Here is a 68,574-nt window from a genome sequence, read left to right as displayed (position 1 = left end):
ATGAAGCAGTGCTGCCAGACTGAGGAGAAGGCAGGGGGAGGGGAGCACCTAGCTGGCAGCTGGTATGGAGGAGGCCAAACCAGCAGCTAGGCACTGTGGCTGCAGTGGCACCGCCTGGCTGAGAACCCCAGGCAATATTCAGTCATCCTAGATGTATGTGAATGCCTAGCACTTATCTGTGCCTTCCAGAAATTCTCTATTCATCCCCTTATTCCCACTCAATATGCTGAGGGTAGGAAAGCCAAGAATTACTGCTGAGGCCCAAGAGCCAGAGTGGGCAGCAGGTGACTTCACGCTCCCAACCCAAAGTTCAACCCATGTGCATGCAAGCATCTGATTGTGGCCAGTGGGAGATGGCTAAATCCAACAGCTGTCTGAACTTGCCAAAGTAAACCACCTATGCTAACCCACTGCCCAGTCTCCATTGGCAGCAAAGACTGGCCTGGTGACCAACTTGACAAGCTCTAGAAATGCGAGCACAATGTTGCAGGAAGTATATGGATATTGTTGGTTCTTGCAAGAAGGGCCGTACAAATTCAGGGTAATTTTATCATCACCAAATCTTTCAATCCTGTGATGACCATAGCAAAACTACAAGCTGCTCCAGGCTTCTGCCTCAGGAGCTAACTCTGGTCTTTCAGATGCAGAATAAGGTTGCAGAGTAAAGTACAAACTTCTCCTTATGGCAACACCAAACAGGACCCAGTAACCCGGACAACTGTTTACCTCTACCCTGGAGCACAAACGAAATGACACAGCCCCTGGCTGAAACGAGAGGCAGTGTGGCTCAGGGATTATGTGAGCAGACTCTGGAGTTAGGGTCTCAGCACCACGCAGTTCAGACAAGCAGCCTAACCACTCCGTGCCTTGGCTTCCATGGCCCGGAAATGCGAGTGATCACTTTCTCTCACGGGGCTGTTGGGAGGCACAGACCCCAAACAACACCTGTAAAGCACTTAGCCCAGGACCGGCCCTAGCAAGCAATTAGAAGCTGTTTGCCTTTATTTTAAGTCACCCCTCCAGCTAATGGGAAACACAAGGGCAGGACCCCACCTGATGTCTTCTCTGTTAGAGCCCAATGAACAGCTAGGAGAGACCTTTGCCCCCATACTAAACAAAGGAAGGGGGTGTGTGAAGGGAAAAGGAGCCTCGGCTTCCGTTCATATCCCCCTGAAGGCACAGCAGACTTGAGGATGACCTGACAGGTGTGGGGCAGGGAGGGGTCAGGGGGTCCACCACGCTGTCCACCCCTGCCCTTGAAGAGGACACCACCTGCCTGGGGCTGAATGACCAAGGCCCCTCCAGGGCCTCAGGCAGCTATTCTTATCAGGTGCTGGAACCTTTGCGGATTTGGTTTCTTAGCAGAGCTCGCCTCACCTGTCCCGCCCCCGCCCTTCCCCCCAAGTTCCCGAGTCCCCAGCATCCGTCCTCAGGACTCCGCCAAGGCTGCAGGAAGTGGTCACCCAGGGACAGCCCGAGGGTGGCCTCTGCCTTCCTGGCGTCAGGAGACTCGGACGCCTGGCCCTTTCCCAGCCCGGCCTCGTCTAGGGTCGGAGGAGCCCAGAGCTGCGCTCCTAGTTAGGTGAGAGGTCGGATTCCGCCGACAAATCCCAAAGAGAGGGATGGGGAAAGAGGTACCAGCCCTGAAAGCGAAAAGCCGGAGCGTCGGAGAGGGAAGTCCTGAAAAGCCGCCAGGAAGTCCCGAGGAACGCAGGGCTGGAATGGGGGCGCGGCGACCCCTGCCCTGACCCTCTCCTCCCACCCAATCCGGCGTCGTCAACCCCTGCTTGGGGTCGGGGGCTTAGGTGTCTGCGGAGGCTGGGAGCCGTCCCGGAACCGGACACTTGGGGAGCACCCCGACGTGGACCCGGCCCCGCACGTCCCGAGAAAGGTGGAGGGTGCATTCCCCCCTTCACGTCCCCTGTCCCCTGTACCTGCGGCGGCGGCGTGTCTGGCGGGACCCAGCCAGGCGGGGCGTGTTCCGACCACTTAAAAGTTACAAAGTGAAACTCCGGCGCCTCCTGCACATGCGCAGAGCTGCGTCCACAGCTTGCCCAATTTGGAGCCTTCGCCCGCGCCGGCGCGAGCCTGGACGCAGCCGACTGCGCCTTCCGCGGTGGCCCTCGGCGGTCCTCTGCCCTGGCCTGGCCTCCTGATCGTCGCTTAGCCCCGCAGGTCCTCCCGGAGGTCTGCAAGCCCCGGACCGGCCAGCTCAAGTCCAGAGGCCGAGAAGGGATCCGTTGGGGTGCACCCTCTTCCGTCCCCCTGCACGCCTGGACGCCTCCGGGAGACCTGGGCCAAGCACAGGGTGGTCGCAGCGCAGGGAGAGCATCTGCAAACGTTGGTCCCTGTGGTGCTTTGAATTTCCCCGAAGAGCTCTTAGACCCGCCCCGGGAGGGTGGAGGTGGCGGGGTGGTAGCATGGAGAGCTCAACAGGATTCAGCCTGCACCTCGGCTCCGGGCAGTCGGGGACCGCGCGGAGCGCCCTGCGAGAGGCCGCGGCTCCCCCGCCGCTGTAGAAGGCCGGACCGTGAAAGCCCGGAGGGTCTTCGTTCGGGCAAAAATGTGGGGGCAGGTCGCAGCATTTCCATCGCTCCCCAGGGCCAAGTCCATTACTGCCAGAGCCAGGGCCGCCAAGGGCACCTACTCCAGCCCAGCTCCGAGAGCGCGGCATGCCTCCCGGTCCGGAGCCAGATGTTTCCAGGAAGCCGGTGGCCTCTACAACTGGACCGCAAGCTCGCAAGAGCAGGGCCGGCCCGCCGCGCCAGGGACTGCTGGGCGCTGCGCAGGAAGCGAGGCTGGGTTCGGGGAGGACAGCGCGCCCTGGGAATCAAGGAGCAAAGCACCCCATCCGCAGGCCCCTGTTTCCCTATCTGTGAAACGAGTGGTTGGACCAAAGCTTCCTCTCAGGTCCTTTCTAGCACCAAACCTCTCTGAGTTCTGAGCAGTCCTCACCCCACATGCACGGCTTTGCGGGTTCTCCGACCTCTTCCATTTCTGAGCTTTCATCTTTTTCTGTAACGGTATAAAAATATCCTTCTTATGGCCGGGCGCCGTGGCTCATGACTGTAATACCAGCACTTTGGGAGGCCGAGGCGGGCGGATCACCTGAGGTCGGGAGTTTGAGACCAGCCTGACCAGCGTGGAGAAACCCCGTCTCTACTAAAAATACAAAATTAGCCAGGCGTGGTGGCACATGCCTGTAATCCCAGCTGCTAGGGAGGATGAGGCAGGAGAATCGCTTGAACCTGGGAGGCGGAGGTACAGTGACCCGAGATCGCGCCATTGAACTCCAGCCGGGGCAACAAGAGTGAAACTCCGTCTCCAAAAAAAAAAAAAAAATTCCTCATTACCTCCTTGTCCCTGATTCTAGCGCCAGTCTGTGGCTGTCCAGGGGTCGGGTGGGGAGGGTCTTTTCCTGCCTCTCTCAGTTCTTTTCTGTCCCATCTGGCTTCCCCTTCTCTCCCCAAACCTCTATCCACTAGTTATTTCCCAGGGTTTTTCCTCTGTGCCCACCCCCACCCAGTATCATCTCTGCCCTTGTCCCTCCAAAGCTGGGCCTGGCCATCCCCTCCCCACTCTCTTACCTCCACATCTGACCATCTGCAGAGTCCTGGGTGTGGCCCCTGGACTCCTCGTTGGCTCCTGAGACTGTCCCTGTCCAATCTTCTTTCCACTCCCCACTCCCGCACCTGCCTGTCCTCCTCCCTTCCCTGCCTCAATGAATGGTGCCCCCACATGTCTGGTCTGTGGGGGCACCATTCATTGGGGCAGGGTCCAGGCAAGTGCAAGGTTCCGGTCTTGGTAATTAGAATGCTGGAGCCACTGACAAAGATTTCAGAGAAAGAAAGGATTTCTAAATTTGTTCTTGAGTAGGTTAAGGTTATTTCAAAATCAAGAGAAGGCCTTGATGGATCGGAATGTGAGTTGAGATAGCCACAACCTTTGTTATGTCAGTTGTGTGAAGTGTTTGTAAAATCTGTTTTATTTTTTAATTTTTAATTAATTAATTAACTAACTTATTGAGACAGAGTCTCGCTCTGTCGCTCAGGCTGTAGTGCAGTGGTGTGATCTCGGCTCACTGCAACCTCTACTTCCTGGCTTCAAGTGATTCTCCTGCCTCAGCCTCCTGAGTAGCTGGGATTACAGGCATGTGCCTCCACACCCGGCTAATTTTGTACTTTTAGTAGAGACGGGGTTTCTCCATGTTGGTCAGGCTGGTCTCAAACTCTTAACCTCAGGTGATCCTCAGGATTACAAACGTGAGCCACCGCGCCCAGTTGCACAGCTCTTATAGCTATAAATTCCAGATCCTCTGGAGCTTTATTTTCTTCTCTAAATATAGATGATTATTTTGATCACAGGTTTTATTATGATGCAAGTAGGATTGAAATAAAGCCCAATCACTATGCCCAGGAAAGTCAAAGTGTCAAGAACAGAAAGATTTCTGTATCAATTCTGAGAGGACAGGCACCACAGATACTAGAATCAGAATGCATTTTACTTTTATTTTATTTTATTTTATTTTTGAGACAGAATCTTGCTCTGTTGCCCAGGCTGGAGTACAGTGGTGTGATCTCAGCTCACTGCAACTTCCGCCTCCTGGGTTTAAGTGATTCTCATGCCTCAACTTCCCGAGCAGCTGGAATTACAAGCGCACACCACCATGCCCAGCTAATTTTTGTATTTTTAATAGAAACGCAGTCTCGCCATGTTGGCCAGGCTGGTCTTGAACTCCTGGCCTCAAGTGATCCACCCACCTCGGCCTCCCAAAGTGCTGCGATTACAGGAGTGAGCCATGGTGCTGGCCCTGAAAGCATTTTAATCCTAGTTTCCTGTATTACTTAACCAAGATCTTTACCAAATCTTGGCCAACTCAAGCTCTTTCCTTAGTTTACGATTAGGTTGACCTAATCTCTGTAGAACTTTCTGCTCCTTCCTCAATTTGCAGAGCTTTGATTAAAATGGAAAATTACAGCCCGGCGCAGTAGGTCATGCCTGTAATCCCAGCACTTTGGGAGGCTGAGGCTGCCGAATGACTTGAGGTCAGGAGTTCCAGACAAGTGTGGGCAACATGGCAAAACCCCATCTCTACTAAAAATACAAAAAATTAGCCTGGCATGGTGGCACATGCCTGTAATCCCAGTTATTCAAGATGCTGAGGAATGAGAATCGCTTGAACCTGGAAGGCAGAGGCTGCAGTGAGTTGAGATTCGGCCACTGCACTCCAGCCTGGGTGACAGAGCAAGACTCCGTCTCACAAATAATTAATTAAAATAAAATAGAAAATTACAAAATTACAGAATAAAATGTGTTTTATTCATGTTTTACAAAGTCTTTATTATCTGAATTGGGGTTGCACAACCCACACTTAACCCCAGGTCTTAGGTCCATAGTGGTGGAGGAGTTTAGCCCAGATCCAGTGACAGGACAAGTAAACAATGACACATTGGGGTTTCTGCCCTCAGGTTACAGTATCTCCACATGTAAGTGCTTAGGATATAGTGCAGTGAATAATAAGAATAGAGAAAACTGAGCAAGGGCTCCCCAGTGGCCAAGGACTCTCATTCCTGAGAAGCACAAACTAGGTGAGGTAACTTGTCAAGGGAAGCAAATTCAGGGCTCACTAGAGAGCACAGAGCATTTGTCCATCAGCAATTCAGTCATCACCAGCTCTCCTGGTACCCTAGAACACTTCAGAAACACACACAAGTCAAGTCCCTCGGTGGCTACACCAGGCGCCTACGGCTGGAGTCCCCTTGGCACGAGTGCCCCATCTGAGGCACAGCTGCACTTCTGCACCCTCATGTTGGGCAGGCTGACCACCTGGGGCCTGGTCCTGCCTCCCTCCTTGATGCTGACGATCATGGGCAGCGAGGCAGTCTCCGAGGCGATGCACTGTCGTGGCCCCAGAAACGGCCACTTGAAGGCCAGGGCCTCCGGGGGCTGCTGGCAGGTGCCCACACACTCATAAGCCAGGAAGCCCGGGGGCTCCAGCACCCAGTTATCGGCCCACTTCATCCCCTGCAGGTCAATGTACATCTCCTGGCGGCAGCAACGGGTGCCCTCGGTCACTGGTGCTTCAGGGTCACAGTCGCCCTGAGCTCTGTGTGGGCAAAGAGAGCAGGGTCAGCAGTCAGCTGGGAAGGCTGAGGTCAGAGGGCATCTGGGATGGAGATTTATGATCCATCTCTCAACTTCAAAAAGCTGGATGTTTGTGATATAGGATAGACAGCTACAAATAACTTGAAAATTAATAACTGATATTTACTGAAGACCTCCTAAGAGTCAGAGGAAGAATTGTATACGTTGTCTCATTCATTCCCAAAGCACTCTGAAAAGTTGTCCATTTCAAAACAAATCTAATTGCCTCTCTGTCTCTTTATTCGGCTCACCAGTTTAACCCTCAGCACCTACCCGTAGTCTCCGAGGTTAAGGGTGTGCAGCTCCAGCTGGGGCTCCCCAAGCCCGGCCGGCGCCCCCTGCGAGGCAAAGCGGACCAGCTTGTGGGCGCCGGACGCCAGTGGGCCCGGATGCTCCCTCTGCACCGACACCTGTAGCAGCAGCGGCTGCCGGGGCCGGCTCAGCTGCTGCCAGAAGTTCACGGCCTCGGTCACGTCGAAGACCTTCCAGCCGCTCTCGTGGACGCCCACCAGCCTGAGACACCACACGGAGACCCAGCGCCGCGTGAGGGCGGAGACTGGGACTGGCCCGGAGGACCCCGCTCCGCCCCCCGCGTCCCCGCCCCCAAACCAGGCCCAGCAGCCCCCTCCCCCTGCCCTGCGCGCCCGCGCGACCCCCACCTGGAGTCGATGAGAGAAGTGCGGTTGGAGCCGTCGTCGCGGACGCGAAGCCACTCGACGGTCACCCGGGCCCGGGCGCTGCGCGGGGACAGCCGCCCGTGCCTGTGCAGCGTGGCCTTGGGGACCGGCTCCTGGAAGAGCCGCAGTACGGCCTGCACCAGCTCGCTGTTGGGCGGCAGCCGCTGCTCCATGCCGAACACCAGCAGGTGGGTGCTGGTCTCCGACGCCAGGAACCTGCCGGCCATCTCTGGGGACAAGAGCAGGGTCAGCAGGGCCTCCCCGGACTCCAGGGGATCTCTGAGGATGGCAGGGACAATAAGCTGGCAGCCAGGCCAGGAGACATCGTCCCTGTTCTATCTCTGGGGCAAGCCCAGTTTAAAAATCTCCCTTGGATCTGGGCCTTGTTTAGTAACAGTTTACATCCAGCAGGCAGGGGCGACTGTGGGACCCCGGGCTAGCAAGTTTGCCTCAGCTGAGATGCTAGGAGCAGAATCCTCACCCAGGTGCCCGGCCTTGGGTCTAGCTCTGGGCACTGAGGAGCTAGGGAGGCGAGAGGCTTCGGGAGGATTCAGGCCCAGCTGCACCCCTGACAGCCAGGTATAACCCAGGTAGTCTACTTAGGTATTTTTCAGTTATCCAAACATGCTTCTATCCACAAGAACTCACTTTGATGTTCACAGTGCTGGGAGATGGCTAAGACATAGTCATACCCCTGTTCCAGATGAGCACATGGTGGAGAGAGGATATTAAAGCCATTTACTCAAGGTTAGGTTCAGACCAGAGTGGCAGTGTGAAAACAGACCCCGGGAGTACAGCTGCACCAAGTTCCTTGAGGCACACACTCACCCGCTCCCCCAGCTCTACTTTTTCTCCTCTACCCTCCCCTTCTCTGATGCCTTGGTTTTTCCAACAGGTCTAGCCTGGTGCACCTCCCCTGGGCTAGAGGGGGGCCCTCAGTGCACAGCTGGAGACCCTGGGCCCAGGCCTGGCCCCTCCTCACTGCTCCTTGGACCGTGGCCCTCACACAGCCTCCCACAGAGTCCTAAAAGGCCAGGAGCCCTTTGACACCACCAGAGTGGGCACAACCGGCCTGTCCCTGACCATGGGACCGGGGGCAGCAGGGAGGGAGGGCCTCACCTCGGAAGCTGTGGCTGAACCTCTTCCCGCGGGAGCGGTCCCCATGGCTGCGCCGCAGCAGGGCCACATACTGGGCCCTCACGTGGGCGGGGATGACCAGCTCCTCCATGTCGACCCTGTCAGGTACAGGCACCTCGCTGAGCTGCAGCTGCTGCAGCAGGCTGCCCAGGAGCTGCTCCCCAGTCATGGCCACCCCCGGGCTGGCCAGGGGCAGCACCCAGAGTGCCCAGCAGAGCCACAGGGGCCGCATGGTGCTGCTCTGGAGGAGCAGGAGGCAGAGTGGAGCTGTCCTCTAAGGAGACTGAAGGAAGGTCTTAGGCAGCTGGGCGTGCTGAGAGCCAGGCTGGGCCAGCTTTATAGCTGGCCCTGGGCTGGCCTGGGGTGAAGGGAAAAGGGAGGGAGGGAGGGAAGCAGGTCACACCCCTGGGACCTCCTGGGAGCTCACAGCCAGACAGGTCCCTGAGCCTGGAGGAGGGGGCTGTCTCGAAAGAACAGGGCTGTCTGGATGCCACCCAGGCCTGGGGCCTGTGATTGTGCTGTCAGCAGCGTGACAATATTTTTAGTGCTTGTTTAATTTTCCTGGCCTTACCCCAGCCCCGTTCTATGAAAAAGTTAGTCTATTCTGTGTAAAAGAAAGTCCTGCTAGCCAGCTGCTTAAATCTCTTTAAGTCTCTTCTGGAGGCTGAGCTGGGCCCAGGTTTGCAAATCATAAAGGAAGGGCGGGAAGGATTCTGCCTTCCTGCTGGTTTGGACCACGTTCACAGAAGCCCCTTGGTCATCTCTCTCCAACCCACACTCCTTGCACATCCCCTGCCTCTCCCCGCACCAGGGGTCCCTCAGGGTTGTCTCACCATCCCTGCCCTCCCCGCATGACAGAGGATGCTAGACACTGTCAGGACACAAATCTGGCAGCGCTACTGTTTTTGGGAGTCCCAGGAACAGCAATTTCAGCAAGTGCCTTTGCAGTCACATGACCACAGCACAGGAGTCCCCCCTTCAGACAGCAGAATTATTCTGGGGTGTGCTCTCCCCAGTGAGCTGGCTGGCCGGTTCGTGCCACCAGCACTCAGCTGGAGCCCGGGGCTTTTAGTAGTGTGTGTGTTGGGGGAGTGTTTAGCATCAGAGAAGGGGGAGGGATAAGAATAACACTGATAATAAGCATAATGGACACAGACGAGGGACAGGAACCTAGAAAGCAGAGGCCAGAGCTGCCCAGAGGCATGGCCTGTTCAAAGCCATAGGTACTGGTGGCAGATTGAGGTGGGATCCCCCCTGTGTCTCCTCAGACACACATTTTAGACTGGCTGCGTTCACATATGAGACCTGCCATCTGCCAACGGTTTGACCTGCTAGCAAGTTAGTTAACTTCTCAGTGCCTCAGTTTCCTCATCTACAGAAAGAGGGTGATGATCATGAGGTCTTCCTCATAGGGTTAGTGTGAAGATTAAATGCATTAGTACATGCAGGATGTTTCACTAGACACTAACACCAGTGTCTAGTGACAGGTAAACACTCTGTAAGGGTTTNAAAAAAAAAAAAAAAAAAAAAAAAAAAAGTAGAGCCGGGATTTCACCATGTTAGCCAGGATAGTCTCAATCTGATGACCTCGTGATCCGCCCGTCTCGGCCTCCCAAAGTGCTGGGATTGTAGGCTTGAGCCACCTCACCCTTATTTGTCACATCTGGCAACGCTAGCCAGAGGTCAGAAAAAGAAAGCGAATGTGGATTGGGAGACTGTTTACAATGGTCTGAAGTGTTGCCAGGAGGGAGGGCAGCCTCACCCTTTGTCATGCAGAAGAAGGAGCCTGGCTTCCCCAACCATCCCCACCTGGGTCTGCCCAGATTGGGCTTGAGATGGTAAACTGGCCCCAGAACCAGATCTTCTATGGGAGGAGAGCGGGGCAAGGGAATGAGTGATCCCTACCCTGACTCAGAGCACATTTGGACCTGGCCCTGGGCCCAGAACTAAGGGCACTGGAGGGCAGTGGGCTGGCCATGCTGGGGAGAGGGGGAGGGGGCCAGGTAGGAAGGTAGATGAGGAGTGGGGCCCTGTGCCCTTGACCACACTCCTGCCCCTGGTGGTCCAGGATGTGACCCCAACCAGAGGCCAGGTTGCCAAGTAAGGGCCGTGGGAAAACGTAGGGGTCAGAGGTCATCCTGGGGCCTCCAAGGATGGGGACGAGCTGGACTCAGGCCTGGGCTCTGAGGTCAGCGAAGCTAACAGTCCAGGAGTGGAGTGGTTTCTAAGTCAGAGCCCAGCATCTGGGGTCTCCAGGGTGGCTTTTGCCCCCTTCCTGGGAAGGGGCAGATACTTCTGAGAGTGCTCAGGAAATGCCCCAAGGCCAGTCCAGGTGTCCTGGGCTGCCCCAACCCACACCATCAACCTCCCTGACCCCAGGCCTGGGGGCCCATGTGGCTCCTTGGTGGTTCCAGGCACCCCCTGTGTGGGCCCTTCCTGTTCTCCCAGAGTAGCTCAGACTCTGGCCTCATGGGGGGCCTTCCCTGGGGCTCCGTCTGGGCTGAGGAGGGTGGGAAACAAACCAGGAATAAGGACCCGTTTTAGTTCATCCAGCGCCTTTGTATGGTGGGCACATCTTGCCAGACACCAACAACTCAAGCATGGCCTGGCAAGGACCTTCTGTCTCTTGGTGATGTTTGTTCAGTGTTCCAAGCTATGGACCCTGGGAACGGCCAACCTGGATGTTTAATTCCGTTTAACTATGAAGAACATCAGGCCCCTGGCCCATTACTTGGAACACAGTCTGTACAAGGAACAGAGGTCCATTGTTTTGAGGTAGGTGGAGGCTGCTAAGTAGAGGTTGCTAGATGGAAGTTGCAATGTGAAGGTTTTGGGCTGGGCGTGGTGGCTCACGCCTATAATCCCAGCACTTTGGGAGGCTAAGGTGGGCAGATTACTTGAGGTCAAGAATTCGAGCCCAGCCTGGCCAACATAGCAAAACCTTGACTCTACTAAAAGTACAAAAATTACCTGGGCTTGGTGGAGGACACCTGTAGTCCCAGCTACTCGGGAGGCTGAGACAGGAGATGCGCTTGAACCTGGGAGGCAGAAGTTGCAGTGAGCTGAGATTGCACCACTGCACTCCAGCCTGGGTAACAGAGTGAGACTCTGTCTCAAAAAAACCCAACCAACCAACCAAACAAAAGTTGCAATGTAAAGATTTCCACATAACTTGCATGCTTTTCACAAATAGCAGCGGTTGCTCCTGTCCAACTGCCTCTCCTGGACTTCCCCCTGTGCGTAAGTCCCTTGAATAAAGCTCATGTCTCGCCTGCTGTCTCTGGGTCTTTTCTTTGGTCTCTCCAAGGTGGTACCCTCCCAGCTTGCCTGCTTGGGGGTCCAGCATGACACCCTTCTTGGCAAGAGTGAGTTCAAACCTTACTATGTCACTCACATTTACTAGCTGTGTGGCCTCTGGCAGGTTTTCTTTTACTTTTTCAAATTAATTTTTTAAATTATTCTTTTTTATTTATTTATTTATTTGAGAGGGAGTTTCACTCTTATTGCCCAGGCTGGAGTGCAATGGTGTGATCCTGGCTCACTGCAACCTCCGCCACCTGGGTTCAAGCGATTCTCTTGCCTCAGCCTCCTGAGTAGCTGGGATTACAGGCGCCTGCCACCATGCCTGACTAATTTTTTTGTATTTTTAGTAGAGACTGGGGTTTCACCATGTTGGCCAGTCTGGTCCCAAACTCCTGGCCTCAAGTGATCTGGCCCCCTCGGCCTCCCAAAGTTCTGGGATTGCAAGCATGAGCCACCGCGCCTGGCCATATTTTTAAATTTTTTTTCTGAGACGGGGGTCTCACTATGTTGGCCAGGTTGGTCTTGAACTCTTGGCCTCAAGCCATTCTCCTGCCTTGGCTTCCCAAAGTGCTAGGATTACAAGTGTGAGCTACCACACCCAGCCACTGGCAGGTTTTCCACATTCTTCAATACGTTTCCACCTATAAAATGGGAATAATGTATTTTTCTTGCAGTGTTTGTGTTAATCAAGATGTCTACAGAGTGCCTAGCACAGCCTCCTGGTACACACTAGGTGCTCAATAAATAGTAGGAGTCTCTCTTAATTTTTTAAATGTTTAAATTTTTTAAATTGTGTGTTAGCATTGTTTCTTTTTTTCCTTTTTCTCTTTTTTTTTTTTTTTTGTTGTTTCCTTTTTCTTTTTTGTCCTCTGGTGTTGAAACTGAATTGTTTTGTTTTTGTTTGTAATTAATACAAATAGCACAACTTTCAAAAGATAGGAAAGGGAATATGGAAGAATGTCAGTCTCTTTTTGTTCCTCATCTGCACATTTCTATTTTATCTTTATTTATTTATTTTTTGAGACAGGGTCTCACTTTGTTGTCCAGCCTGGAGTACAGTGGTGCCATCTCAGCTCACTGCAGCCTCAACCTTCTGGGCTCAAGGGATCCTCCCGCCTCAGTCTCCTGAGTAACTGGAACAGATGTGCACCACCACACCCAGCTGAATTATTATTATTATTATTATTGTTATTATTGTTGTTGTTGTTGTTATTTTGAGATAGAGTCTCACTGTGTTGCCTAGGCTGGAGTGCAGTGGCAGGATCTCAGCTCACTGCAACCTCCACCTCCTGGGTTTAAGAGATTCTCCTCCTCTGGGGTTTCTGCTGTCTTAGCCTCCCAAGTAGCTGGGATTACAGGCACCCACCACCACGCCTGGCTAATTTTTGTATTTTTAGTAGAAATGGGGTTTCACCATGTTGGCCAGGCTGGTCTCGAACTCCTAACCTCAGGTGATCTGCCCATCTCAGCCCCGCAAAGTGCTGGGATTACAGACATGAACCACCGTGCCCAGACAACATTTTTTATACTTCATAGAGAGGAAGTCTTGCTGTGTTGCCCAGACTGGCCTCGAACTCCTAGGCACAAGTAATTCTCCTGTCTCAACCTCTGGAGAAACTGGGAACATAGGTGTGTGCCATCATGCTCAGCTTATATTTCTGCTTTTGAGAACTGTTTGTTCATATCTTGTGTCAATTTTCTGTTGAGTTGTTTTTTCTTACTGATTTGTAGACACTCTTTATATATCAGGGACATTAGCCTTTTCTCTGTTATATGCATTGCAAATATTTCTCCCATGTATAATTTGTGTTTTATACTTTGTTTATGCTGTTTTTTAGTCATACTCTAATGTTTTTATTGAATTATTTTAAATTCACAGATTAGGAAGCATTGGCATTTTCTCATCTAAGAACACAGTTTGCCTTTCCTCATTGTTTGTCTTATGTCTTGTATATAACTTGTTAAAACATCTTATATATAATTTGTTAAATCATCTCCTGGGTAGTTTGCTTTTAATTTGTATTGAAGATGGGATTTTTTTTTATACCATCACACTGCTTAAGTGTTGTTTGTGTCATTAAAGACTTGATTTCTTTTTCTTTTTTTTTTTTTTCTTGAGACAGAGTCACTCTGTCACCCAGGCTGGAGTGTAGTGGCACGATCTCTGCTCACTGCCACCTCCACCTCCTAGGTTCAAGTGATTCTCCTGCCTCAGCCTCTGAGTAGCTGGGATTACAGGCACACACCACCAACCTGGCTGTTTTTTATTTTTAGTAGAGTCAGGGTTTCATGGTCTTGAACTCCTGACCTCAAGTGATCCACCAGCCTAGGCCTCCCAAAGTGCTGGGATTACAGGCATGAGTCATTGTGCCCAGCCTGAAGATTTGAGGCTATGGTACCAATTGGTACATAGAAGTCTTCTTCAAATTTCTTACAAACAATAGGACATTCCAGTAAACTGAGTTCAAAATTGGTACACAGAAGACTTTACTGGAACTTCTTATTGTTTGTAATAGTTCTTAGTTGATTTCTTGCATTTTCTAGGTACAAAATCTTAATATTTGCTACTAATAATTTAATTCCTCTTTTTCAAAGTTTATTCCTCTGGGTTTTTTTTTTTTCTATGTCTAACTCCATTAGTTAGTAGCTTTTCTAGAACAATATTCAATAAAAGTGATGATAGTGGATAGCATTGTTTTATTCCTGGTTTTAACAGGACTCCTTTACTATTTACCCATTGAGTATGAGCTTTATGGTTGAGCTAAATACATTTTATCATGGTAAGGAAGAATCCATAATAGAAGTTTTTAAAAATCAAGAACGGGCTGGGTGCGGTGGCTCACGCCTGTAATCCCAGCACTTTGGGAGGCTGAGGCAGGCAGATCACGGGGTCAAGAGTTCGAGACCAGCCTGACCAACATAGTGAAACCCCGTCTCTACTAAAAATACAAAAATTAGCTGGGCATAGTGGCATGCTCCTGTAATCCCAGCTATTTGGGAGGCTGGGGCAGGAGAATCGCTTGAACCCAGGAGGCAGAGGTTGCAGTGAGCCGAGATCACACCACTGCATTCCAGCCTGGGTGACAAAAAAAAAAAAATTGAGAACAGGCCGGGCATGGTGGATCACGCCTTAAATTCCAGCACTTTGAGGGTCCAAGGCAGAAGGATTGCTTGAAGCCAAGAGTTCAAGACCAGCCTGGGCAACATAACAAGACCTCCATCTCTACAAAAAATTTTTAAAATTAGTCAGGTGTGGTGGTATGCACCTGGCTACTCAGGAAGCTAAGACAGGAGGATCACTTGAACTCAGGAGTTTAAGGCTGCAGTTAGCTATGATTGTGCCACGGCACTCCAAACCTGGGTGACAGAGTGAGACCCTGTTTTTAAATAATAAAAATAATAATAATGGATGTTGAGTAAAACCAATTTGATTAATATCTGGAGCAGTGAGAACTCTCAAATATCACTGGTGAGAGCGTAAAGTGCTACACCACATAGAGAACTCGGCAGTATTTACTACAGTTCAAGATACCACGTAAACTTAAGACCCAGTGGCCAGGCACCACGGCTCATGCCTATAATCCCAACACTTTGGGATGCTGAGGTATAAGGATGGTTTGAGGCCAGGAGTTCAAGACCAGCCTCAGCAACATAGCAAGACCTCATGTCTACTATAAAAAAAATCAGCCTGGTGTGGTAGAACATACCTGTTAGTACTCCCAGCTACTCGGGAGGCTGAGGTGGGAGGATTGCTTGAGCCCAGGAGTTCTAGGCTACAGTGAGCCGTGATTGCACCACTGCAATATAGCAGCCTGGGCAACAGAGCAAGACCCTGTCTCTTAAAAACAAAAAGGGGCCAGGCACAGTGGCTCACACCTCTAATCCCAGCACTTTGGGAGGCTGAGGCAGGCGAATCACCTGAGGTCAGGAGTTCATGACCAGCATGGCCAACATGGTGAAAGCCCATCTCTATTAAAATTACAAAAATTAGCTGGCCTGGCAGCGGGCGCCTGTAATCCCAGCTACTCAGGAGGCTGAGGCAAAAGAATCGCTTGAACCCCGGGGGGGCGGCACAGAGGTTGCAGTGAGCCGAGATCATGCCACTGCACTTCCAGCCTGAGCAAGAGAGTGAGACTCCATTTCAAAAAAGAAAGAAAGAAAGAAGAAAGGCACAGTCATTTCATTCAGTTGGAAATGCATGCATAAGATTGATGATACAGCAGCATTGTTTATAAGAGTCCAAACTGAAGCAACTCACCAAAAATATCCATCAACACTGTAAAGCACAAATAAAATGTAGTGTAGTCTTATGGAATAATTTGTGGCAAAGAAAATGAACCAAAACTGTCTACAACATTGGCAAATGTCACAAACAGAACATTGAACAGAAGCCAGACATGAAAGATGAATATGATTCCATTTATTTAAAATTCAAAACCATGCAGAAGTAGAGTGTGTAGAGATGGATTTGTTTGCTTTCGTGGGAAGGAAAAAAAGTCATTTGCTAATTAATAGTGATAATTCTACTCCTCGTTTCTAATATTTACACCTCTGATTTTCTTCTACAGTTACTCATTTTGATTATTTGCAGTCATTGTATACAAACTTTTCAGGAAATACCCTCAGGCATGCAGAGAGCTGGAGGTGGAAATTATAAGAGGACCTATGTCCCCTTTATTTAGGGACCTATCCCACCAACACTCTGCCCTCCTAGCCCCAGGGCCTCAATGGGACGTCTGTCTCCTGCCTGAGCAACCACAGTCCAGCCCAGCGTTTCACCACCACCCAGCAGCAACAGAAGCAAGTTGTCCCCTGGCAGATGAAGTGGGTGCCACTGGCTTCCTGATCTCCCTAGATCCAGGCCTGCCTGTGTGTGGGGAGCTGCCCCCATCTGCTCAGGTTCATGCAGTGGGGCTTGGTTTGTTTTTCTCTTTGTGGCTTAAGTAATACCTCAGCTCTGCCTATCAGTGAACCACTTCCTGCTAGACGGTGTTTTGATTCCACCACATCTCTGTGGCAGCATCAACGTGCACACTACCTTGTGCCAGAGTAAAAGTGATTTCATGATTGACGGCTGCTCCTGCCACTCTCTCCACAGCTGGACACTTTGGCCTTGACCTTCCCTCCTTCCACACCTGAAAGCTGCTGCTTCCCAGTGGCTCCGTCCAAAAACATCTCCTTTCCCTTTTCAAAGAAAAGACTTTCCAGGATTGATAAATGACAAAGAAGGCCAGGTGCAGTGGCTCACACCTGTAACCCCAGCACTTTGAAAGGCCAAAGTGAGCAGATCACCTGAGGTCAGGAGTTCGAGACCAGCATGGGCAACATGGTAAAACCCTGTCTCTACTAAAAATACAAAAAATCAGCCAGGTGTGAGGGCAGGTGCCTGTAATTCCAGCTTACTTGGGAGGCTGAGGCACGAGAATTGCTTGAACCTGGGAGGCAGAGATTGCAATGAGCCAAGATCGCATCACTACACTCCAACCTGGGCAATAGAGGGAGACCTTGTCTCAAAAAAAAAAAAAAAAAAAAAAAAAGTTCAAAAAGGAAAACACTTACATAAACCAGTCCCTGTCCTCAAATCTTGCCTTGAAGAAGGAACTTCTAGAAGCCTTTCATCTCCATAAACTCCTCTTCCGGCTTCCTTTTCTCTTCAATTACTTAAGCAAATATTTGTTGATGATTTTACCGCTTTTCAGTATCCTGAATGAACCTGAGGAGACAGGGGCAACCTCAACAACAGGAAGTACAGGTGCATTGCAGGGACCTGGGACAGGCAGGCACTCCTCAAAGGCGAGCTCCGGAACCTGCAGGTGCCCGAGCTGCCCTTGCAGTGGTTCCACAGTCACCTTCAGGAAGCCTGGTTTCTCCCCTCACGTCACTTCTCTCTCCTTTTCTCCTTCACTGTCCGCCATGCCCTGGGAGGAAGGCATTGTTGACATTTCATAAAGGAGGCCCAGAGCATCTAAGATCCTTGCCCAAGGTTGCAGATTGCTAACCAGAGCACTATGGGGGGCAGGGGAGGAGCAATCCTAGCTGGGTGACCTTGGACGAATTCATCATCTGCCAGTGCCTCAGCTTCCTTGTCTATGAGATGGGGGCATCAATTCTATCTATGCCCCGAGCACGTAGTGAGGATTACCTGCGTGCCAGCCAACCACACGGAGCCATCTTGGGCAACAAGGTCCAGCCATCATCAGCTGTTGGGACCTGGCTGCGAAGCATCCTCCCTCGCCCTCTTTAGGAATCCAGCCTCTCCCGGCTTCACCAACTGACTTGTGGACGGCCTATCAGAGGGAGGGTCAGCAACTTGTCCAGGGCCACACAGCTGGTGAGTGGCACCCTGGAGACTGAACTTAGAACTCACTCTTGCCAGGAAGGGGCTGGATGACCTGAAACATGGGTCTTTATTCCTGCCTCGTTCCCCACTGTCCTCCATGGGAGTCTCAGCTACTCAAGGACAACAGTGAGGGCCCACACAGGGCATGTCTGGAAACCACATGGGCCCCCAGGCCTGGGGTCAGGGAGGTTGATGGTGTGGGTTGGAGCAGCCCAAGACACCTGGACTGGCCTTTGGCATTTCCTGAGCACTCTCAGTAGTGTCTGCCCCTGCCCAGGGAGGGGACAAAAGCCACCCTGGAGACCCCAGATACTAGGCTCTGACTTAGAAGCCACTCCACTCCTGGACTCATAGCTTTGCTGACCTCAGAGCCCAGGCCTGAGTCCAGCTCGCCCCACCCATGGAGGCCCCAGGATGACCTCTGACCCCCGTGTTTTCCCATGGCCCTCACCTGGCAACCTGGCCTCTGGTTGGGGTCACATCCTGGCCTATCGGGGCAGGATGCTGCCCGAGGGCACAAGGTCCCACTCCTCATCTGCCTCCTCCCTGCATCATGTCCTCAAGTTCAGTCCCAGGGCTGGGCCCTCCGTCAGGATGGTGAGCATCCTCTCGCTCTCCCATTCCCCGCCCCCTCCTGCCCTCCAGGACAGCAGATCTGGCTTCAGGATGACTTCACAATTCCTGGCCTTTTGGGCCCTATCACACCCTGCAGACCAGCCAGATCCCCCACCCCCACCGACCCACAGGCCTAGGAGGCCAGGCTCCTTCCTCTGCATGACAAAGGACGGGGCTGCCCTCCCTCCTGAAGAGGCAACAGTCCATTGTAAACAGTCTCCCAATCCACATTCGCCTTTTTCTGGCTGATTGCCCAATTATTTTATTTCCCCAGCAAAATTCTTGAACCCATTGGAAATCTACATTCAGGAAAGAGGTCTGAGTTTGCAGAGGGATAATAGGTCTGAGGGCTTTGCCCTCAGTCCGCCCCTACTGATCCCCCTTGCCCTGGCCCACACCCAGTCAGTACCGCGAATTAATTAATAGTGTCTCACTCTCTCTCCAACCCCTGGCCAGAAGGTTCCCAGGGTGTGAACTGCGTGTTGCAAACAGCCAGAGGTCATAGAAAGAGCCTGCTTCTCTCTTCTCCTCTATACCAAGTGCCATTTTACATGCCAGCCATTCACAGCTGTTTCCCAGGCTCCCACCGCAAGCCTGGCCTCTCCATTGGGCACCAGAACCATCTACCAGAATGCCCTTCCACTGACACCTGTTCTCATCTCAGTACACCCAGCCAGGCCTCCAGACCTGGGGCTCATTCTGTTTTTTTTTATTTCTGTTTTTGTTTTGTTTTTGAGACAGAGTTTTGCTCTTGTTGCCCAGGCTAGAGTGCAATGGCGTGATCTCAGCTCACTGCAACCACCATCTCCCAAGTTCAAGCAATTCTCCTGCCTTAGCCTCTCAAGCAACTGGGATTACAGGCATGTGCCACCACACCTGGCTAATTTTATATTTTTAGTGGAGGTGGGGTTTCACCATGTTGGTCTGGCTGGTCTCAAACTCCTGACTTCAGGTGATCTATCCACCTCGGCCTCCCAAACTGTTGAGATTACAGGCATGAGCCACCGCACCCAGCCCTGGGGCTTATTGTTGTTGCTATTATTATTATTATTATTATTATTATTATTATTTTATTATTTGAGACGGAGTTTTGCTCTGTTGCCCAGGCTGGAGTGCAATGGTGAGATATCGGCTCACTGCAACCTCCACCTCCCAGGTTCAAGCGATTCTCCTGCCTCCGCCTCCTGAGTAGCTGGGATTACAGGCACATGCCACAACACCCGGCTAATTTTTGTATTTTTAGTAGAGACAGGGTTTCACCATGTTGGCCAGGCTGGTCTCGGACTCCTGACCTCAGGTGATCTGCCCACCTCGGCCTCCCAGAGTGCTGGGACTATAGGCATGAGCCACTGTGCCCGGCCAGGGCACATTCTTAATTCCTTCCTATCCCACATCCCTCAGAGTCAGTCCCCAGCAGGTGTCTTGGTCTCACTTCCAAAACACATTTTATATCCATTTGTGACTCTCCATCACCTGCCAGGGCAACTGCAACTGCCTCCTCCTGCTCCCATTCTCCATCCTCAGATTCAACAGTGGTCTGTGACAAACTTTAATCAGAAAACATATTCCGTTAATCAAAACTCTCCAAAAATTAACTCAAAATGGATCATACACCTATGTATAAAACACAAAACTATAAAACTCCAAAAAGAGAACATAGTAGAAAACATAGATCATCTTGAGTTTGGCAATGACATTTTTTGACCCATGAAAGGAATAATTAATATAAAGTTAGACTTCATTAAAATTAACCTCTGCTCTGCAAAAGACACTGTCATTCCCTCAGTCATACCTTTCAAGAAGAAAAAGAAAAAGACACTGTCAAGAGAATGAGAAAAGTCACAGACAGGGAGAAAATATTTGGAAAAGACATAGCTGATAAAGAACTGTTATTCAAAATATACAAATAACTCTTTTTTCTTTCTTTCTTTCTTTTTTTTTTTTTTTCGAATTTTTGAAGCAGGGTCTTACAGGGTCTTACTCTGTTGCCCAGGCTGGAGTGCAGTGGCACAATCATGGCTCACTATAGCCTCAACCACCTGAGCTCAAGTGATCCTCCTACCTCAGCCCCCCAAAGTGCTGGGATTACAGGGGTGCACCATTGTGCCCAGCTAATTTTTGTATTTTTTGTAGATGGGTTTCAGGCCCATCTTGAACTCCTGCCTCAAGTTATCCTCCTGCTTTGGCCTCCCAAAGTACTGGGATTACAGGTGTGAGTCACCGTGCCTGGCCTGAAGAACTCATAAAGTTCAACAATAAGAAAACTGACCACCCAATTAAAAAATGGGCAAAAGACCTGAACAGATACCTCACCAAAGAAGATATACAGATGGCAAGAAAGCATATAAAAAGATGCTAACTGGCCAGGCGCGGTGACTCATGCCTGTAATCCCAGCACTTTGGGAGGCCGAGGCGGGTGAATCACCTGAGGCCAGGAGTTCGAGAGCAGCCTGGCCAACAGGCCCGAACCCCGTCTCTACTAAAAATACAAAAAATTAGCCAGGTGCGGTGGTGGGTGCCTATAATCCCAGCTACTTGGGAGGCTGAGGCAGGAGAATGGCTTGAACCCAGGAAGCAGAGGCTGTAGTGAGCCGAGATCACGCCATTGCACTCCAGCCTGGGTGACAAGAGTGAAAATCCATCTCCAAAAAACAAAACCAAAAAAAGATGCTAACCATTGGCCAGGTGCGGTGGCTCAAGCCTGTAATCCCAACACTTTGGGAGGCCAAGGCGGGCAGATCACGAGGTCAGGAGATCGAGACCATCCTGGCTAACACGGTGAAACCCCGTCTCTACTAAAAATACAAAAGAATTAGCCAGGTGTCGTGGCGGGTGCCTGTAGTCCCAGCTACTCAGGAGGCTGAGGCAGGAGAATGGTGTGAACCCGGGAGGTGGAGCTTGCAGTGAGCCAAGATCACACCATTGTACTCCAGCCTGGGCGACAGATCGAAAAAAAAAAAAAAAAGATGCTAACCATCATATGTCATTAAGGAATATGTCAGTGGGGAACAACAATGAACTATCACTACATAACTATTAGAATGGCCAAAATCCAAAACATTGACAACACCAAACATTGATGAAGCAACAGGCAGAGCAACAGAAACTCTCACTCGTTGCTGGTGGGAATGCAAAATGGCACAGCCACTTTGGAAGATAGTTTGGCAGTTTCTTACAAAACTAACCATACTTTTATCAAATGATCCAGCAATCACGCTCCTTGGTAATTACCCAAATGAGCTGGAAACTTATGTCCACACAAGAACCTGCACACAGATGTTGATAGTAGCTTTATTCATAATTGCCAAAACTTGGAAGATGTCCTTCATTGGGTGAATGGAAAAATAAACTGGGGTACATCCAAACAATGAAATATTATTCAATGCTAAAAAGAAATGAGCTGTCAAGCCATGAAAAGACATAAAGGAATCTTAAGTGCATACTACTAAGTGAAACAAGTCAATCTGAAAAGGCCATATATATGATAGCAACTATATGATATTCTGGAAAAGACAAAACTATGGAGACAGTAAAAAAATGTGTGGTTGCTACAGGCTAGAGAGGAGGAAAGGACGAACCAGCAGAGCACAGAGAATTTTTAGGGCAGTGCAACTACTTTGTGTGTTACTGTACTGGTAGACACATGCCTTTATACATTTGTTCAAATCATCAAATGTGCGCCACCAAGAGCAAACCCCAAGGCAAACTCCGAACTCTGGGTTATAATGATGTGTCTGTGGCCGAGCACGGTGGTTCATGCCTGTAATCGCAGCACTTTGGAAGGCCAAGGCAGGTGGATCACCAGAGGTCAGGAGTTCGAGACCAGCCTGGCCAACGTAGTGAAACCCCATCTCTACTAAAAATACAAAAATTAGCTGGGCGTGGTGGTGGGCACCTGTAATCCCAACTACTTGGGAGGCTGAGGCAGGAGAATCACTTGAACCCCGGGGGGCACAGAGGTTGCAGTGAGCCAAGGTTGCACCACCACACTCCAGCTTGGTGACAGAGCAAGACTCTGTCTCAAAAAACAAACAAACAAACAAAATGATGTGTCTGTGTAGTTTCATCAAATTTAACAACTGTACCAGGCTGGTGAGGACATTGATAGTCGGGGAGTTTATACATGTAGGGGGAGAGAGTATATAGGAATTTTTTGTGCTTTCCTCTCAATTTTGCTGTGAACCTAAAACTGCTCTAAAAAATAAAGTCTATTAGAAAAAGAAAAAACAACTCCAATGACTTCTTATTACATGTTTCAAATTTCTTCCCATGTCCTTAAAGCCCAACTGACCTGGGCCAGGTTTGCCTGCTCTACCTCAGGTCCTACCTCTCTTCCTCTCCTCACTTGCTCCCTGAGAACAATCCACACAGGTCTCTTTACTCTCCCCAAACGTGTCAGGGCCTTTGCACAAGCTGTTCTCTCTACTTGCGAGGGTCTGTGCCCAGACCTTTCCAGGTTAACTCGTTCTTATCATTCAGGATCGGATGTCGCCTCCTCAGAAAGGCCTCTCTTATCCGTGCATACATATCTGCATGTTCCTTCCTGCTTCTACCAATTACTATCTCTCTTTATCATTCTGGTTTATCTTCCTCATAGTACTTAGTACTATCTAAAATTGTCTTCTCCACCTCTTTAACCATGTATTGACTGCCTCCCTGCTGGAGAGTTGCTTCCAGAAGCTCAGAAAATTTGTCTAACCTGTTTTCTGCTATGTCCCTGTGCCTAGAACAATGACCAGCACAATGAGGTATTACGGTAGATACTTCGTCAATGTTTGTTGAATGAATTGAAAGATGTGCATTCTCACTGTGGAAGCTTGGTGAACTTCTCTGGATTTCAATTTTTTTGTAAAATGAGGTAGATAGACGAGATGATTCCTTTCAGCTCTAAATCACTAGGAGAGCGAAAAGGGGTGCTTGGGACTTCTCTCTGGATAAACCCCCATTGGTGCTAAATGCTGCCAGGCCTCTTCCAAGGAAGGTCTCCCAGGACCGAGAAGGGTGATCAGTTTCCCAACCAGAAGTCAGCTGTCCAGAGCCCTCTGAGCCCCAGACCCATGCCTGCAGGCCAGATTGTTTCTCAATCAGCAATCCTTGGTGTGGACTGGGAAGTTTCTGTGCCATCCAAGGCTCAGTTCTGGCAAGGAACAGGATTCAGAGTCCATACAGCATACCAGTTGGTTCTCCCCTCCTGGGCTGACCAGCATCTGCCGGGTGGGTCTTAATAAGTGGGCTCCACTCCATCTCCTTCTCTGGAAATAAGCTTTTATTTATTTATTTATTTATTTAGAGATGGAGTCTTGCTCTGTTGCCCAGGCTGGAGTACAGTGGTGCAATCTGGGCTCACTGGAACCTCTACCTCCTGTGTTCAAGGGATTCTCCTACCTCAGCCTCCTGAGTAGCCGAGACTACAAGCGCCCACCACCATGCCAGGCTAAATTTTGTATTTTTAGTAGAGACGGGGTTTCATCATGTTGGCCAGGCTGGTCTTGAACTCCTGGCCTCAAGTGATCCACCCGCCTCAGCCCTGTAAAGTGCTAGGATTACAGGTGTGAGCCACCGTGCCTGGCTAGCTTTTAGTTTAAGTGTTGGTTTCCCTACACCCAGGTTGGAGGGCTCTGGCCACCCGGGAATTCCCAGAGCATCTCCTGACAGGAAGGTACCTAGTGCATTGTTCACGAACCTTCCTGTGAGGGGCAGCACCAGTGGCCTGGACTCCTCAGCCCGATGACAGCAGGTCCTTGCTGAAACCAGCCCATGCTTCCAGCTCCAGGGAGCTCCCAGTGAGTCCCAATGTTGGGAGGTTGGTGAGGAGCGCGGCTTGCAGTGTCAGACCAGGGAGACCCCTGGGGTGGAGTCTGGAGATCTGGATTTGGCAGGGCTCTGTCACCAACTCATAACCAAGACATTCTGCACCTTGGGTCTGAGGAACAGAGATCCTACAATTTCAAAAGTAAGTAACTGTCTCCAACCTTTTGGAGCAAGAAAGCTGAACAGTGTAACTGAGAAGGGAGGTGAATCAAGCTATTTGGGGGAAGCTAGGAAGAGGGTCCTTCCTCATCCTGAGTCAAGGCCCATCCTTCTGGTCCCAGGGCCAGACCTTGCACTTGCCTGGACCCATGGCATCGACCAGGTGGGGGAGGAGGGGCACCATTCATTGAGGCAGGGAAGGGAGGAGGACAGGCAGGTGCGGGAGTGGGGAGTGGAAAGAAGATTGGACACGGATAGTCTGAGGAGCCAATGGGAAGTCCAGGGGCCACATCCAGGACTCTGCAGACAGTCAGATGTGGGGTCTTTGGTAGGAGGTAAGAGAGCAGGGAGAGGAGATGGCCAGGCACAGCTACGGAGGGACAAGAGCAGAGATGATACTGGTGGGTGGCCACAGAGAAAAAACTCTGGGAAATAACTAGTGGCTAGAGGTTTGGGGAAAGAAGGGGAAAGCCAATTGGGACAGAAAAGAACTGAGAGAGGCAGGAAGAGACCCTCCCCACCCCGTCCCTGGACAGCCACAGACTGGCGCTAGAATCAGGGACAGGGAGGTAAGGAGGATATTTTTATACCATTACAGAAAAAGATGAAAGCTCAGAAATGGAAGAGAGGCCGGAGAACCCGCAAAGCCGTGCATCTGCAGTGAGGACTGCTCAGAGCTCAGAGAGGTTTGGTGCTGGAAGGGACCTGAGAGGAAGCTTTGGTCCAACCGCTCATTTCACAGAGAGGGAAACCGGGGCCTGTGGAGGTCACCCCACTGTAGATGGTAAGCCAGGCAGGCTGGAGTCAAGCATCTATAGGTTGGAGGATCCAACCACATCGCCAAGGTCCAGGCCTCATGGAGCCCCTGGAGTCCCTTGCTCTCCTTTGGGAGAACAAAAAATCAAATTAAAAAGTTGATCATTTTCTAGCTCAGCCTGAGAGGCTCTGCTACCTTGATTCTGTGATTAAAAATGAAATAATACATAAAGTGAAGAGGAGAGCTGGTCCCTAGGGCTGCTGTGGGAACAGCCCTTATTTTCCTGCCCTGGGTCTCAAAATCAGATGGTGATACGGGGGACAGGTTGAAGGTTGGCCACATTGGCTTTCAGGCCACGAAGGCCCCACCTCGGAGCAAAGCCGAGGCTGCTGTGCCCCTGGGAGGGAGCATTATGTGAGCCTCTTTGTGGGTCGGCGTTGACAGGGCAGGCCCGGGCTAGCCTGTGTGACTTGAGCATGAGCTGAGGGAGCCTGCAAGGGGATTGGACACAGCACAGGGCAGTGAGCTGTGTGGCCTTGGGCAGCCCATGACCCTCACTGGACAATGGGGGATTTGACCCGCACCACGTTCCTGTCCCTCCAGGGTCTCTGGATCTAGACTAGGGCTGTTTCCGTAATTAGGAATCATCCTGGGTGTGTGTTTTATTTCTACTTTCCATGTTTACTGTTGGTATTTCCATAAGAAGATTCCAAGATGTGCTAGTCTGGTGTCAAAACAGAAGCATCCTTTGGTGTGTGTGTGCGTGCATGTGTGTGTGTGTGTGCACGTGTGGGAGTATGTGTGGGTGTGTCCATGTGTAAGTGTGAGGCTGTGACTGTGCTAGTGTGTATGATCCCTTCCCAGACCACGAGCTGACCGAGGGCACACCGAGGCCAAAGCTGGTTCTGTGGCTGCCCCATGCCCATGGAGTAGGCTCCTGAGGGTCCTGCGACATGGTTTTGTTAAGGAAAGATACTGGTCCCTGGGAAGGTTTGATCCTCCTGCTTGGTACCTGGAGGCCCCCAGAATGTGTCCAACAATAGAGCTCAGCCTTTTCCTATCTTACAGCCCAAGGTCCTTTGACCACCAGATGGGAGCTGCCAAAGGCCGGTTCCAGACAGGCAGCAAGGAGAAGGAAAAGAACAAAACTGGCCCCTTCAGAGGCGGGCAAGATGAGGAGTGCTCACAGTGGCTCGCAGTGGGGAGTGACTGGGGCTCTGGGTCCTATGGCCAGGGGTTCAGGGCTGTCGTGACTGCCTTTGTCCCCGGGGTGGCCTGGGCCTGAAGCAGACCCTGTGTGAGGAGTGGGAGGGCTCCCTGAGGAAGCTGCTCCCCTGCAGCCTGGATTTCCAGCTGCTCAGCCCAGCAAGGAAGGGGTCAGTGCAGCCTAAGCCCCACACGCCACAGCTCTGGGGAGTGGTCCTTACTCTCCAAGATGAAGACACCACAGCCCTGGCTGGGGATGACCAGCGGGGCCTCCGTAGCCACACTGACTTTTGTCTGAAGTAGGTCTGCCTGACAGGTGCATTTGCCATGCAGCCTCATTCTTCTCCTGAGCATCTTCCTATCTCGGGGGTCTGGGTTCAGGAATGTGGCCCTCCTCACTCTGCCCCTCTCACCCAGGCCAGCTGGAGCCTCCACTCCACCCTTGCCCTGCAATCCTCCCCCTGCTTCCCCAGGCCCTCTCTCCTTCTCCTCCCTCATCCCTTGACTCTTCATGATCTTCAGGCTGCTTGTCATGGGCTGAATTGTGGACCCCTAAAATTCATATGCTTAAATTCTAACCCTTAGTACCTCTGAATGTGTCTATTTGGACACAGGGCCTTTAAAGAGAAAATTAAGTTAGATGAGGTCACAGAATGGATTCTAATCCAGTAGGACTGGTGTCCCTGGTCTTGGACTTCTAGCCTCCAGAACTGTGAGAAAATAAATTTCTTTTTCTTTTATTTTTTGTAGAGATGGGGTCTTGCTGCATTGCCCTGGCTGGTCTCAAACTCCTGGCCTCAAACAATCCTCCCACCTTGGCCTCCCTCCCAAAGCACTGGGATTACAGGAACAAGCCACCATACCCAGCTTTCTTTGGTAGAGACAGGGGCTCACCATGTTGCCCAGGCTTGTCTGGAACTCCTGGCCTCAAACAATCTCCTACCTCAGCCTCCTGAGTAGCTGGGATTACAGGCATGAGCCACCACTGTGCCCAGGTTGACAAATACATTTCTGTTGCTTAAGTAACCCAGGCTTGGTCACTTTCAGCTTTGCCGTAGCAGCCCGGGAATGTGATGTGCCACTCTGCCCACACCGATGTGGACTCAGCTCCAAGTCTACAGTCACGGTGCCAGGTTGCAAACCCACACCTGTGCCTCCAGACTCTTCTGAGGCCCTGCCTCTGTCCCTACAGACTGAAAATGGGGGGCCCACCTCCCCTCAAAGAGGAACTCCTGATGGCAGTGGGGTTCAGCGCACTCTCCAGCCATGCTGCTCATCTCATCTCGGCCGTGGGCAACCCAGTGAGCCTCATTTTTCTCATTTGTGAAAGTGGGGGTTGGATAGAAATACCCACTGGATAGGGTTGTTTGTGGGGACTGGGAAAGGTTGGGGAAGTCCAGCTCCAGCTTTCACCTGTATCTGGCACTCCATGAATGCAGCTTTTATTTTTATTATTTCTCTCAAACCTATCCCCTTCCAGGATTTTCCAGGTCAGTGAATGGTGTTACCAAGCAGAAGCTTTGGCCTGGCTTCCACACCTGCTTCTTTCTCACCTGCCCTCATCTCATGGCTCAACAATCCCTATTAAATACCTGCTAAACAACAGCCATTGTGCTCTGCACCGAGCAAACAGCAGGAACCCTGTAGACTGCGGAGGCTTCAGCTTATCTGTGCATTAAACAAATTGAATTTTAAACAAGCAATTGATATTAGGGGGATATATTGGGGGAAGCCAAGGCTCTTTAAGCCTTATGGATTACCCTTTTCAACTGGCTTCCCTCATCTTAAGACTCAAGGCATTGTTTTCCAACATTTCTGGAGTTTTCTTTCTTAAGCAAAAATTAGGCCTGATCCCTCCTTACTTAAAAACCTCTTAGGCTGGGCTCAGCGGCTCATGCCTGTAATCTCGGCACTTTGGGAAGGCAAGGCAGGCAGATATCTGAGGACAGGAGTTTGAGACCAGCCTGGCCAACATGGTGAAACGCCATTTCTAGTAAAAATACAAAAATTAGCCAGGCGTGGTAGCATACACCTGTGGTCCCAGCTACTCGGGAGGCTGAGGCAGAAGAATCGCTTGAACCCAGGAGGCAGAGGTTTCAGTGAACTGAGATCGCGCCACTACACTCCAGCCTGGGCAACAGAGCAAGACTTTCTCAAACAAAACAAAATAAAACAACCTCTTGCGGCCTCAACTGCCTTCCACTGTGCCAAGTCCAGCATCTTCACTGTTCAGACTCACCTGTTGTCCAGTCACACACATACCCAGCACACACTCACCCAGCACACACTCACTCTTCACAAAGTCATGCAAAGGACTTTACCAACACTGGGCACTGGTTCCCGCCACCCTACCTGGGCACAAGCAGTGCCCATCACCCAGGGTGCCACTCCTCAGCACCCTGGCACTTTAACACTTCTCCAGCTGGAAAACTCCCCTTATCTTTTCTAACCCATGTCCAACATGACCTTCTCTGCCAAATTTTCCTGAACACCTCCTCCCTGCTCCCAGTGCTCCTCACTGCCTCAATTTATTACCTTGTCATATGGAATTTGCAATCACTTCTTTGTATCCTGATTTCCTCCACCTGACCAGGAACTCCAGTGGGGAATAAAGTGATCAGGTCTGATTGTACGTGTAGCATCTGGTCTGGCCCACAGTGGACACTCAGTAGGTGAGGATTGAAATAAATGAATGAATGTGTGCATGCATGTGGGGCGGGTTGAGGCAGGTGTTTCTTGCACCTCACCCCACTGAATTTTCACACAGCAGAGGAAGTTCAAGTTTACAGGAAGGCTAGCTTCTCTCTCTATCCTCCCCACCAGCCTTACCTCCAAAATGCCCTGAGGCTTCTCTTTGCCTGGACCTCCACTTCCCAGGGCTGGCCCTGAATGTGTCAGGATGTTGACACCCTAACATAGGGGGTCCTGGTCCATGAATAATTTGCATTTTATGTGCCCATGATCTAAGTAAATATATATTGACTGGTAATTACAGTGTTTCCTCTTCACCTTCTTTCTGATCTCTCTTTGGACACCTAGGAATGTTGGCTGCAGGCCACAACCAGCTTAATTCAATTTAACAAGCATTCATCAAGCTCCAAAGGCAGTGCCAGGCAGTGGCCCCACACCCAGCTGAGGGTCAGAATCTCCAGTGGAACCCCCAGAGATTCTGATTCCAAGCTTTGGGGTGGGAGATGAGGGTCTGTCACATTCAGAGAGGCAGAAAAGACAAGGAGAAGGCATTTCTGGTGGATAAAATGAGGTGACTAGAAACAGTGGGTCATATAGTTAAGCACAGGTCTAGTTTTCAGATAGAAAAAGCATTTTGAGGAGTCAAGGGTAACAAGGTTGGAAACAGAACTCAATAAATGCTAGTTTCCTCTATATTTCCCTTAATTTAAAAAGACAGATGATCAATTAGGTTTGGGAACCAGGTCTGGAGCCAGCGGTGCCCTGGGCAACAGGGACCCTGAACCCTCCCACATTGCAGCCTGACCCACTTCCAGTGCTGGGTCCTGTCTTTCCAGTTAACCTCTCCGGGCCTCAATTTCCCTAACAGTTATAATCAACACAACAGCAGCCTCTGGTTATTAGTGCTGTCCTCCTGCCAGACACCAAGCCCAGCCTTTATCTCATTGAATCCTCATCTCAGCCCACGAGGTGGGGACCCTTCTCACCCTCACTTGACAGATAAGTTCTTGGAGGTTGAATAACTCGCCCAAGGTCACCTGTCGTTAAAGTGATTGACTCACTAGGCCTCGTCTAGCAAGATGGGTGTGTGTCAACTCAGATGGCCCACGGCAGGCCGGACACGCGGGCCCCTGGAGAGGCCTGAGTCCCTGACTGGGGAGCTCCGCTAAGCTGCCCGACTTCCCGTGTGCAGAAGGCGCTGCCGGGGCCACAGGTGAGGTTGCGTGGGGAAGTGGAGCGTGGATTCCAGCGCTTTCCCCTCTATCCAACTCTGAGCTGCTTTGCTATGTGAACTCAGGAAATGACCTGCCACAACTAGTAGGTGGGCACCCAGCCGGGGCTAGGGTTTGCATCGGGTTTCTCCCTAACCCGGCCCGGGTAGGCGGCCTGGGGAGTTCGGCGGTGGCGCCTGGTGCCCTCTGGCGGCGCGGGGAGGTCCTCCTTGCTAGCCGCGAAGGGACGTTTTTAGGAGCCACTAGCCAGGCGCGGTGGCTCACGGCTGTAATCCCAGCACTTTGGGAGGCCGAGGCGGGCGGATCACGAAGTCAAGACATCGAGACCATCCTGGCCAATGTGGTGAAACTCCGTCTCTACTAAAAATATAATGCTGTCCTCGAGGGTCTTAGGAACTCGTCCGTGAGCTGAGTGGGTAAAACAGGAAAGAAGACTCGAGTCTGGAGGCTGAGTCTTGGATGGGTGCCTTGAGTTCTTCCTGTGGGGGACGGGAATGGGGATGGGGACAGGGATGGGGATGCCCCCTCTCTACTTGCCTCCAGATCACCGTGGGACTCCTGCTGGATGAGATGAGTGACAGCCCCTTGTCGGCCCAGAAGCGCTACTATAGAGCAGACTTGTGTTCATGAGAAAATAACTGACAGTTCAGGATGCCAAGGACCAATGGCCCTGGGCCTGGGGGAAGGAGCTGGGGAGAGAAGAGGAGGAGGCAGCCCTGGAGAGGGGGCGTGGGCAAGACAGCGTGGGGCACTGGGGAAGGCCGTGGGGTTCAGCAGAGAGATACACTGTTTAGGGCAAAGGGAGCATTATGCGGGGATCAGGGCAATGACATAACTTTATAAATGCTCATTTCTTGTTCCTTTCCCTTAATTCAAAGAGCAGATAGTAATGATGGTTATATTTGTTTCCATAAGACAAAAAACAATTAAAATATTTGCTTCTCTGAGTAGGTTTCCCAGTGACTCAGGCAAGGTCCCCACACCACTGCAGGATAGATGCAGGCCAGTCTCCACCCCCTCTGTTTTCTGGGCCTTCTTCCCAGGGACCTGTCCAGGGACCCCCACAGCATCACCCTCTGCCTACACCTCCACCTTTTCACGAAGCCTAGTTTTGGGGGGTCATTCCTTGTTTTCCAGCCAGAGGACCCCTCGGTGAGAGCAGTGAGGGCAGCAATGCCTGCACATGGCAGGTCAGGTTAGTGCACTGGAAAACGGGTCTTGGTTTAGACACACCTGGATTGGCACCCAGGCCTTTCCCCTCACTGGCTGTGCTCCCAACTTCTCCAGCCTCAGTTTTCCTAATAACAACATCATAATTATTAAAGATTAAATGAGATCATGGGCCTTGCATGCATAAAACCATATCTGGTGTGTAAAAAGAAGACACATGTTTGTTTTTAAAGTTTCTACACTTCAAGTCATATACGAGAAGTTGCTTGACAAGGAGCATTGGCTGGGCTTCCCATATTAGGAAAGACGAAAGCTTGCAGTGTGTGGGATTGTAGAAGGGGGAGGCATTGTGTCAGAGCAACATGGTTACCTGCCCAGGGGCCTCCCGGCTGCACAGTGACCCAGGTTACCCAAAAGCTTGCCCAAAGCAACTGACCACCCTGAGAGAAGGGTGAGCAATTATTATTTATTTCCCATTTTAATGAAATAATAAGTTGAAACCAAAGCAGACTAATGACTTGCCTGAGGTCACCTGGGCAGTGAGGATTAGAACTCAGGCCTTTGCTCTTACTGTTACCAGAATTTCATTAACTACACTGGTAGAAGGAAAACAATATTTATTGTAATTTAATTGAAAATATACTACACATGAAATTCCAATTTCATATTCACACATCTTAGAATTCAGGGTGGAGCAGTAACTGAGAGGTACATACCCCCACTGGTTTCTCTTTGTTTGTTTTGTTTTGTTTTTTGAGATGCTCAGTTGCCTGGGCCAGAGTGCAATGGAGCCATCTCGGCTCACTGCAACCTCAGCCTCCTGGGTTCAAGTGATTCTCCTGCCTCAGCCTCCTGAGTAGCTAGGATTACAGGCACCCACCACCACACCGGGCTAACTTTTGTATTTTTAGTAGAGACGGGGTTTCACCATGTTGGCCAGGCTGATCTCAAACTCCTGACCTCAAGTGAGCCATCCGCCTCAGCCTCCCAAAGTGCTGGGATTATAGGCATGAGCCACTGCGCCTGGACCCCACACTGGTTTCTCAGCCTCTCAGCCTCTCATCATCACTCAATATCAAAGTACCTCAATTGACAAGTCTCTGATGTCCAGCCAAACCTCACATGCTCTGCTGCAGCCCACCAGCATGTGTTTTCAGTCACTTATTTTCAAGGAGGACATAATCCTTTATCCACATAATCCTTCCTAAAATGGAAAACTGTTATAAATTCGATAACCATCCCAATCCCTTTTTTTTTTTTTTTTTTTTTTTTGTGAGACGGAGTCTCCCTCTGTCGCCCAGGCTGGAGTGCAGTGGCCAGATCTCAGCTCACTGCAAGCTCCGCCTCCCGGGTTTATGCCATTCTCCTGCCTCAGCCTCCCGAGTAGCTGGGACTACAGGCGCCCGCCACCTTGCCCGGCTATTTTTCTGTATTTTTAGTAGAGACGGGGTTTCACCGTGTTAGCCAGGATGGTCTCAATCTCCTGACCTTGTGATCCACCCGTCTCGGCCTCCCAAAGTGCTGGGATTACAGGCTTGAGCCACTGCGCCCGGCCCCAAATCCCTTTTTACTTGAATATTTCTGAGGTACTTCCCTGTTACCTGAAGCAGCCTAAAGCTGTAAGAATGGGGAGGATGCCTCTAAAGTATCCACATACTGAACAGGCTCTTGGGCAACACACAGCGGGAGGAGCAGGTACACTCATAGAGCACCCCTGAGGCAAAGTGGCCAGGACAGAAATGTACTAGGCTTCTCCACATCCCAGCCAGTCGGGCACAAGCACAGCCCTTCAGTGCTTAGTCAACACCTGCTGATTGAATAAAAGAAAGTCAAAAACAATCCAGGGTCAGGCGCAGTGGCTCATGCCTGTAATCCCAGCACTTTGGGAGGCCCAGGCTGGCAGATCATGAGGTCAGGAGTCACGAGACAGGGAAGCCCCGTCTCTATTAAAAATACCAAAAAATTAGAGAATCGCTTGATTCAGGGAGGTGGAGGTTGCAGTGAGCCGAGATCTGCACTGCACTCCAGCCTGGGCTCCATGTGAAAAAATAATTAATTAATTAATTAATTAATTAATAATTTTAAAAACCAAACCAGGAATGACCAGGTCCAAGGACAGTCTGGGAGTTGCACAGAGTTTTCATCCCAATAGACCAGAGACCTCATTGGGCACTCAGGTAACAGCCCAACCTGACATTCAAGCAGAAGAGCTGTCATTCATTCAAGCATTTGTTCAGCTGTGTTTATTGGGTGCCACGCACTAGGACTGGGAAGATGGCCTGCAACCCAGCTCTCGTGCTAAGTGTTCCTGCCGGAGTATTCTGAGACACAGCTCGAGGGCAAAGCAGGGCACACAGGACGTGCTCCCACCTTGACTGACCAGGTGGGGCCATGCATCCTGCTTAAGTACCCCATGGCCAGGGCAGCCTGGCACCCCCTAAAGGCTGTCCAAATGCATTTGTAACTAAGCAATACCCTCATGTGATTCCTAAATCAATACCGTACAAAGAGGTGTGTAATGAAAGGTCTCCCTCCTGCCCTGCCCCCATCTGCCACATTCCCACTGCCCCCCACGACCAGGTGCTGTTTTAGTGGTTTCTTGTGTATCCTTCTAGAGTTTCTTTATCCAATTTTGTATTTCCCCCCTTTCTTACATAAAGGTAGTATACTACCCACACTGGCTTGGGCCTTGAAAAGAGGGGTATTTCATTTTCAAAATGCTACTGACTTCATATAATCACAATATCCACTTCTGTGTTCCAACTAGTTTATTGGTAAAAGCGAACACAAGTCAAGGCTTTACAAGTATTTTGCTCAGATGTGCAGAAAGGACTAGCTCTCCTGCCTGGAATGGTGAAGGAAAGCGCAGCCAGCCCCTTGGGCTCAGGCTGACTCTCGGTGTTTCTTTGGAGAGTGTTGCTTAGTAACAGTTGCAGGGGACACACATAGACAGGAGATGAAAGAAGGATGAAGGAGATGAGGGAGGGCGCGTTTGTTTTCTAGCATGCCCCATGAGTGGGAGCAGTGGGAAAAATCTTTAGATCTTTTAACCACCAAAATCATGCCTGCCTACTGCAATCAACAATCTAAAGTAAAATAAAGAAATCAAGAAATTAAGTGAAAAGTCAATCTCAATCTCACTTTCCCAAAGTAAGGATCATTAACAGTTGGGGCAGTAGTTTGCCCCATTTTACAGGGGATTAACATGGAGGCAATGGGCAAGGAAGCGTTTTTCTGGGGTCCTAAGAGACACCCACTGGGAAATCGGGATTGGGGGGTACTCAAGGCTGGGCTGCTCATGGGTCCTGAGAAGAGGGCAGTGCAGGGAGCTGGGAACAGGGAGAGGGGGCTGGTTCCTGTGAGCAAGTGGCATCTGTTGCCTATTATCGGAGCAGAAATCCTAGCACTTCTGCTCACTGAGTCTCGTTACTGGAGTTGCCAGGGGAAACAGCACAGTCAAGCCCGGGCTACTCCACTTTACCCATATTAGAGAAGAGCAGTGAACACGGCTTCAGTGGTGGGTGTCGGTCCCCATGGTCAGCAGGTCCCTCCCAGCAGTGACCTAGGACCATTGGCCTGCACACACCTCTCTGTGCTGCAGCAGAAGGACCTTGCCCCTCCCCAGCGGGAACAGATATAGTGGTGGGCTTGGCCAGGTGCCATGTGATGCACACGTTAGCAGACTAAAGGAATATACATCAAGTCTAAACAGCAAAGATGCGCCCATGCAAAGTGACAAGTCCACCACAGGCTTGAGAATGCTTTAGCTCTTTGTGAGGAACGTTCCAGGCCCATTCTCATGTGGCCTCTCAGAGCAGGCAGAAAGGTTGAGGCTGTCTTTCCCAACGGCATGTTCCCCTACTCTCAGTCCACTCCAGGCTGCCTTCTCTCGCTTCCCATGTTTGCCACATTGTGGTGTCCACATCTGTTCTTAGCCCTTGTACAACTCTGAACAAGGATAGTCTTTTGTTGTTGTTCAGACAGGTGTGGGCCAGGCTGCAGTGCAGTGATGCCATCTCGGCTCACTGCGACCTCTGCCTCAAGGACTCAAGCAATCTTCCTACCTCTATCCCTAGTAGCTGGAACCACAGGCAATACACCACAATGCCTAGCTAATTTTTTTTTTTCTTTTTTTCTTTTTTTTTTGGTAGAGACAGGGTTTCACCATGTTGCCCAGGCTGGTCTCAAACTCCTGGTCTCAAGTGACCTACCTGCCTTGGCCTCCCAAAGTGCTAGGATGACAGGTGTGAGCCATCGCGCTGGGCCAAGACGGTCTGCCTAGGACAAACCCAGGCCTCACAGGGCACTGAGAGGAGCATTCAGCAAATCCTTAGTGAAAAGGCTGTGCTAACCCCCAATGCCAGCTCTTGCAGGGGTATCTGGATGCTTTCCTGGTGGCTTGGACACCTGATGAGACTAGAATGCAAGCTCTAGTGCCTCTGTCTGGGGCCTGACACATTGGGGGCTCTCTTGACCACCTCAGGGAGTTGCCAGCCCTCACTGACTGCTGGCAGCTCTGGCCCCAAGGCTCATCAGCCCTGTGAGAAGGTGGGCAGCTGGGAGGGGGAAGTCCTGGGTACTTCCTGGCCTCCCCAGACAGGCCTGAGGTCTTGGGGAGAGATGACTGGAAATTTTCTCCAAGGAAAGGCCCTCTCCTCCTCTCCCTGAAGCAGCACCAGGACCTCAGCCACCCTCATTCCCATCTGGCCCTGATCATACCTGACTGAAGTTCAGAAGGGAAGGGCAGCAGTGCTCGGCAGGTGAGGACACACCTTAGCCAGGGTGACCCCATGCACCAAGACATAAGACAGGGCCTGGCACTTAGTAGGTCATCAGTAAATGTATGTTGGTATATTTAGGTCTGGGGAAAGGGGTGGCCTTGCAGGGGATAGAGGAGAGGAAAATGTGGGGAACAATCTCTTGTCATCTAGGATGACTTGCCAGCAGGCCTAGCACAGAGAGGATAGGATTTGGCATCAGATACAGATTTGAATCCTGGCACCACTTCTTAGCTAATTAAAACTTGGGCAGCTTATTTCATTTTTAAAAACATTATTGTGTATGATTTACATGTCATAAAACTCACCCATTTTAAGTGTACAATTCAATGACCATATGTACGGAGTTGTGCAAACCATCACTGTGATCTTATTTTACATCATTGCCATGGCTCCAACAGAAACTCTGCGCTCTTCCCATTGCCACCACAGTCCCTGGCAACCTCTATTTCTGTCGCTATAGATTTGCATTTTTTGGACATTTCATATAAATGGAATCACATAATACATGGCCTTTTGTGACAGGTTTCTTTTACTCAACATGTCTTACAGGTTCATGTGTCTCTACTCTTCTCTCTTTTATTGCTGAGTATTCCATTGTGTGGGTGTAACACATTTACCCATTCACCAGCTGATGACCAATTGGGTTATTTCTACCTTGGGGCTACTTAATAGCACTATCATGAACATTCACAAGCAAGTGTTTCTCTTCAGTGTATAACTTGGAGTGAAATTGCTGAGTCATTTGGTAACTCTTTTTTTTAAGAGGTAGGCTCTTGCTATGTTGCCCAGGCTGGATTTGAACTCCTGGGCTCAGGCCATCCTCCCTTCTCAGCCTCCTGAGTAGTTGGGATTACAGGCGTGCACCACCACACCCAGCTTATTGAATCTTTTGAGGAAGTGCTAGACTGTTTCCCAAAGTGGCTGCATCATTATACATCCCCACCAGCAATGCACAAGGGTTCCAATTTCTCCACATGCTTGCCAACATTTGCTATTATTTTTTTTAAACCAAGAACAGTCATACTTGTGGGTGTGAAGTGGTATCTCATTGGACTTTGATTTGCATTTCCCTAATAACTATTTTAAGATTGAGCATCTTTTCATGTCCTTCTTCACCATTTGTTTATCTTCTTTGGTGAAATGTCTGTTCAAATCTTTTTGGGCAACTTGTATTTAACCTCTTTGAGCCTCACTTTTCTGGGGAAAAAAAAATTATATCCAGCTCCTAAGGCCATGAGATTGTATGTGAAGTGTCTGCAAGGTGCCTGCCACATACTGGGGGCTTTAAATGAGTTTTTAGTATTGCATTTGCTGTGTTGGCCCAGAAGAAGGACTTCCCATGTGCTCTCAGTTTTGGAGTTAGAACAGGGGCTGCCCTGACTCAGTGGAATGGAACAAGGCTCTCCTCTCTTCTCAGCAGGAGGGTAAAGGAAGAACACCATTTACACAAAGGGGCCATGGTGTTCCAGATGTTCTGTTGAGCACTGCCACACGGTCTCATTTAACACCCACCACAACCTTTTGATGAAGCATGGGCTCCATATTTATAAGGGATGAAACCCTGAGATCAGAGAAATTCGGTAACTTCTCCAGGGCTGCGGAGTAGAAAGCAGGGGAATCTAAGATTTGAACCCAGAGCTGATGCTGATGCCAATGCCCATGCCTTTTCTTTTTTTTTTTTTGAGATTGAGTCTTGCTCTTTTACCAGGATAGAGTACAGTACGGTGGCACAATCTTGGCTCACTGCAACCTCTACCTCCCAGGTTTAAGCAATTCTCCTGCCTCGGCCTCCCGAGTAGCTGAGATTACAGGTACACACCACTATGCCTGGCTAATTTTTGTATTTGTAGTAGAGACGGGATTTCACCATGTGGGCCAGGATGGTCTCAATCTCTTGACCTCATGATATGCCCACCTTGGTCTCCCAAAGTGCTGGGATTACACACATGAGCCACTGTGCCCGGCCTCCCACGCCTTTTCAAACAGCCCTGCTGCACAGGCAGGGAGCTCCCGGGAACAAGTACCAGGCACACGCTGGCCTGCCTAGAGAAACACTGGATGTCTGGCTGTGTGAATGGCATGCCCAGCTACTTCTGGGAGGCTGCAGAATTGATAGCTAAGAACACAGACAGTCCCACCACTGACCAGTAGTACAACTAGGGGTAAGTTGCTCATCCCTCTAGGCCTCGACATCATCTTTTTTTTTTTTTTTGAGATGGACTCTCGCTCTGTCACCCGTGCTGGAGTGCAGTGGTGTGATCTCAGCTCACTGCAAGCCCCGCCTCCCGGGTTCAAGCCATTCTTCTGCCTCAGCCTCCCAAGTAGCTGTGACTACAGCCACCCACCACCACGCCCGGCTAATTTTTTTTTTTTTGGTATTTTTAGTACAGACGGGGCTTCACTGTGTTAGCCAGGATGTTCTCGATCTGACCTCGTGATACACCCGCCTTGGCCTCCCAAAGTATTGGGATTACGGGCATGAGCCACCACGCCCAGCCAGCCTCAACATCTTCTATAAGGTGAGAAAAGAACAGTTCTTCCTTCAGAGGGCAGCTGTGAGGATCAAATGCTCAGCAGTGCCTGCCCCACAGTGAAGCAGATGGCTTTCTCCTTGATTCTGGGCTGCTGACCCACAACTCATGCAGCCCACTTGGCTCTTCCCTGTCATTAGCTTTGGCTCATTCTAGAACAACACCTTGATGCAGACTAAGGGCCTGGCCCCTTATTCCTCTCATCCCTACTTCTAGCCCTTGGACAGTGCTCTTGTAGAGAAGCGGCGAGGACCTCACAAGGGCGTCGAGTTCTCCAGGATGATTATTTAAGATTAAGCCTAACAAAAGCAAGATATTTAAAAATAAACTTTATTAAACTTTATTAAAGCAGTTAAACTTAGCATTAAATGGTACACCTATGAAGCAAGAGTTAAATATAAACACAGTCTAATCCTGTACACTTGTGATGGTGACAATCTTAAGTTGTTCACTTCTTTCCCATTTACCAATTCAGAGAAAAGCCCCTTTCCTATTTTCTCTCTCACCACTTTGCCTTGGCATCAAACCAACCCTGCCTTGGGCTTCAGCTGCAGATCCTCCCCAGCCCTTCCTCCCAGCTGGGCTGACTCCAGTCCCAGCCCCAGCTTCCGCCAATTGAGTGGGGTATGCAGGGTTGTGTCTGGCTTCCAGCATCTACCACCCCTTCAGAGCATCTTCCAACATGGGACAGGAGAGGAAGCTCACACTGCTTGGTCTGAACAGATTTAAGGAGGTTTTATCACAAAGCCCTGAAAACTACCTGAGCCTGCTTTCTCCTTGCAAAGGTGAGGAGGAGCAATGGAGGGGGTGGGGCAGGGGCTCTCAACTGAGGGCTCTAAATCACAGAGGGGGTAGACGCTGCCTTAGTCCTTCTTGCCACCCAGGGCCAGGCTTCTTGTAAGGAGCTTCCCTGGGCTGGAGGGGGTCAGTGTGGAGACTGTGGGGGATTCCAGCTTCACTCTGTCTAGGAGCGTCTTCTTAAGGGCAGCTGGGGAGATCTTTTCTTGGTCGGCCATGGACTGTAGCTCTCTGTAGACAAAACCCCAGAAGGACCGAAGGAAGGCAATAAGCCCTGGGGCCAGAGCTTTGAGTCTCCACTATCCACACAACCCTCAAGCTTGTTGATCTGACACCACCAAAAATTAGAGCCCCAAGACAAACACTTCCCAACTAGTACTTCTAAGAAGTACTAGTTAACTAAGTATGGGTTTGTCTTATTTATCTTGTTTGATCTGAGCTAGACATAAAGCCCCAAGTGGTATCTGTGATCATATGGGGACAGTGACAGGGTTTGGAGTCATAGACTCAAATTAGAATCCTGTCTCCATCACTTTTTAGCTGTTTGACCTTGGGAAAATTGTCTCTGAGCCTCAACTTCCCATCTATAAGTCAAAGTTAATCCTAGCTATCTGAAATGCAGTGAGAATGTAGTGAAGTAAGGCTTGCAAACTCTTAGGTAAACAAAATCTACTAAGTTGTGGTTATTAACAGAGCACAGACTCCAGCACTGCTAAATGGGACCCAAGACAGCAGGTTCTGCCAATGGTGCTCAACCCAGCCCAGGGACCAACTAGGAGTGAAGGGCCTGGGACAGAGGTCAGCGGGATGGACTCACCGTGTTCGGATACAGGAGGCCTCAACTGCATTGATGAGCAGAGAGCGGAAGCCCCCGCTCTCCAGAAAGTGCAGGGCGTGGATGGTGGCTCCCCCAGGGGAGCAGACATTGTCCTTGAGCTGGCATGGATGCTGCTCTGAGTCCAGCAGCATCTTGGCAGCTCCCTATGGGGAAGGGCACATTAGGAGAAAGCTGCTAGTGTACTTTGGAACAGGCTTCCCCACACCCACTGCTCCTGCCCAACTGCTACCCCAGCTTCCCAACCAACTCCCACCCCAGCTCAGTGATGCACAAGAACCCCCATTCCACACCCTGGTCCTGAACATGCAGGGGAAAGATACTGACCAGCAAGGCCTGGGCCCCGAGTCGGACTGCCAGGCGCCGTGGCAAACCCATCTTCACCCCACCATCAGCCAATGCATCCAGAGCCATGAATGCCTGTGGAGACACTCACTAAGACCCAGGCCAAAGGCACTGAAGGACCTTACCTAAGGTCTGCTTTCTGATGACTGGAACTAGCTCCAAGGGTCAGCATCCTGTACCAGCTGGCTGTGCCCAAGAGGTGGGCGCCACCCCCAGTCCAAGCCTGCCTGCCAGCCCAACTTGCTGCCTGGGTTCCTGGAAGGCTGAGCGAGCAAATGAGGGCCTCACATAGGCAGGCCCGCTGCCACTGAGCCCCGTGACGGCATCGATGAGGTCCTCTTCCACCTCAGTGCAGAAGCCCACGCTGCTCATGAGCTGCTCCAGGAGCTGCCCATCCTCCACCAAAGCATGGGTGCCCATGGCGTACACTGTAGCACCTTCCCGCACTACCACAGGTGTGTTGGTCATGCAGCGAATCACTTTGGGGGCTGGCTGGAACGCCATCAGCTTCTAGGGTGAGGGAGAGAGTCGAGTGAGTGGCCAGTGCACAGCTCCCATCAGCACCCACCCATTAGCTGCCATTCCTGGGTCAACCCTCCCCTCACACAAGGGGCATCAGGGCTGAGATGGGCACCTTCTCCACAGAGCTGATGGTGACACCAGCCGCACAGGAGACCACGATGTGTCTGGCTTGTACATCGGCCCCAATCTCATCCAGAATGAAGGGGATGATATGTGGCTTCACGGCCAGAAACAGGACGTCGCTGTGCTTCACTGTCTCCTTGTTGCTGCGTGTCAGGTTCACACCCATCTTCTGCAAGAGGAAACTCCCAGCTCACAGTGCTGGAGCAGCCTGGCTATGCCAAGGCCTCCCAGGGAGCAGCTGAACCCCTGCCAAACCCATTCTGCCAGATGCAGTCTGGAATTCTTAGCTGTATGCCCTCAGGGTTCTGCCCCTATCCCACATGATATAGTTTCCTATTGTTGCTACTGGACAAGTAAGCATAGGCTTGGAGGATGACAAGCTTCTCCATGGTAACCACGAAGTGGCTGCCCTTCTTCCCTGCCAATCTTCTGGCATCTAAGGCACTCCTCTGCTAGGTAAGAAGGCCCTATGATGAAAAGTGGCAGGGCAAAGGGAAATGCTAATACCTGGTCATCAGAAGAACAGCTGAGTCAGGCCCCATCCTAACTCTGGCCGCTTGTTCGTGGGGACCACACAGTCTCCACGCGGTCCAGGGCTAGGCTGGAAGTCATCCATTCCTCTATGACTCCAAACTGAGAAGCAGGACCCTCCAGTGCTAGGGACATCAGCCCACCCTAGGCACAGACACTGCCTGTCACCTGCCTCATCAACCATCCTCTCCCACAGAGCACAGGTTTTGGGTGAAGACTTGGAATATGTTTTTGGAGAGCAGAACAACTAACTCACCAGATTCTTCCCAATATGCTCATTCACAACTCAGAATAACAGCAAAGTGGCCACTGTTGTAAAATGAGGAAATAGCCTCAAAGTAGCTGAGTACTTTAAGGTCATACAACTAGTCTATTAAGAAAAATGGCTGAGTGTGCTCACCCCTGTAATCCCAGCACTTTGGGAGGCCGAGGCGGGCAGATAATTTGAGGCCAGGAGTTTGAGACCAGCCTGGCCAACAGTATTCTCTACTAAAAATACAAAAATTAGCCGAGCGTGGTAGGTGTCTGTAATCCCAGCTACTTGGGAGGCTGAGGTGGGAGGATCGCTTGAACTCGGGAGGCAGAGGTTGCAGCTCGGGAGGCGGAGGTTGCAGTGAACTGAGATCGCGCCACTGCACTCCAGCCTGGGCGACAGAGTAAGACCCTGTCTGAAAAAAATTCTTTTTAAATGAGTGTTTATTGGGTACCTACTATGTGCCAGGTACTTTCATCATATAATTACCTCAGTTGATCCTCTACCACTCCAGTGTCTGGATCTGACCCCCAGTATGTCTGCCTTGGTGTTCCCACCACACTGAGCTGCCCAAGAGAAGGTGGAAAGCTTGTGATGTTCCTGGAGTGAAGGTCACCGCCGGCCAAAGACCAGCACTTGGGCGCAGGGACGGACGGACTCACTTCATCTCAGGTCATCCTTTTCCAGGGCCTCCACCCGCTTCCCACTCCGCCCCGCTCCACCTACCCTGAGGGCCGACACCGTGGGCAGGTTCATTTCCGGAGAGCTGGCTATTATCTTGTGAGCCGACACGATACCTGCAGAAGACAGAGCTTTTTAATTAGGGGTCGCGGTCCAGCCCGTTATCACGCTTTCCCTGGCTCTAAAACCCAGAGCCGCCCTAACAGTGCCAGTCTGCCTCTCCCCATCAACCCTCTACGAGGACAGAAGACGCACTTGCTGCTCAACCAGAGTCTCATCTACCCCACCGGACGCAAACACCCCTTTCATTCTCTCATGCCGGTGGGGCGGAGCCCCACTCGGGCCTCGGGACCGCCCGCGAAGCCGCCTCCCGCTTCCACGAGCTTGCCTGCGGCCGTGAAGCCCCGCGCCAGAGCATAGGCCAGCTGGCCGGCTCCGATGATGCCCACGCTCATGGTCCGCGGCTCACACCTCCTGGCAGCCGCAGGAACCCCCTCAGCGCGGGCCCGGAAATAACGCTAGGGGAAGGGCGGGCAGCGCAGGGGCCAACGGGCGGCGCGCCGAGCGAGGGCGAGCTAACAGCAGTTTCTGGGATGGTGCAACACTGGACTCCTCCAGCAGGTATCTCCCGGGCCCCTTAGGCCATGGGGCCCCGCCCCGCCGGACTACTAATCCGCAACCAGGATCTCGGGGCGGGCCAATCCGCGGCCGCGCACGGGCCGCGTATCCGCCTCTTCCGCTCGCAACTGGAGGGCGGAACTCCGGGCTCTAGTCCCGGAAGCTCCTGTGGCAGCTAGGCGTGAGCTTCCGGCGCCCGCAGGCCAAGGGACGCCAGACCCCCCTCCCCCCACACCTCAAGGCTGAGGTCGTTGTTCCTAAGCCACCTCAGGCTCAGGGCTGAGGCCCGACCCAGGCCTGGCTAATATTATTGCTGGCGCTGGCCATCAGATGCCTCTCATGGCCCAGAGTAGTTCTCCAGGTTGCCGATTTGCGGGGATGAACGAGGCCCTCCTGGCGTAGGTTCAGACAGGGTGGCGGAGAGGCGGCACCAGAGTGGTCAGCCACCGCTTATTCACTTGAACTTGAGTGGTTCCCGCGAATTTGTCCAAACTAGAGACAAGAAGGACAAGTTCGAGTCTTCGACCCTTTCGCGAGCCCGCGCCCTCAGCCCCTTGCTGTCACTTGCCTTTTTTTTTGTTGTTCTTGAGACGGAGTTTCACTCTTGTTACCCAGGCTGGAGTGCAGTGGCGCTGTCTCGGCTCACTGCAACCTCCGTCTCCCGGGTTCAAGCGATTCTTCTGCCTCAGCCTCCCGAGTAGCTGAGATTACAGGCGCCCGCCACCACGACCGGATCATTTTTGTATTTTTAGTAGAGACTGGGCTTCACCGTGTTGGTCAGGCTGCTCTTCAACTCCTGACATCAGGTTATCCGCCCGCCTCGGCCTCCCAAAGTGCTGGGATTATAGGCATGAGCCACCGCGCCCGACCTGTCTCTTGCTTTAAAAAGCTACACCAATGTGATGTTTCCTTTTCCATCAGTAGTAAATATAAGAGGCCGCAGGGAAAAATGACATAGAGAGAAAGAAGGTGGCGTTCCTAGAGGACTCAGAAGAGCTGGGGACCCTTAGATCCCATGGTCTTTACTAGCTTTTCTAGTCCTTTTCGTGTAATGCACACCCCCACTTCCAGGCGAGGGGCTGCTTTCTGTGAGCTTCCCTGAGCAAGTCCCCAGGCCCTCAGTTTGTGCACCTTTTAAAGTGAGGACCAAATATAATATTAACTATTAAGGAAAATAATGCTCTATTTCTGTTTTATTTATTTATTGAGACGGAATTTCGCTCTTGTTGCCCAGGCTGGAATGCAATGGCACGATCTCAGCTCTCCGCAACCTCCACCTCCCGGGTTCAAGCGATTCTCCTGCCTCAGCCTCCCGAGTAGCTGGGATTACAGGCATGCGACACCATGCCCGGCTAATTTTTTGTATTTTTAGTAGAGACAGGGTTTCTCCATGTTGGTCAGGCTGATCTTGAACTCCCGACCTGAGGTGATCCGCCTGCCTCGGCCTCCCAAAGTGCTGGGATTACAGGTGTGAGCCACTGTGCCCGGCCTATTTATTTGTTTTTGAGGCGGAGTCTCTGTTACCCAGGCTGGAGTGAAGTGGCACCATCTCAGCTCACTGCAACTTCCACCTCCTGGATTCAAGGGATTCTCCTGTCTCAGCCTCCCGAGTACCTGGGATTACAGGCATGCGCCACCACACCCGGCCAAAGTTTGTATTTTTAGTAGAGATGGGGTTTCACCATGTTGGCCAGGCTGGTCTCGAACTCCTGACCTCGTGATCCACCCACCTCGGCCTCCCAGAGTGCTGGGATTACAGACATGAGCCACCGCTCCCGGCCTTCAATTTTTTAAAGTTTTGTTCATACTATTGTGATAAAATCTTTGCCTGACTCATTATTTTCTTAATGTGACTCCCAGAAGTGAGATTTGTAAGGTCCAGTGGTTGGGGGCTTTAAGAGCTCTCATAGGCCGGGCGCGGTGGCTCAAGCCTGTAATCCCAGCACTTTGGGAGGCCGAGACGGGCGGATCATGAGGTCAGGAGATCGAGACCATCCTGGCTAACACGGTGAAACCCCGTCTCCACTAAAAAATACAAAAAACTAGCCGGGCGAAGTGGCGGGTGCCTGTACTCCCAGCTACTCGGGAGGCTGAGGCAGGAGAATGGCGTGAACCCGAGAGGAGGAGCTTGCAGTGAGCTGAGATCCGGCCACTGCACTCCAGCCTGGGTGACAGAGCAAGACTCCGTCTCAAAAAAAAAAAAAAAAAGAGCTCTCATAGCTGCCATGTTGTGACATAGCCTAATGGTTACCAGCATAAAGCTCTGAAACCAGAAACCCAGCAGTTCAAACTGGCTGAAGGAAAAGGGGGACTTCTGTACAGGGGCGCTCACAGACCAGAAGGGCACCTACAGAGTGCAGGACCTCAGGAATGGAACTAGAACCAGTGTGCCAGCACTTCTCTTCTCCTTGTCTCATTTCTGTTTGCCTGCATTTGGCCTCCCTTTTGTTGCAGAGGAGTCTTTGTCAGGTAGTGAGGAAGTTCGGGGTCTACCCTCCTTCACAGCTTCCTAATGCTGCCTGCTCCTCTGCAGGATACTCACCCTCCCCATAGTCCACCAGGGCACTGCAGGGCCCTTTGCTTTTCCTGGCTGTGGGGAGCTCTGGATCTGACCTCCAATCGAGGAGGTTGTGCAGAAGCCGAATGCGTGCTTTGGAGTGGGGTGTGAGGGACACTTGTGTCTCACTCCTTTCCGACCCCTCACAAAAACCCATCCCTGGTTGCCTTGCCTTGATATCTCTCGCTTCCACTTCCAGGAGCCAGGGTGAAATAGGAGAACTGCAAAAGCCTAAGAAAGGATGGCCAGGTGCAGTGGCTTATGCCTGTAATCCCAGCACTTTGGGAGGCTGAGGCGAATGGATCACCTGAGGTCAGGAGTTTGAGACCAGCCTGGCCAACATGGTGAAACCCTATCTCTACTAAAAATACAGCCGGGCATGGTGGCGGGCACCTGTCATCTCAGCTACTCAGGAGGCTGAGGCAGGAGAATTGTTTGAACCCGGGAGGTGGAGATTGCAGTGAGCCAAGGTCATGCCATTGCACTCCAACCTGAGTGACAGTGTGAGACTCTTGTCTAAAAAAAAAAAAAGAGGCCATGTTGGTGACCCCCAGTGTTGGCTTGATCCCCAGCCAGGACTGGCCACATAAGAGACAGAGTAGCAAAGGCACTTGCTCCCCTCAGTTTGGACTTAGGGCAGCAAGTGAGTCACTGAGCACAAATTGTTCTTTCCTGTGGTAGTTTTGATCTATTATTTTTTCATCTCCAGAGTTTAAAGTTTATATGTACAAAGTTTATCTATTATATTTTATTTTTAAAAAAATACAAAATGGAAATAAAAAAGAACAAAAGAGAAAACAATGACAAAAAATAAAAACAAAGTAAGAAAACAGAAAAAAACAAATATATATATATATATATATATAAAATATAATAGAAATGAGGTCTCACTATGTCAGTCTAGGTTGATCTTGAACTCTTGACCTCAAGTAATCCTCCCTCCTCGGCCTCCCAGTGTTAGGATTACAGGCATGAGCCACTGCAGCCAGTCTGTTACCTATTTTATATGTAGGTAAGCCCATTTTATTCTCTTTTAATGACCTTGCTGACTCTAAAGACCCATTTCCTTGGTGCTGTGGCCTCTGCCTTGGTTTCCAAGGCAATCACATCTGATACCTGTGGAGTTCCTCTGAACCGAAGTTGAGGAGAGGAGAGGGGAAGCCCTTCATTCCCACCCAGCCACCCTAAAGGACACCCCTAGCCTTGCACTGCCATCCTGCCATGGGACATACTCAGTCTCTGCTGGCACTTGTCTCCTTGGGCACCCACTACTCTTTTGCTGTCTCTGAACAGACATATCCACAAGGCTGCCAGGACTGCCCACCTTCACCCCTCTACTCCCATCCTCTCATCCACCAGTCATGTTCAGCTGTTCGTGCCCTTCCTCCCTCTTCACTCCCCTCTGTCCTGCCTGATGGCCCCCTCCAGCTGTCTCAGACAAAATGGATGCTGCTTCACTTCTGTCTACTTCTTCTGCTTCTTCACTATCAGGGCCTCAGGGCCTTCCTCTAAACAGCAGGCCAGTCTCTCCTATCTCTAAACAGCAGGCCAGTCTCTCCTGAAAACTGAGATGACCTGGGAAATGAGAGAAAAGCCTGTGCTGCTCCCAGATAAACAGATGGCGAGTGCCTTGGCCCTCAATCCTCCGTGTCCTAGGAGCCTCTCCAAAGAGGCACATTTTTGAGTGCATTTTTGCATTCTTTTTGTTATTGCATAAATGATATGTGTTTATTTTAGAAAAAATAGAAATGAGATCAAATGGAAGGCCGGGTACAGTGGCTCATGCCTGTAATCCCAGCACTTTGGGAGAACAAGACAGGTGATCATTTGAAAACAGGAGTTCCAAACAAGCCTAGCCAACGTGGCAAAACCGTGTCTCTACTAAAAATACAAAAATTAGCCGGGCATCATGGCCTATGCTTGTACTGCCAGTTATTCTGGTGGCTGATGCACAAGAATCGCTTGAACCCAGGAAGCAGAGGTTACAGTGAGCCGAAATTGTGCCACTGCACTTCAGCCTGGGCGACAGAGTGACACTCTGCAAAAAAAAAAAGAAAAAGAAAAGAGAGAGAGAGAACAAATGGAAAAACGTTGTTTTCAATCCTACCACACAGATTTAGAACCAATGTGACCCTTTTGGAGTGTAACTCTCTTCGCTTCTTTCTCCTATGCAGTAGGCACATTAAAACTTGATTTTGGCCGGGCGCAGTGGCTCATGCCTGTAATTCCAACACTTTGGAAGGCTGAGGCAGGCGGATCGCTTGAGCTCAGGAGTTCGAGACCATCCTGGGCAACATGGCAAAACCCTGTCTCTACCAAAACAAACACATAAATAAATAAATAATAAAAATAAAAAATTAGCCAGGTGTGGTGGTACGTGCCTGTAGTCCCAGCTACTCAGGAAGCTGAGGTGGAGGATCAGTTGAACCTGGGAGGTGGAGGTTACAGTGAGCTAAGATCCTGCCACTGCACTCTAGCCTGATCAACAGGGTGAGACCCTGTCTCAAAAAAAAAAAAAAAGAAAAGAAAAAGAAAAGAAAGAACCCCCCCCTTTTTTTTTTTGAGACAGAGTCTAGCTTTGTCACCCAGGCTGGAGTACAGTGGTGCAGTCTCGGCACACTGCAACCTCCACCTCCCAGGTTCAAGTAATTCTCCTGCCCCAGCCTCCTGAAGAGCTGGGACTACAGGTATGCACCGCCACACCCAGTTAATTTTTGTATTTTTAGTAGAAACGGGGTTTCACCATGTTGGCCAGGCTGGTCTCGAATTCCTGACCTCAGGTGATCCACCTGTCTTGGCCTCCCAAAGTGCTGGGATTACAAGGTGAGCTACCATGCCTGGCCAAAACCTTAATTTTTTTTTTTTTTTGAGATGAGTTTCGCCCTGTCGCCCAGGCTGGAGGGCAGTGGCGTGATCGTGGCTCACTGCAAGCTCTGCCTCCCAGGTTCACACCATTGTCCTGCCTCAACCTCCCAAGTAGCTGGGACTACAGGCACCCGCCACCACACCCAGCTAATTTTTTGTATTTTTGTATTTTTTTTTTTCTAGTAGAGATGGGGTTTCACCATGTTGGCCAGGATGGTCTCGATCTCCTGACCTCGTGATCCACCTGCCTCAGCCTCCCAAAGTGCTGGGATTATAGGCGTGAACTATGGTGCCCGGCCAAAACCTTGATCTTTAAAAATAAGTATTTACTCATGCTGCATGGAAACATGTGATATGCAAAAACCATTTTGTTTTAGGATGGTGGGATTATGGTTTTCAATACGTTAAAAATTATCTTTAATGTTCTTTCTTTCTTTCTTTTTTGAGACAAGTTCTTGCTCTGTCACCCAGGCTAAAGTGTAGTGGCACCATCACAGCTCGCTGCAGCCTCAACCTCCCAGGCTCAAACACTCCTCCCGCCTCAGCCTGCCAAGTAGCTGGGACTACAACTACTACTCCTGGCTAATTTTTTGTATCTTTTAAAGTATGGACGATGGGGATGGTCTCACTATGTTGTACGAGTTGGTTTTGAACTCCCAGGCTCAAGCAATCTGCCTGCCTTGGCCTCCCAAAGTGCTGGCATTACAGGCTTGAGCCACTGCACCTGGCCTTTTATTTCACCTTTTAAGTGAAAAAAATTGTAATTACATCCCACTTCTAATGGGATTTGGCTTACTTATCCCATTAGATGTTTGGCTTACTTATCCCATTATCTATATTAATTTTCTATTGCTGCTGTATTAATTCATCACAAATTTAGCTCCTTAAAATGAAAAAACTTTATCTCACATTTTGTAGATTTGAAGTCTGTCTAGGAGCCAGGTACAGTGGCTTCACGCCTACAATCCCAGCACTTTGGGAGGCCAAGGTGGGAGGACCACTTGAGCCCAGGAGTTTGAGGCTATCCTGGGCAACATAGGGAGACCCCTGTCTTTACAAAAATTTTAAAAATTAGCCAGTATGGTGGTGTGAGTCTGTAGTCCCAGCTACTTGGGGAGGGTGAGAGGGGAGGATCACTTGAGCCTGGGAGAACAGTCTGAGTAGCCTCAGCTGGTTTCTCTGCTCCAGGTCTCACAAAGACAAATCCCCACGTCACCTGATGATCTGGGCTCTTATCTGGAGGCTCTGGGGGAGGATCCACCTTCAGACTCATTCAAGTGTTGGCAGAATTCACTTCCATGTGGGTGCAGAACTGAGGTCCCCTTTCCTTGCTGGCTATCAGCTGGGAGTCAGTCCACCTTTTAGAGGCCACTCACTTTCCCTAGCTCATGGCCTCCCTCATCTTCAAACCAGCTATGGCAGGGCAAGTCCTTCTCCTGCTTCAGATCTCTTTGACGTCCCCCTACCTCATCTTTCCTGCCTCCAGCCAGAGAAAGTTCTCTGCCTTGAAAGGCTCATGTGATTAGATTGGGCACACTCGGGTAATCCAAGATAATCTCCCTATTTTAAGGTTTGTAACCTTAATTACATCTGCAGAGTCTTTTTTGCTGTGTAACATAACATAGTCACAGGTTGCAAGGATTAGGGCCTGGGTGTCTTTGGGGAGAGCGTTCTGTCTACCACACTGTCTTCCTGCCCTAATGAGTACACCTTACATTTTGAAATGAAGTCAATCTCCTGCATTTTTTTTTTAATTTTAGCTCACACTCAGCCTGGTGTGAGCAGGCCCATCTTTGCCACTGATTGCATATGACTGCCTGGAAATCCACGGATCTTTTAGAGCCACAGATATATCACTGTGTAGCTGGTAGAGTTCTTCAGGTGGGTGTTGATATCCTTCTAGTACACAAAGCAACCATATGCCCTGGTATTTACAGTACCCCAAATGGAAAGGCTTCATTCTGATGTCTTATGGAAGTGATCTGGCCATTTATAAGTCAGAGCCAAATCCTCTCCCACTACCTTCAACAATATTCTTGCCAAATCTCAAATCTTGGCTGTCTTTAGACATTTTTTAGCTCTATTTTTCTTTGTTATTATTTAATTTTAATTTTTTTTTTTTTTTTTTGTGAGACAAGAGTCTTGCTCTGTCACCTAGGCTGGAGTGCAGTGGTGCAATCTTGGCTTACTGCCACCTCCACCTCCCAGATTCAAGTGATTCCCTACCTCAGCCTCCTGAGTAGGATCACAGGTGTGTGCCACCACGCCCAGCTAATTTTTGTTTTTTTGTTTTTTTGTTTTTTGTTTTTTTTGAGACGGAGTCTCGCTGTGTCGCCCAGGCTGGAGTGCTGTGGCCGGATCTCAGCTCACTGCAAGCTCCGCCTCCCGGGTTCCCGCCATTCTCCTGCCTCAGCCTCCCCAGTAGCCGGGACTACAGGCGCCCGCCACCTCGCCCGGCTAGTTTTTTTGTATTTTTTAGTAGAGACGGGGTTTCACCGTGTTAGCCAGGATGGTCTCGATCTGCTGACCTCCTGATCCGCCCGTCTCAGCCTCCCAAAGTGCTGGGATTACAGGCTTGAGCCACCGCGCCCGGCCCAATTTTTGTATTTTTAATAGAGACTGGGTTTCACCATGTTAGCCAGACTGGTCTTGGACTCCTGGCCTAGAGCCATCCACCCACCTCGGACTCCCAAACTGCTGGAATTATAGACATGAGCCACCACCATGCCCAGCCTATTTTTCTCGTATTATTTAGTTACTATTAATTAGCTTGTAGGTTAGAAATAGTCCTTTATCCTGAAGTACAGGCATGCCTCACTTAACAATGGGGATATGTTCTAAGAAATGCACTGTTAGGCGATTTCGTTGCTGTGGAAACATGGTGGAGTGCACTCACATAAACCTACATGGTGGAGTTTACTACACACCTAGACTGTGTGGTGTAGCCTATTGCTCCTAGGCTACAAACCTGTACAGCATATTACTGTACTGAATACTGTAGGCAATCGTAACACAATGGTAAGTATTTGTGTATCTAAACATACCTAAACATAGAGAAGGTACAGTAGAAACATAGTGTAAAATATTTTAAAATGGCACAACATCTATAGGGCACTTGCCATGAATGGAGCTTGGAGGACTGGAGGTTGCTTCGGGTGAGTCAGTGAGTGAGTAATGAGTGAATATGAAGGCCTAGGACATTACTGTACACTACTGTAGACTTTATCAACACTGTATACTTAGCCTACACTAAATTTGTAAAACTAAATTTTTCTTTCTTTAATAATTGACCTTAGCTTACTGTAACTTTTTTATAAATGCTAAATTAAAAAGAAACTTTTTGACTCTTTTTTTTTTTTTTTTTTTTTTTGAGACGGAGTCTCACTCTGTCACCAGGCTGGAGTGCAATGGCACGATCTCAGCTCACTGCAAACTCCGCCTCCCGGGTTCAAGCAATTCTCCTGCCTCAGCCTCCCGAGTAGCTGGGATTACAGGCATGCACCACCATGCTCGGCTAATTTTGTATTTTTAGTAGAGAAGGGATTTCACCATATTCGTCAGGCTGGTCTTGAACTCCCGACCTCAGGTGATCCGCCCACCTCAGCCTCCCAAAGTGCTGGGATTACAGGTGTGAGCCACCACGCCTAGTCGACTCTTTTGTAATAACAATTAAAACACAAGGCAGGGCGCGGTGGCTCAAGCCTGTAATCCCGGCACTTTGGGAGGCCGAGACGGGCGGATCATGAGGTCAGGAGATCGAGACTATCCTGGCTAACACGGTGAAACCCCGTCTCTACTGAAAACACAAAAAACTAGCCGGGCGAGGTGGCGGGCGCCTGTAGTCCCAGCTGCTACTCGGGAGGCTGAGGCAGGAGAATGGCGTAAACCCAGGAGGCGGAAGCTTGCAGTGAGCTGAGATCAGGCCACTGTACTCCAGCCTGGGTGGCAGAGCGAGACTCCGTCTCAAAAAAAAAAAAAAAACACACACACACAAACATATTGTACAGATGTATACAAATATTTTTCTTTTTATCCTTATTCTTTTATTTTTTTGGAGGGGAACAGAGTCCCTCTCTGTCACCTAGGCTGGAGTCCAGTGGTGTGATCTCGGCTCACTGCAACTTCTGTCTCTTGGGTCCAAGAGATTCTCCTTTCTCAGCCTCCTGAGTAGCTGGGACTACAGGCATGCGCCACCATGCCCAGGTAATTTTTGTATTTTAGTAGAGGTAGGGTTTCACCATTTTGCCCTGGCTGGCCTTAAACTCCTGAGTTCAGCCAATCTGCCGCCGTGGCCTCCCAAAGTGCTAGGGTTACAGGCGTGAGCCACCGCGCTCTTTTTATCCTAATTTTTATCCTTTTTTTTCCTTATTCTATAAGCTTTTATCCTTTTATCCTTATTCTATAAGCTTTTTCTATTAAAAAATTTAATTTTTTTTCTAATTTTTAAGCTTTTTTGTTAAAAAATAAAAACACAAACACACAGTAGCCTAGGCCTACATGGGGTCAGGATCATCAATATCACTGTCTTCCGCCTGCACATTTTGTCCCAATGTAAGGTCTTCGGGGGTATTAACACACATGGAGCTGTCATCCCCTACGATAAAAATGCCTTCTTCTGGATTCCTCCTGAAGGACCCGCCTGAGCCTGTTTTACGGTTAACTTTTTTTTTTTAAATAAGTAGAAAGAGTACTCTAAAATAATAGAAAGTATAGTAAATACATAACAGTAACAGTCACTTATCAAGTATTATATACTATGTATAATTGCATGTGCTGTGCTTTATTTTATTTTACTTTATTTTATTTTATTTTATTTTTTATTTTTTATTTTTTTTGAGACGGAGTCTTGCTCTGTCACCCAGGCTGGAGTGCTGTGGCCGGATCTCAGCTCACTGCAAGCTCCGCCTCCCGGGTTCCCGCCATTCTCCTGCCTCAGCCTCCGGAGTAGCTGGGACTACAGGCGCCCGCCACCTCGCCCGGCTAGTTTTTTTGTATTTTTTAGTAGAGACGGGGTTTCACCGTGTTCGCCAGGATGGTCTCGATCTCCTGACCTCGTGATCCGCCCGTCTCGGCCTCCCAAAGTGCTGGGATTACAGGCTTGAGCCACCGCGCCCGGCCACTTTATTTTATTTTTTGAGATGGAGTCTCGCTCTGTCACCCAGGCTGGAGTGCAGTGGTGTAATATCAGCTCACTGCAACCTCTGCCTCCTGGGTTCAAATGATTCTTCTCCTGTCTCATCCTCCTGAGTAGCTGGGACTACAGGCACCCACCACCACGCCTGACTAATTTTTGTTTTTTTAGTAGAGATGGGGTTTGACCATATTGGTCAGGCTGGTCTCGAACTCCTGGATCCACCTTCCTCAGCCTCCCAAAGTGTTAGGATTACAGGCGTAAGCCACCATGCCCGGCCTAGCATGTGCTGTGTTTTTATACAACTGACAGCACAGTAAGTGTGTTTATATCAGCATCACCAGAAACACATGAGTAATGAGTTGTGCTAGAACATCATAATGACTATGATGTCACTAGACCATAGGGATTTTTCAGCTCCATTGTAATCTTATGGGACCACCATTGTGTATATGGTCTGTCATTGACCGAACCATCATTTTACGGTACATGACTGTATAACTTTCTCCATAGACAAGCATAAGGAAACCCAGCTGAATGGGAAAGCTAAATGGCGGGGAATTGCATAAGACAGCTCCCAGATGACATTTTAACCTAATGCTTGTGTCATCAGCAGAGCAGCTTATCGGGGACTGGCATGGGAAGGAGTTTATAACCCATTCTGTGGGATAGAGATTCAACACACTCACGTTACCTCAGGCTGTTTCTTCATCTAAAAAACAGGATGAATAATACTCACCTCATGGGATAGCTGCAAGAATTGACATGTGACAATGCCTAGCCCAGTTCCCTGTTTCATAGTGAATACTCAAGAAATGTTAGCTCGCTTACCACACTATTGTCAACCCCCATTGCCCATCACCACTATTGTTGGAGTTATGGTGCTTTCTAAAGAGGAGGCAGGCCGGGCACGGTGGCTCAGCCTGTAATCCCAGCACTTTGGGAAACTGAGGCGGGCAGATCACTTGCGGTCAGGAGTTCGAGACCAGCCTGGCCAACATAGCAAAACCCTGTCTGTACTAAAAAATGCAAAAATTAGGCTGGGCATGGTGGCTTATGCCTGTAATCCCAGCACTTTGGGAGGCCAAGGTGGGCGGATTACCTGAAGTCAGGAGTTTGAAACCTGCCTGGCCAACATGGTGAAACCCTGTCTCTACTAAAAAAAATGCCAAGGGCTGGGCGCAGTGGCTCATGCCTGTAATCCCAGCACTTTGGGAAGCCAAGGCAGGCAAATAACAAGGTCAGGAGTTCGAGACCAGCCTGGCCAACATGGTGAAACCCCGTCTCTACTAAAAATACAAAAAAATTAGCTGGGCATAGTGGTGGGCGCCTGTAATCCCAGCTACTTGGGAGGCTGAGGCAGGAGAATCGCTTGAACCTGGGAGGCGGAGGTTGCAGCGAGCTGAGATCACACCACTGCACTCCAGCCCAGCTGACAGTGCGAGACTCATCTCAAAAACAACAACAACAACAACAACAAAACCCAAAAAATTAGCCGGCCATGGTGGCACACGCCTATAGTCCCAGCTACTTGGGAGCCTGAGGCAGGAGAATTGCTTGACCCAGGAGGAGGAGGTTACAGTGAGCCAAGATTATGCCACTGCACTGCAGCCTGGACAACAGAGTGAGACTCCGTCTCAAAAAAAAAAAAAAAAAATTAGCTGGGCATGGTGGCACATGCCTGTAATTCCAGCTACTTGGATCGTGCCACTGCATTCCAGCCTGGGTGACAGAGCCAGACTCTGTCTCAAAAAAAAAAAAAAACAAAAAGAGGCCGCAGTGCTCGCTTTGGCAGCACATCAACTAAAGAGGAGGCATATGTGAGTGATTGTTTACTATTTTTGGAATGAGAGTTGTGTGAGAAAATAGAAATATAATAAATGAAGTCCTCATCTAACTTTAGCTATTATAGTCTTCAGTGCCCCTTAGAGGTTGGGGGTCCTTTCTTCAGATCATTATGTTGCTCTCATTCCCCATTATTGCTCCTGGAAATTACAAACAGACACAGAGTGAAACATCAATTTTTATTTCTTCTGAGTATCTACATTCAATTGCTTTGGCTAAATTAACAAAAAACACTCAAGTACATGTGGTTTCTGGTGACAAGTTCTCTAAGACAGTGTGGGAAATGACCTAAATATGCACAGGCAAGGCTCAGTCTCCAGAAGGGTGGGCAGGGGTAGGTAGGGGCTATCTGATCCCCAAGGCAATGAAGTCTTAGAGCTGAAGCCCAGCTCCTCCTTTTTAAGAGGAAATGACAACCCAAAGCCTTCTGCGTTTGTTTGAGATCCTAGCTTGTGGCCCTGTCAGATCCAGAAACCAGGCATCCTGATTCCCTGTCCACTGCCCCCAGCCTGAAGCCCTTCATCCTTCCTCTTAGCACCCTCTCAGGGGAACAGGGGCCTAGGTATGTTTACAAAAGTCCAGAATGGGTCAGTATTTGGGGGAAATAGAGATTTGAAGGTTTTAATTCCTCATATAATAGAGCAATTCAGTTCTGTCTAATCATAGGGTATTATTGTTCCAGACTCGGTTAAGAATTTGCCAGAGAACAGAAACTCCCAGCTGAAAATTTGTGCATTGCTCAGCTGTATCTTGTAATCGGCATGCCAGCATTTCCTACTAGAGCTCAGCATCTGAGCTGCATTATTTACTCATGTAAGTGCTTAGGATGGGTGATGGATAGGAAATATAGGAAATGGAAGGACACAGGGCAAAGGTCATACAGGAGCACTAAATGGGGATGGGGTAACTTGCTAAGTATAAAGTTAAGACCTACATTAAGACCACTTCTATGCACATGTTCAGTTAGAGGATTCAATGGATACACCAGGCACCTATGGCTGGAGTCTCCTTGGCACGAGTGCCCCATCCGAGGCACAGCTGCACTTCTGCACCCTCATGTTGGGCAGGCTGACCACTTGGGGCCTGGTCCTGCCTCCCTCCTTGATGCTGACGATCATGGGCAGCGAGGCAGTCTCCGAGGCGATGCACTGTCGCGGCCCCAGAAATGGCCACTTGACGGCCAGGGCCTCCGGGGGCTGCTGGCAGGTGCCCACACATTCATAAGCCAGGAAGCCCGGGGGCTCCAGCACCCAGTTATCGGCCCACTTCATCCCCTGCAGGTCAATGTACATCTCCTGGCGGCAGCAACGGGTGCCCTCGGTCACTGGTGCTTCAGGGTCACAGTCGCCCTGAGCTCTGTGTGGGCAAGGAGAGCAGGGTCAGAGGTCAGCTGGGAAGGCTGAGGTCAGAAGGCCTGGGGCACAGCTTAGTGGACACCTGGGAGGGAGATTTATGATCCAGCTCTCACTGTTTTAAAAGCTGGACATTTGTGAGAAGATGAATGAATAAACATATCTGAAACATAAATAATTAAATCAGCTACTATTAATTAAAGGTCTCCTAACAGGCCGGACACTGAACTAGGTACTTCACATGTATTATCTCAGGTGATGTCTGCATTTCATCCTCAGGTAGGTTCCAACATTATCCCCATTCCACCTGAGGCCACTGACACTCAGAGGTGTTCGGTGACGTGCCAGAGGACGTGCAGCCAGTGGAAGGCAGAGCTAGATGGAGGCCAGGCCGACTGGTTCCAAGGCCTCTTCTTCACCACTGTGCTATGCAGCCCCCATCTGCTCCAGAGAGCTAACTTGTCCATAAGGAAAGAATTCACCAAAGCAGGAGGGAAGCTCATCTCCCCTAGTAACCGCTAAAGCTAGGATTTTTCAAAAATTTAATCACGAAGAAGGATAAAGTGGAAGTAGGTGATTACAATCATGTGTATATGGAGTCAATGGCAACATAAAAATCCATTGAAAATTATCAAAGATAAATAAAATGAATAATACAATTTCTGTTTTGTTTTGTTTTTTTTTTTGAGACAGGGTTTCGCTCTTGTTGCCCAGGCTGGAGTGCAATGTTGCGATCTTGGCTCACTGCACCCTCCGCCTCCCGGGTTCAAGCGATTCTTCTGCTGCAGCCTCCCAAGTAGCTGGGATTACAGGCGCGGGCCACCACGCCCAGCTAATTTTTGTATTTTTAGTAGAGACGGGGTTTCACCATGTTGGCCAGGCTGGTCTGGAACTCCTGACCTCAGGTGATGTGCTGGCCTCAGTTCCCAAAGTGCTGGGATTATAGGCATGAGCCACCATACCTGGCCTTACAATTTTTTTTTTTTTTTTTGTCGTTTTTTAAAAACTTAAAAAAAAATTTTTTTTAAGGATAGGATTTCACTATATGGCCCAGGCTGGTGTCAAACTCCTGGCTTTAAGCAATCCTCCACTTCAGCCTCCCAAAGTGTTGGGATTACAGGCATGAGCCACGCGCCTGACCTGAATAATACAATTTCTTTCTCTTTTCTTTTTTTCCTTTTTTTTTTTTTTTTTTTCCTGAGATGGAGTCTCGCTCTGTCCCCCAGGCTGGAGTGCAGTGGTGTGATCTTGGCTCACTGCAACCTCCACTTCCCGGGTTCAAGCGATTCTCCTGCCTCAGCCTCCTGAGTAGCTGGGATTAGGGGCGCACGCCACTACGCCCGGGTAATTTTTGTATTTTTGGTAGACACGGGGTTTCACCATTTGGTCAGGCTGGTCTCGAACTCCTGACCTGGTGATCCACCCACCTTGGCCTTCCAAGGTGCTAGGGTTACAGGCCTGAGCCACCACGCCTGGCCAATAAAACAATTTCTACCATTAGAAACCCTGACATGCAGTGGGCAATCGCTGGCATCCTGGGACAGTCTGCACCACGCTCCCCCCCAACCCCTCGTCCACCGCCACCATCCAGTACCCCAGACAGTCCTGGGGACGGGGGTCTGGACCACCCAGTGGTTGCTTGTCTCTGGTCTGCACAGTCCGGCACCTACCCATAGTCCCTGAGGTCCAGCGTGTGCAGTTCCAGCTGGGGCTCCCCAAGCCCGGCCGGCGCCCCCTGCGAGGCAAAGCGGACCAACTTGTGGGCGCCGGACGCCAGCGGGCCCAGGTGCTCCCTCTGCACCGACACTTGTAGCAGCAGAGGAGGCCGGGGCCGGCTTAGCTGCTGCCAGAAGTTCACGGCCTCAGTCACGTCGAAGACCTTCCAGCCGCTCTCGTGGACGGACACCAGCCTGAGACACGACACGGAGACCCAGCGCCGCGTGAGGGCGGGGACTGGGACGGGCCCCAAGGGCCCCGCCCCGCCCCCCGCGTCCCCGCCCCCAAGCCAGGCCGAGCAGCCCCCTCCCCCTGCCCTGCGCCCCCGCGCGACCCCCACCTGGAGTCGATGAGAGAAGTGCGGTTGGAGCCGTCGTCGCGGACGCGCAGCCACTCGACGGTCACCCGGGCCCGGGCGCTGCGCGGGGACAGCCGCCCGTGCCTGTGCAGCGCGGCCTTGGGGACCGGCTCCTGGAAGAGCCGCAGTACGGCCTGCACCAGCTCGCTGTTGGGCGGCAGCCGCTGCTCCATGCCGAACACCAGCAGGTGGGTGCTGGTCTCCGACGCCAGGAACCTGCCGGCCATCTCTGGGGACAAGAGCAGGGTCAGCAGGGCCTCCCCGGACTCCAGGGGATCTCTGAGGATGGCAGGGACAATAAGCTGGCAGCCAGGCCAGGAGACATCGTCCCTGTTCTATCTCTGGGGCAAGCCCAGTTTAAAAATCTCCCTTGGATCTGGGCCTTGTTTAGTAACAGTTTACATCCAGCAGGCAGGGGCGACTGTGGGACCCCGGGCTAGCAAGTTTGCCTCAGCTGAGATGCTAGGAGCAGAATCCTCACCCAGGTGCCCGGCCTTGGGTCTAGCTCTGGGCACTGAGGAGCTAGGGAGGCGAGAGGCTTCGGGAGGATTCAGGCCCAGCTGCACCCCTGACAGCCAGGTATAACCCAGGTAGTCTACTTAGGTATTTTTCAGTTATCCAAACATGCTTCTATCCACAAGAACTCACTTTGATGTTCACAGTGCTGGGAGATGGCTAAGACATAGTCATACCCCTGTTCCAGATGAGCACATGGTGGAGAGAGGATATTAAAGCCATTTACTCAAGGTTAGGTTCAGACCAGAGTGGCAGTGTGAAAACAGACCCCGGGAGTACAGCTGCACCAAGTTCCTTGAGGCACACACTCACCCGCTCCCCCAGCTCTACTTTTTCTCCTCTACCCTCCCCTTCTCTGATGCCTTGGTTTTTCCAACAGGTCTAGCCTGGTGCACCTCCCCTGGGCTAGAGGGGGGCCCTCAGTGCACAGCTGGAGACCCTGGGCCCAGGCCTGGCCCCTCCTCACTGCTCCTTGGACCGTGGCCCTCACACAGCCTCCCACAGAGTCCTAAAAGGCCAGGAGCCCTTTGACACCACCAGAGTGGGCACAACCGGCCTGTCCCTGACCATGGGACCGGGGGCAGCAGGGAGGGAGGGCCTCACCTCGGAAGCTGTGGCTGAACCTCTTCCCGCGGGAGCGGTCCCCATGGCTGCGCCGCAGCAGGGCCACATACTGGGCCCTCACGTGGGCGGGGATGACCAGCTCCTCCATGTCGACCCTGTCAGGTACAGGCACCTCGCTGAGCTGCAGCTGCTGCAGCAGGCTGCCCAGGAGCTGCTCCCCAGTCATGGCCACCCCCGGGCTGGCCAGGGGCAGCACCCAGAGTGCCCAGCAGAGCCACAGGGGCCGCATGGTGCTGCTCTGGAGGAGCAGGAGGCAGAGTGGAGCTGTCCTCTAAGGAGACTGAAGGAAGGTCTTAGGCAGCTGGGCGTGCTGAGAGCCAGGCTGGGCCAGCTTTATAGCTGGCCCTGGGCTGGCCTGGGGTGAAGGGAAAAGGGAGGGAGGGAGGGAAGCAGGTCACACCCCTGGGACCTCCTGGGAGCTCACAGCCAGACAGGTCCCTGAGCCTGGAGGAGGGGGCTGTCTCGAAAGAACAGGGCTGTCTGGATGCCACCCAGGCCTGGGGCCTGTGATTGTGCTGTCAGCAGCGTGACAATATTTTTAGTGCTTGTTTAATTTTCCTGGCCTTACCCCAGCCCCGTTCTATGAAAAAGTTAGTCTATTCTGTGTAAAAGAAAGTCCTGCTAGCCAGCTGCTTAAATCTCTTTAAGTCTCTTCTGGAGGCTGAGCTGGGCCCAGGTTTGCAAATCATAAAGGAAGGGCGGGAAGGATTCTGCCTTCCTGCTGGTTTGGACCACGTTCACAGAAGCCCCTTGGTCATCTCTCTCCAACCCACACTCCTTGCACATCCCCTGCCTCTCCCCGCACCAGGGGTCCCTCAGGGTTGTCTCACCATCCCTGCCCTCCCCGCATGACAGAGGATGCTAGACACTGTCAGGACACAAATCTGGCAGCGCTACTGTTTTTGGGAGTCCCAGGAACAGCAATTTCAGCAAGTGCCTTTGCAGTCACATGACCACAGCACAGGAGTCCCCCCTTCAGACAGCAGAATTATTCTGGGGTGTGCTCTCCCCAGTGAGCTGGCTGGCCGGTTCGTGCCACCAGCACTCAGCTGGAGCCCGGGGCTTTTAGTAGTGTGTGTGTTGGGGGAGTGTTTAGCATCAGAGAAGGGGGAGGGATAAGAATAACACTGATAATAAGCATAATGGACACAGACGAGGGACAGGAACCTAGAAAGCAGAGGCCAGAGCTGCCCAGAGGCATGGCCTGTTCAAAGCCATAGGTACTGGTGGCAGATTGAGGTGGGATCCCCCCTGTGTCTCCTCAGACACACATTTTAGACTGGCTGTGTTCACATATGAGACCTGCCATCTGCCAACGGTTTGACCTGCTAGCAAGTTAGTTAACTTCTCAGTGCCTCAGTTTCCTCATCTACAGAAAGAGGGTGATGATCATGAGGTCTTCCTCATAGGGTTAGTGTGAAGATTAAATGCATTAGTACATGCAGGATGTTTCACTAGACACTAACACCAGTGTCTAGTGACAGGTAAACACTCTGTAAGGGTTTGCCGTCATTATTATCTGCCTAAATTCTGCAATCACAGGGTCGTGGCTTTTTTTTTTTTGAGACGAAGCCTCGCTCTGTCACCCCGGCTAGAGTGCAGTGGCGTGATCTAGGCTCACTGCAACCTCTGCCTCCTGGGTTCAAGTGATTCTCCTGCCTCAGCCTCCCAAGTAGCTGGGACTACAGGTGCATGCCACACCTGGCTAATTTTTTGTATTTTTAGTAAAGATTGGGTTTCACCGTGTTAGCCAGAATGGTCTCAATCTCCTGACCTGGTGACCTGCCTGCCTTGGCCTCCCAAAGTGCTGGGATTACAGGCATGAACCACTGTGCCCGGCCAGGTCGTGGCTTTTTATAAAACTATCAACAATAATAATAGCACACATTTCCTGAGTGCTTACTATGTGCCAGTTATTGTTCTAAGCTCTGAATGTGTATTCACACAGCCCTTAGGAGGCAGGTGTCAGTTTCAGGTGCCTCTTGCAGATGCAACATCAGAGTACTGCCTGGGGAAGTGACCTGCTCCCAAACCTCAATGAAGGGCTTGGGAGCTAAATGGAGTGTCTGTCTCTGTAGGCATCTCCTCCTGGCACTGGCATAGGGGATTTGAGGATGTGCAGGGGGAAGCTCTTCCCAAAACTCCACAGCCTCACTTGCCCATGTTCTGTTGCATGCAAGGTGAGTAAGGATGCTGGAGGAGGACCAGGACCCTGGGCCGAGGGGGCTGGCGGGCAAGGGGCATCCCCCTTCACCTTCTAAGTGGGGGCACTCTGGCCCCTTTGTGGGAATGCTGTGTCACTGATAGGTCTCTCCATGTCATCCCCCTGCTTCTGTCCTCAAACATTTCAGGCAGAGGAAGAGGGAATCTTCTGTTGCTCGAAGCTGGAATTTCTTTTGGATGAAAGCCCAGGGACTTCATGCCACCATATATATATACATATACATATGCATTTGCTTATGTATATGTATATGGAAGTCTCATATTTGAACCCAGCCAGTCTAAAATGTGTGTTTGAGGAGGCGGCGAGGGGGGGCTCCCACCTCAATCTGCCCCCAGTACCTGTGGCTTTGGACAGGCCATGCCTCTAGGCAGCTCTGGCCTCTGCTTTCTAGGTTTCTGTCTCTTGTTCTGTGTCTGGAAATGACCTGGGCTCCAGCTGAGAGCTGGTGGCATGAGCCAGTCCACCAGCTAACTGGGGAGAGCACACCGCAGAACTATTCTACTGTCTGAAGGGGCTTTTAGTAGTGTGTGTGTTGGGGGAGTGTTTAGCATCAGAGAAGGGGGAGGGATAAGAATAACACTGATAATAATCATAATGGGCTGAGTGTGGTGTGACTCACACCTGTAATCTCAGCACTCTGGGAGGCCAAGGCAGGAGGATCACTGGAGGCCAGGAGTTCGAGACCAGCCTGGATAACATAGCAAGACCCCATCTCTACAGATAAGCATAAATAATAACCACAATGGCTAATAGTGCTTGTGGGCCAATAAATATAAAACATTCTGAATGTTTTATATTTATTGTTAACTCTTTATTCTCACCATAACTTGAGGAGGAAGTTGCCATTATTATTTCCATTTTGTAGATGAAGAAACTGAGCATAAAACTGTTGTCTGACTAGCCCAAGGTCATACAGATAGTAGGTGCTAGAGCTCAGGGTATCTGAAGAGAAGGAACAGGGATTTGGTCACATGTGTCCACAAGCCAAGGTAAGAGGAAATACAGAAATCCTAACAGCTGACCCCAGGGTGGGAAAAGGAGACCCTTGGGGTCATAGAATCATGCATGACCTCAGCTGCTTCTCTGTTTCCCTTTCCTTTTCTCTCCCATCTGTATTTCCATGGGATTTGTGTAATTCACAAGGTGGAATTCAAATCCCATCTTGGCACTCATCTCCCATAGTTGGAACATCCCGTGAAATATAAATTCCCACCACTGTTTCCGGTCCAAACAGGACCTCCTGTTCTCTCTGTGACAAGCGTAGCTTTCTTCAAAAGAGAAGCTGTTGCCTTCCTTTGCAAGTGATTAACAGGGGAAGGACTTACTTGGTGCAAACATTTGGGTCTTAAGTCAGGCCAAAAGGTGCAGAAGTGTCACATTTACAGGCAAGCCAGGACCTGTGGGCCTCAGTCTCTGGAAGCTGTTCTGGGCTGGTGTTTCATAAATATGCAATAGTCCACTACCCTTGCCGCTGGGTGACAGGAAGCCCTGTGGCTTATCACTAGTGCCAAGGATATAACACCCAGGCTGTCCTTGCATGCCACTACCCCCTCCCAAAAACTCAACATGTAGACCCACTGGGAGCTCCCTGAGGCTGGATGCTCACAATGAGACCTCGCAGGCCCCCGTTCTGGTTCAGCAGGGACCTGCTGTTCCAGGGCTGAGGGAGGCCAGGCCCCTGGTGCTGCTGCTTCTCTGACGTGCAGATGCCCATGCGAGGTTCTTTTCCAGCTAGGAAACACCATAGGGCTGAGAACCTCTGGAAGTCCCCGGGGGTTCAGGAGCTCCTTCTATACCGGGGGTAACAGACCAGCTAAATGGAAACCTCATTTCCAGAGAAGATAGTAAAGTGGAGGGACCCCCCACACACACACCTTCTTGATTCCCTGCCTCCTCCAGATGTCTCGCTGATATTTCTGCATCGGCCTCTCAGCACAGGACCCTCAACGGGAAGTGAAACTACACAGTCAATATCCAGCCTCTCTAAAAGGACCGATCCTACCTGCAGGGATGGGTGTTTGGGACGTAGTGCTCAGGATGGCCCTGGGGGCTGCTGGTAGCCTAGGCAAGTGGTCCACGATTGGGAAACTGAGATCCCTTCCTGATGTTGGGGACCTCCCTTAGGTGGAGGAGCCTGGGAACATTTAGCACCAATGGAGGGGTTTGTCCAGCCAGGCGACTTACCCTCTTTATTTCACGTGCTGGTTTATAGAATCAGAGAGAGCTTAGTGCTGAAATCGGCTATCCAGGTCATGCTCCTGCCCCCGTGTTTTAGAAACAAGAAAACTGAGGCTTAGAGAGATGATAACTTCCCCAAACACACACAGTCGATGATCGATGATCAATACCCCCATAAAGTCAGGTCTTCCCACTCCCAGACCAAACTTCTTTCCACGCCCTCAAACTATTTCCAGTGCCCAGTCCTGCCCTGACCCCCTGAAGCCAGTAGGGTCATCTGTCAGCCCCAGGCAAGCTGGGGACTCAGTCAACCTAGGGTCGTGGCTGGGTAGGGGGCAGGGAGGCGTGAGAAGCAGACAAACAGACAAAGGCCAAATCCCCCAGACTCCTGAGGCCCAAGATACAGGCCTGGGTCCTAAATGTGGATTCCCAGCAACCTGAAGAGTTTTGTTAGGGAAATAAAATAATTGGGCAATTAGCTAGCGGCCAAAAGAAGAGCTCAAATGTGGATTAGGAAACTTTTTACAATGGGCTGATTAGTCGTCAGGAGGGAGGGCAGCCACCCTTTGTCATGCAGCGGAAGGAGCTGGGACTCTGAGGGTCTGAGTGGAGAGTCTGGCTGTGGGGTCAGGTCAGGCTTGAAAAATTGTAAAACAGCCTCTTCTGTCCTGGTGGGAGGGAAGGTGTTTGGAGAACAGGGAATACTACTAAACCAAGCTGTCTCAATCAAAGATTACAGCAGTGGAAAAAATGCAGACTGTTTGTGAACCTGTATTGTTAGGGGTTTTAAGATGTTGTGATGACTTTTTTTTTTTTTTTTTTTTGGGAGATGTTATGTTGCGGATGCTCTCAGTGTAATTGTGAGGATGTGGGTGCTTTGCACTGCCAGCTGTTTTGTTGGTGTACATATCCGTTAGGACTGAGACACTTAGGACCAAAGTCTTCTCCAACCCAGATGACCTTCAGATAAGCCAAACTTCTCTGCTTGCTCTGACCTCTCTGGACCACTCCTGTCTCCCTAATCTGGTGTTATCCGGCCCAGCCGTCCCACCTGCCCTGCTTGGCCATCATGGAGCCACGAGGCAAGCTGCCCCTGAGCTTTCCTCACCTCCTCTCAGCCCCAGACAGCTTTTCCACAACCCACTGCTCCAGCGCCTCCCACCTTCCACCAGGTCTGGGATAGTTCATGGGGGAGTGTCTGGGGGTAGTGTTTTCTGTCCGGAATCACCTGAGAAACCTGTGTAAATACAGATTCCTGGACCCCAACTCAGGCCTCCTGAATGGACTTTGCTGTTCCCCTGTGCCCTGATTTCACCTGGGGACACATCTTCAACCACCTCCCTTCCCTCAGATACACAGTTCTCCTGACCTCACAGGATTCCCTCGGCCTTTCTTTAGGATCACCCTGTTCTAGATGGAAAATGTTAAAGACTTTGCTGGGGGCAGTGTCCAGGAATCTGAGTGTTCTATGCACATTAAGATTCTATGCGCATTAGGTTTGAGAAGCAGGGGAGGGTGAGGATAGGTTGGGGCCAATAGAAGGCAAAGAGGCTGCCGGAGAATTCAGGTGAGAAGAACCCCATCATTCCATTAAACTTATAACCTGGCCCTTCTGGATGATTCCTCCACGTCCTGATTGCCAGTGATGAGAGAAAAGAACACAAATGGGAAAAAACTAGAAAAACATTTTTTCTTCAGGTATTTTCTGGACTTTCTCAGAAAATTTGAGAGTAAGAACAGGTGAACAGAGAGGTTTCTTTTCTCTCTCTCTAAATACCCTGAACATAATCATGTTATATGCAAATTCAACATTAAAACATTTATTGATTCATTTATTTCTTTGAGACAGAGTCTCACTCTGTTGCCCAGGCAGGAGTGCAGTGGTGCGATCTCAGCTCACTGCAACTTCCACCTCCTGGGTTCAAGTGATTCTCCTGCCTCAGCCTCCCAAGTAGCTGGGACTACAGGAGCCCACAAATATGCCAGCTAATTTTTGTATTTTTAGTAGAAGTGAGGTTTCATCATGTTGGCCAGGCTGGTCTCCAACTCCTGACCTCAAATGATCCACCCACCCTGGCCTCCCAAAATGCTGGGATTATAGGCATGAGCCACCGCACTTGGCCTCAGCATCATAATGTTTAATACTCCAAAGTTAACAGTATGTAGGTCAATAGATCTATCAAACTGTAATTATTTCCATTTTCCTCTAAATTTTTGTTTCTTCTCCACCCCCCCTGCCTCCCTCTCCTGCGAAAAACCCTTTTGAGTCTTTCCCACAGCTTCAATACTTCTGGAAATTTCTCCTACAAAACCCCCGACATAGGAGGCAGGAGACCAAGGTGCTGATTCTGACCCATGCCTGCCTGGGAACACTTAGCCTGCCATTTCCATGCCCATGCAGAGCAGTTCCTATCTTGCCCCGATCAGAAGCCACTACCATGACTCCCCACATCACAGACAGAAGTTTCTCCTCCTTAGTTTACCTGGAAGCTCTTCTCCAGGTCCCACCCTGGCTTTCCAACCCCCACGTCCTGCCCGTGCCACTGCCCTCCGCCCCCAGCATTCTGGGGCCCTGAATGGTCATCTCTTTGCTCATTCTTTTTCCCATGCCTGCGTGCCCTTCATCTCTTCTTTACCTTTGAAATCACGGCTCATCTGGCAAGCGTCGGCATAACACTCATTTTCTTCATGAAAATCCTCCTGTCATGTTCTGACCACTCCCGCCTCTCGCTGCCTTGCTCATCGCTGTGTCCTCCGGGTGCACCTTGGTCCCTCATGAACACAGTGGGATGACACCTTCTCCTGGCATCGTGGAGAGATGTGCCCAGGTGCTCCCACACAGCACGGGCTCAGCAAAGGGATTCCCTCTTGCTCCATCCTGTAATTAAGATGAGCACAGTGCCTAGAAAATAATTGGTGCTCAAATGCTATTTGCTGAAAGAAAGAAAAAGAGAGAGAGAATAGATGGATTATACCTTTTTTTGCTAAGAAATTTAAAATGGAAAATGTGAGACATGAGATTTTAGTCCACATTAAGGCCAGTATTCTTTAAGGAAACTGGTAACCAACAAACACAACTTTAAAGTTGAAAAAACAGACTGGGTGTGATTGCTCAATGCCTGTAATCCCAGACCTTTGGGAGACTGAGTCTGGAGGATTGCTTGAGTCCAGGAGTTTGAGACCAGCCTGGGCAACATACTGAGACCCCATCTCTACAAAAAAAATTAAGAATTAGCCATGTGTAGTGACATGCACCTGTGGTCCCAGCAACTCAGGAGGCTGAGGCGGGAGGATGCTTTGAGCCCAGGAGGCAGAGATTGCAGTGAGCCAAGATCGTACCACTGCACTCCAGGCTGGATGACAGAGTGAGAGCCTGTCTCAAAAAAAAAAAAAAAAAAAAGAAAAGAAAAGAAAAAAGAAAAAAAAATACAGTGAAGATGGTGAGAAGTGTCTCTCCTATTCTGACACCCAACCCCTGGTCAGCTTCCCCAAAGCAGCACTGTATCTTGTATGCACTTCCAGGACAGTCTAAGCTTGCCAAAGCCCAGGTGTGTGATAACACTGTGTATGCAGTAACATTGTTCCCCTATGCCCTGCTTTCATCTGGGGACACATCTTCAACCACCTCCCTTCCCTCGGAGATACAGTTCTCCTGACCTCACAGGATTCCCTTGGCCTTTCTTTAGGATCACCCTCTTCTAGATGGAAAATATTAAAGACTCGGATGGTATCATGTCTTCTAGGCTGTGGGTAGTGAGTCCATGAAGCAGAGGGAGTGTTCTCACCAACCCAGGGAAGAGGATCCGTGGGGGCTGTGGTATTGATAATGAGGGTCGTTACCCTGTTCCCTAATCTCCAGAGTGTGGCTGATAAGCAGGGAGGGAGGATTTGCACATTCTGACAGATAATTGGAAAGGTGGGTCAAGTAAACAAAATTCAGAATAATGA

At 50.5% G+C, this 68,574-nt stretch overlaps 4 protein-coding genes across 12 annotated transcripts in view; all 4 read right to left on the bottom strand.

Moving 5' to 3' along the window:
- TMEM63A (transmembrane protein 63A) overlaps positions 1–2,342 on the bottom strand; it is a 37,415-nt gene extending 35,073 nt beyond the window's left edge. The window contains exon 1 of one of the 2 annotated variants that reach the window (XM_025383494.1): positions 1,935–2,342. The gene's annotated coding sequence lies outside the window, so the exon portion shown is untranslated. The remainder of the gene's footprint in view (positions 1–1,934) is intronic. The other variant, XM_025383484.1, reaches the window with a different exon arrangement.
- Positions 2,343–5,301: 2,959 nt separating this feature from the next.
- LOC112628699 (left-right determination factor 1-like) lies at positions 5,302–23,853 on the bottom strand. Of its 3 annotated transcripts, XM_025391862.1 has the most exons (6): positions 23,843–23,853; positions 22,532–22,539; positions 7,941–8,253; positions 6,804–7,050; positions 6,418–6,657; positions 5,302–6,106 (listed from the first exon to the last, which is right to left on the bottom strand). In XM_025391862.1, the coding sequence occupies exons 3-6, from the start codon at positions 8,188–8,190 to the stop codon at positions 5,743–5,745; spliced, it is 1,101 nt and encodes a 366-aa protein (XP_025247647.1). In that variant the 5' UTR covers positions 8,191–8,253; positions 22,532–22,539; positions 23,843–23,853; the 3' UTR covers positions 5,302–5,742. The 3 variants fall into 3 exon arrangements, with proteins under 3 accessions (XP_025247647.1, XP_025247657.1, XP_025247640.1); XM_025391872.1 differs by lacking the exons at positions 22,532–22,539; positions 23,843–23,853 and having other exon boundaries at positions 6,804–6,919; positions 7,004–7,050; positions 7,941–8,506; XM_025391855.1 differs by lacking the exons at positions 22,532–22,539; positions 23,843–23,853 and having other exon boundaries at positions 7,941–8,506.
- A 15,013-nt stretch (positions 23,854–38,866) lies between these two features.
- Positions 38,867–43,317, bottom strand: PYCR2 (pyrroline-5-carboxylate reductase 2). Of its 5 annotated transcripts, none has more exons than XM_025391884.1 (7): positions 43,031–43,317; positions 42,688–42,758; positions 41,167–41,346; positions 40,821–41,042; positions 40,515–40,607; positions 40,170–40,333; positions 38,867–39,583 (listed from the first exon to the last, which is right to left on the bottom strand). In XM_025391884.1, exons 1-7 carry the CDS (start codon positions 43,095–43,097, stop codon positions 39,418–39,420), a joined length of 963 nt encoding a protein of 320 aa, XP_025247669.1. In that variant the 5' UTR covers positions 43,098–43,317; the 3' UTR covers positions 38,867–39,417. The 5 variants fall into 5 exon arrangements, with proteins under 5 accessions (XP_025247669.1, XP_025247678.1, XP_025247686.1 ...); XM_025391893.1 differs by having other exon boundaries at positions 40,821–41,039; XM_025391910.1 differs by having other exon boundaries at positions 39,417–39,583; positions 40,166–40,333.
- A 12,503-nt stretch (positions 43,318–55,820) lies between these two features.
- LEFTY2 (left-right determination factor 2) lies at positions 55,821–60,805 on the bottom strand. Of its 2 annotated transcripts, XM_025391842.1 has the most exons (5): positions 60,204–60,769; positions 59,267–59,313; positions 59,067–59,182; positions 58,681–58,920; positions 55,821–57,014 (listed from the first exon to the last, which is right to left on the bottom strand). In XM_025391842.1, the coding sequence occupies exons 1-5, from the start codon at positions 60,451–60,453 to the stop codon at positions 56,651–56,653; spliced, it is 1,017 nt and encodes a 338-aa protein (XP_025247627.1). In that variant the 5' UTR covers positions 60,454–60,769; the 3' UTR covers positions 55,821–56,650. The 2 variants fall into 2 exon arrangements, with proteins under 2 accessions (XP_025247627.1, XP_025247620.1); XM_025391835.1 differs by having other exon boundaries at positions 59,067–59,313; positions 60,204–60,805.
- Between the last annotated feature and the right edge of the window lie 7,769 nt (positions 60,806–68,574).

Source organism: Theropithecus gelada, chromosome 1, assembly GCF_003255815.1.
Source record: "Theropithecus gelada isolate Dixy chromosome 1, Tgel_1.0, whole genome shotgun sequence".
Classification (NCBI taxonomy): Eukaryota; Metazoa; Chordata; class Mammalia; order Primates; family Cercopithecidae; genus Theropithecus; species Theropithecus gelada.
The sequence above is the reverse complement of the archived record's forward strand: the minus strand, read 5'-3'. Positions and strand labels throughout refer to the sequence as shown.

Bases quoted from the DNA above. Each gene is read 5' to 3' on its own strand.
- LOC112628699 (XM_025391862.1), bottom strand. From the start codon at position 8,190: ATGCGGCCCCTGTGGCTCTGCTGGGCACTCTGGGTGCTGCCCCTGGCC. The intron at 6,658-6,803 runs GTGGGGGTCGCG...GTGGTGTCTCAG, and splicing joins ACTTCTCTCATCGACTCCAG to GCTGGTGGGCGTCCACGAGA. The intron at 6,107-6,417 runs GTAGGTGCTGAG...TTGCCCACACAG, and splicing joins CTTAACCTCGGAGACTACGG to AGCTCAGGGCGACTGTGACC.
- PYCR2 (XM_025391884.1), bottom strand. From the start codon at position 43,097: ATGAGCGTGGGCATCATCGGAGCCGGCCAGCTGGCCTATGCTCTGGCG. The intron at 41,043-41,166 runs GTGCCCATCTCA...CCCTCACCCTAG, and splicing joins CCATCAGCTCTGTGGAGAAG to AAGCTGATGGCGTTCCAGCC. The intron at 39,584-40,169 runs GTGAGTCCATCC...TTTTGTCTACAG, and splicing joins GCCTCCTGTATCCGAACACG to AGAGCTACAGTCCATGGCCG.
- LEFTY2 (XM_025391835.1), bottom strand. From the start codon at position 60,453: ATGCGGCCCCTGTGGCTCTGCTGGGCACTCTGGGTGCTGCCCCTGGCC. The intron at 59,314-60,203 runs GTGAGGCCCTCC...TCTTGTCCCCAG, and splicing joins GTTCAGCCACAGCTTCCGAG to AGATGGCCGGCAGGTTCCTG. The intron at 58,921-59,066 runs GTGGGGGTCGCG...GTCGTGTCTCAG, and splicing joins ACTTCTCTCATCGACTCCAG to GCTGGTGTCCGTCCACGAGA.